The sequence below is a fragment of the Ochotona curzoniae genome, unplaced genomic scaffold (assembly GCF_017591425.1).
Source record: "Ochotona curzoniae isolate NIBS_2020 unplaced genomic scaffold, NIBS_Ocur_1.0 contig_50, whole genome shotgun sequence".
Classification (NCBI taxonomy): Eukaryota; Metazoa; Chordata; class Mammalia; order Lagomorpha; family Ochotonidae; genus Ochotona; species Ochotona curzoniae.
Genome location: NW_024466446.1, coordinates 9,844,823 through 9,914,636, shown reverse-complemented (window position 1 = coordinate 9,914,636; position 69,814 = coordinate 9,844,823). Strand labels below are relative to the sequence as shown.

The 69,814-nt window shown below is 53.2% G+C and overlaps 1 protein-coding gene across 4 annotated transcripts; it reads left to right on the top strand.

The window, feature by feature from the left end:
- The first annotated feature begins 24,848 nt into the window (after nt 1-24,848).
- On the top strand, nt 24,849-43,575 carry KANK1 (KN motif and ankyrin repeat domains 1). Of its 4 annotated transcripts, XM_040988910.1 has the most exons (11): nt 24,849-27,616; nt 32,305-32,499; nt 34,585-34,587; nt 35,586-35,688; nt 36,718-36,963; nt 38,059-38,146; nt 39,232-39,451; nt 40,316-40,458; nt 40,803-41,003; nt 42,102-42,200; nt 42,660-43,575. In XM_040988910.1, exons 1-11 carry the CDS (start codon nt 24,892-24,894, stop codon nt 42,720-42,722), a joined length of 4,086 nt encoding a protein of 1,361 aa, XP_040844844.1. In that variant the 5' UTR covers nt 24,849-24,891; the 3' UTR covers nt 42,723-43,575. The 4 variants fall into 4 exon arrangements, with proteins under 4 accessions (XP_040844844.1, XP_040844843.1, XP_040844846.1 ...); XM_040988909.1 differs by lacking the exon at nt 34,585-34,587 and having other exon boundaries at nt 35,583-35,688; XM_040988912.1 differs by lacking the exon at nt 36,718-36,963.
- The last annotated feature ends 26,239 nt before the right edge of the window (nt 43,576-69,814 follow it).

Sequence of the window (69,814 nt, the reverse complement as noted above, 5' to 3'; positions counted from 1 at the left end):
CTTTAACATGTGTTTTTATTGGAAAGGCATAGCGACAGAGAACAGGCGAGACTAAGATCCTCCATCCACTGGTTCACTCCCCGAGTAGGCACAACGGCCAGAACTGAGTCAATCTGAAGCCAGGAGTCGGGAGCTTCTTCTGGGTCTCCCACACGCAGGTGCAGGGTCCCAAGGCGTTGGCCTGTCCTCGACTGCTTTCCCAGACCACAAGCAGGGGGCTGGATGGGAAGTAGAGCAGCCGGGACACAAATTGGTGCCTGTTTGGGATCCCAGTGTGTGCATGGCAAGGATATGGGCACTGAGCCATGGTGCCCGGCCCTGTGTGTGTCTGCTGTATCCCAGCCCTTCCATCAAGAGCAGTCATTCCACAGGGTCTCCACCCTTCCTTTTTTTGGCTGCTGGAGTTGTGCCTCTCTAATATTCTTTAATCTGAAACATTTTGTACATTACCATACTGACTTGTATGAATGTTACGTAAGTTGCTCCTGACTGGGTGTAAATGGAGATCTCGTTTTAGGGGTTTTTTTTTTGGGGGGGGGGGTTGGCTGAGGGTGGAGACACCTGCCTCTTTCCCCATTTTGAAGTCATGCTGAATTGAATGCCCGGATTGGTGTCTCCTAAGCACTCATTAAGGTTGCGAAAGTTTAATTAGAAGTTATAACAAGTAGCCTATTTGTCGGGGGAATGTAATACCTTCCTCGGCAGGAAAAGCATTGAGAAGTGATTGGTTTTGCCATCGTTTTTTTTGCTTATAGTTGCTTTTTTTTTTTTTTTAAGATTTATTTATTTTTACTTGGAAAGGCAGATATACAGAGAGGAATATCTTCCGTTCTCCCCATGGCTGTAGCGGCTGGAGCTGAGTCGATCTGAAGCCAGGAGCCAGGAGCCTCTTCCAGGTCTCCCACTTAGGTGCAGCGTCCCTAGGCTTTGGGCCGTCCTCCACTGCTTTCCTAGGCCACAAGCAGGGAGCTGGATGGGAAGCAGGGCTGCCGGGATTAGAACTGGCGCCCATATGGGATTGTGGCACATGCGAGGCGAGGACTTTAGCCGCTAGGCCACCGCGCTGGGCCCTATAGTTGATTTTTTTCAGTTGATTATGCTCACCCCCCTTCCTTTTTCAGAACATATGTTTCTTCTGTATGTATGTGTTTCAGCCAGACACACATTTATTTAAGACGTTCAATGAACTTGCACTGAAACTAGTTATTTTATATATACTATAGTAGCATCCATCCGGCTTGTTAAGGAAACGAGAAGATGGTTCAAAATTCCAGAGTGAGGCTTCTGCTTGCCAGAGCGCCACCTTAAATGTGTTTTCAGTAAGTTTTCATATAGAGTCGGGCCTGCAGTTCTTGAATGTTCCGTGCGTTTCTTCAATGTTCTTGCACGTCTCCATGGCAGCTCTGGTTTTTTTCACGCGGGTGTTTTCCGTGGCGGTTGGATGCCCGCTTTGAGTGTGCCAGGCACTTCATCTACTGCCTGGGTTTTAGACTGCTGGATGGTCCCCAGGTCCTCCCCATTGCCGAGGATCATTTCACAGAAACAGAACAACATCGTTAAAAGGTGCCGCTGGGGGGGTTGACTCTTACTCCCCGGGCCAGTTACTTGGCTCCGGGGTCAGTCTGGGTGCGGATCTCCAACGAGGTGCAAAGGCCACAGATAAGGCTGTGCCAAGCAGACGCAGCCCACGACTCCCGCAGAGCGCGCTGCGCCCGTGCGCCGCAGCCCACTCGCTTGTGTCAATATTTTTCCTGGGCAGGAGGATTTCTCAAACAGACCTCTGAGCCCACTGTAAGCATGAGGCTGCTCTCCACACTCTGGGCTGACTTGCAGCCGCCCTAGCCTTTTCCCGAGACTTGAGGCTGGCGGAGGCGCTGCTGGGTTCCTGGGTTCCGCCTGGGTTCCTGCACCACCGCCCCCACGCAGAAGGTAAGCCGATTAGGGCCCCCGGGCCGCTTTCATCCCCTCCTTAACTTCCCAGGGTCTCCTGACTCAGGTTGCAAGAGGATTAAACCGCTGTGGGAGTTGTCACCGCGAGAGTGGAGGTGGGGGAGCAGGGGGCTTTGCCATTGCTTGTCCATTCCCAGGTGACTGCCCATCCTGCACCCAGCTCCGAGTCAGGGAGGGGCTCAGACGGCGGTCGGCAGGGGAGATGGTGTTGCCTTTATTTTAGGCAGCAAGTTTGCATCTAAGTCAGAAATCGCAGCATCTCACAAGTTGTGATTGAACAGGACAAGAGGAAAAAAATGTGTATTTCAGAACATGTATTTTAGAAAACTTCCTCAAACCCCGCAGTGAAATGGTTAAAATTAATGTGTGTGTGTGTGTGTGTGTGTGTGCGCGCGCGCGCCCTGATAAGACTTTCTTTTGGTGTGAATTTTTATGTACAGCCCAATTGATAAGCTTGATGTCTTGAGCTTATGTATTTTTAATTAATGATGTACTTGATATGTATTTGATTTGTGGTTAATAGGGAACTGTTAAGTCTAAGTTTGCAGTCTCATTTCACACCGAAGCTTATAAATGAAATCCTCTATTTTCTTGTAGCAGTGGTATTTGAGCAGAGAGTTCTGTAAGAAAGTCAGAAGTGGTTATGTTTGTATTTGGGGCCCACCTGCAGAGAGGAGCCCCGCGAGTTTTGAAGTCTTGCCTGTGCGATCCTAGAGCCCCAGAAGGCGTTGTGCTCCTGGAGAGGGTTTGCAGAGTCACTCCTCTGCCGCCAGGACTTGTCTGGCTTGCAAACTCCTTGTTAGGCTTCAACCTGTTAGCCGGCTCGAGCTTTCCTGCTCCAAAGCCTTGGGCGAGTCACAATGGGTTAAGCGTCAGATCTCAGCCGGGGCCGATGATTCGCTCTCCCAGCTAAGCCGAGGAGGGGCGGTGATTTGTCCTCCAAGGGAGGACCAGGAGTTAGGAAGGGCCAGACTCTCAGGCTCCTAGCCTTCTGTGGGATATTTCTGCTCCGATGCCAACAAGAAAGAAAGAAGCCAAAATAAAATCCCAGCTGAGAGAGAGAGAGAGAGAGAGAGAGAGAGAGGCCGGCTGTGTTAAGAACTTGAGCTATTGCTGACAGCCGTGATGGTGCAAGTGCTGGTGAGTGTTGTCCTGTGTTTCTGAGTGCCCTTCTCTTTACTTCTCCAAGGACTTGTACCGCTTCTGGGAGATTTGAATGGACTGGAGGCTGGGGGGCACTTAAACCTCACATTGTGTACCGTATAAGATCCTTTGCTGTAACTGGCAGTCTGATTTGATCTGGCATGAAAAATAAAAAAGCCTAGCGTTGCTTTCATTTTCCCGGGAGCGATCGGCTCTGAGTCTGGGGCAATCTTAACATCCCACCGAGGGATCCTGTCTGCTGACAGTCCCGAGCAAGGGGCACCGCTGGGAAGCCAGATCTCAACGGGGCTCGTCCAAACGTTTCTGAGAGATTGGAAGTTGGAATGCAAGTCGTTTTCCGGTTTCTTGCTCCTGGTTTCTGTCTGGAGTATTTTGGGGAGTGAGCCGTTAGCTGCTTCACTCGTTTCCGTATGCTTTCGGAAAAGGACGCTCATGTTTCAAGCCCACCAAGCCTGCCTCTGTGCCTGGGTTTGCAATCCATCCCGACGCGTGCGCGCACACGCAAAAAAGAGTGAAGTTTGGGAATGTGTGGTGCCTTTGTCTATTCAGCATTCTGGTTTTCAGCCTGGATTTCTACACATCCAAGTGAGCCACCACTTAAAAATAATTGTGCTGCTCTTCCGAGGGTTTAAAACATCTATATATACACCGTGAGACGGACTCGCTGTCCAGAGCCGTTCTTAGACCAAGCCACGGTGAAATTTAGAGGAAGCCCCTGTGCTCTGCCGCAGGGCAGATGGCTGGAGTCCTGTTCTGGTTTTTGTCTTGTGCGTTAAGCCTTCCTGCACTTCTTCACTCCCTGGAGTCGGAGACAACCCAGGCTTCAACCCACCCCCCTCCCCAGCTGGACCGTCCCGGTGGACTTGGTTAGCATTTGTCCAACGGAAGCTCTTGGTTCAAGCCTGAGGTGGTACCAGACGAACTGTTTTTGGAAACAGTTTGCTTGCTATTAATAGTGGCCAGTGCTGTGTTTATTTTAGTTCCTTTTGCTCGTGCGTTTTTTTTATTTTCCTTTTAATTGGAGGGGGAAAAAAAAAGGTTTTCTCTCTTAGGGAGTGTTTTAGGGACCCAGGGCTCTGATTGCTGGGGTCTCCAGAGAGTAATTTGTTTTTTTGTGAATCGGATCTCCCAGTGTTTGGTTTAGCTGAGACCATGAGCCCTGTCCGTACTTTGAGGGGAAACCCTGATTCAGCTCGTCCTTTTGGGGGGGTGCAGGGGGCGGTTCCCTTAAGCCAAGATGTTTTTGGAAGTTTGTGTGGCTTTTGGAAGTCACCTGAGCTAAGGGGATGGGCAGGCGGAAGCGGAAGTGCAGGAGAGGGCACGAGGGGTGTTCTGACAACGTGCATTTCTAGAAAAACGTAAATCACGCCAGGCCGCTCTTCAGCTCTTCTAATGAAGACCAGAAATTCTCTCTCCTGCTCTCACGCCTTCCAACACCCACCAAGATTGCTTCTTCCGCAGTCTCTCACGTCGACCGGCTGGGATGCATTCCTCCCATTGCAGGCCTATCTTGGCCGTCTGGGAAGCAGTAGGGGTGGGGTTGAGCGGGCGGCCCTTTTCACATGCTCCGCTCTCCTGGCCAGGACAAAGGCCAACTTGTCTTCCTGTGACTTGGCAGGGACAGCTAGAAGTACCACCTGTGGGTTGCTATGGTGACGTGTACCCTGCCCGGTCCCCCGCCCTGCTGGAGGTGAATCAGCATGGTGAGGTGCTGGTTTCTCATGACCCGCTTGGGTGGAGAGCCCTGATGGGGAGGGAGGGAGGGAAGAAGGGATGGCTTGCAGGGTGGGACAGTGCCACCTGTTTCGCTTCTAGGAAGAAGTTGCAGAAGGCCGAAGCGCCACGCCATCAGATTTTTCCATTAGTGCCACATTTTTTTTTATACAGCTGCTACACCTGCCTTGGGCACAGCCGTTTGGCTGTGAGAAGGAAAAAGCGACTACATGGCATCCTAAGCTCTGAAGTTGCTTACCTGTGGCCTCAGAGTGAGGTGTTGGGGGTGGCCCAGCCCCCCAGCAGGATTGCATCCTGCCTCCCCTGCTCCCACGTACCCCCAACCTGTGTATGCCAGAGTTGCGCATCCCCCAGGTTGGGCGGTCAGACAGTAGCTGGAGCTCTCACAGAGCCAATACTTGGTACGGATACCAAATGAACTTGCGTTGACATCAGGGTGTCAGCTGGGGCTGCCCTGAGATTGTCTCGGCCACTGGGCTGCTGCCTCTGAGCCTGGGTGGGCCAGCCTCTGGGCACCCGGGAAGGCCAGCCTGCGGTGGCCTTGTTTTAGTTAAGGATGACTGGCACGATTAAGACCTTGGAACACTGTAGTCCTTTTTTCTGGCTCCCCACTATCCCTACTGCTGACTCTCCACCTGCTCCCCTCCCTTAACTCTGCGACCGTATCGTGGGCTGTTCTTGGAGACAAGTCCCAGTGAACCGCTTTCTCAGCCCTGGTTCTTGCAGAAGTTGTTACTTGGCGTGTCCAGGAAGTCTTCCATGACCCCGCTTTGTAAGAGCCCAGGCGTGCCAGGGGCTGGCACCTGTCGGATGTGCTCCCGCCTTCTGCCCTGTGCGTCTCTCCTGGCCCCAGCTCTCGACCCGGCTCTCTTGCCCATTACTGTAAGCTTTTCCTCATGCCTTGCTGCCTCTCTCACAACTACCAACAGATACACTCAGACACTACCCATGGGAGCGTGCGATTGCCTCTTCTTCCTAGAGCGCTTGGGGTTTTCAGCAAGCTGCTGCCATCGCCCAGTTATGAGGGAGAGTCCTGCCTCGCTGGCCTGAAGAGGTCAGAATCGCATCAGCCCTGCTGTTTAGCCAGCACCTGCTCTGAGCATCCATCCTCCGGCCAGAGCATGCACCAGAGCCCTAGGCGGGGCAGGGCCTGCCTGATACCTGGTGGGATGGCGTTGTGCCCTGCCAGCCGGCGGTCTGGTGGTGGCCTGCGTCCTTTCCTTGCAGCCTATTTCTGCCATTCTCGGGTGATTTTTCACCTGGACCTTTTTGGTGAATAAAGAGGTAGCTTGAACTTTGACTCAGCCCATCTGTCTGTCTCATGTACACACTGCCCGTGGAGGTGAAAATGATGTCGTCAAGTGCCTTGGGTTCCAGGAAAAAGGGAACCAGGCGTAATATGGCTGGCCAAGGAAATCTGTGCTCAGAGGCCATCCGACAGTCCCTTCCAGTCTCGTTGGCTCTTGTCTTGCTTTGTTCATTGTGGGAGAAAGAGAAAAAGAAGGGAGGTAGGGAAGGAAGGAGTTGGGTCCCAGTGAGCCCCTTTTCCTGCTGGCTTGCTGGGCTAAGTGCTGTTAATTCTGAAGATGCATAAATAGAACTGTGAGTAAGCTGGTGTCTGCTGGGTATGCGGCCAGCTGGTCTACCTTTCTTCTTTACCACTGACTCCTTGGGAAAGAAACAGTCCTTGTTGCCCTTGCTTAGCTTGGTGACCTCCAGTTCAATTTTATCGGTTGCCTGTTGGAAATGTTAGCGTCTAATTGTGGATGAATGGATGTTGTGAAACGGTCCTTGCTTTTGGTTTGGTGAAAGTGATAACCGTTGGAAGTAAGCAACGTTGCGAAGGAAGCCTGTGGTGCGACACGCTCAGTGTGACCTAAGATCTAAGTTAGTGCCATGCGGGGGGAGACTGGCTTCGCTGAGCCAGGGTGAGGAAGGCAGAGCCCTGTTTGTGGAGTGGCAACCTCCTCTTCCTCTCACCTCCCTGCAGTGGGAACCCCTCACTCCACTGCTGCGTCGCACCCTCCACCTGTTCCCGGGAGGCCCCCTGAGCAAGCCAGCAGGAGGAGGCCTTGCAACACAGCAGAGGGCAAGCACAGAGCCCTTGCTGGACTTGCCCTCTAAGTTCCTGCGAGTCTTGTCACCCAGTGGGGTGCAGAAGGCAGCCTGGACCGTGGGATGGAGCCACACCCACCTGCTTCCCCAGTGAGGATTCTCAGACACTTGGGAACTATGGGTATCAGGCTCGGCTGCACCCCAGGGCTGAGAGGAAAAGATGGGTGGACACCTTGACCTGAGGGGCAGGTGTTGGACTCTATGGCTAAGAGGTTTCTGGCCCCGGCCTGGTGCGGTGGCTTAGCGGTTGGGGTCCCTTCCTTGTATACACCACGATCCCATGCGAGCACCAGTTCCTGTCCCGGCTGCGGGGCGTTGGGGATTAGGAACTGGATAAGTAAAGAGGAGAGGAACGCCTTAGGAAAGAGGGTGAATTCTGGGTGTGTCAGCAAACCCATTTACTGGGGTGCGCGTGGTGTGACCCTCTTCATTGCAAAGCTGCAATTTGTGCCGGGGGCACTGGTCCTGTTGAGAAGTCACAGCTCGGATGTGTTCTGTTGTGTTCTGGAGGTCTTGGGGCCACCCTCCAGGGATCAGGGCTGTGCCCCATGCTCACAGCCTCGTGTCTGTAACCTGTTTCCCTTCCTCCTTTTTGGCTGCGCCCCACCTGTCCTAGAGAGGGCTGGGCCGCATCCCCCATCTTCCCACCTCTTGTTTGGCCTCTCCCTTTGCATGTACAGTGAGCGACCGGAAACGGACACATGTGTCTTCCCACGGTGGGCACCTCTGTGACTGATGGCTTCCGGGCACGGGCAGCTCCCGCTCGCACCTTCTTTGCCTTACCAACCTTTGCCATTCTCTGATCAGACGCTTATTTGCCTGTAGTGATTTGCTTCTGCTGGACTCCGCCTTGAGACATGCATGAGGCAACACCCACGCGATCGCAGATAATCAGCCGCGCGTGCCTTATATAATAATCTGAGCTCTTATCAGAACTCACTGTTTATGAACAAAAATGGGACACGGTGTTCACTTGCTTTTCCCGGTGTCACCCTAGGAGCAAATCTGTCGTTATTACTTAATGTAAAATATAGTGTAATTAAATAATACCAGATGCTTTTTCTCTATTAAATTTCTCTATTGAAAATAGCTGACTTCAATCTAGGAGAATTCTTGTGGAGACGGACATATACTGAAGCCATATAGGAGTGATGGGTGCCCCCTGGTGCCTATCAACTAAAGCTTATTATGCAAGCTGTAGCTTGATTTTTTAAAAAATATATATATATTTGCTTATTTAAAAGACAGAGTCAGAGATGAAAGAGAGAGAGAGAGAGAGAGAGAGAGAGATCTTCCATCCATTGGTTCATTCCCCAAATGGCTAAAATGGCTGGGTCAAAACCAGGGCCCCAGGCCCTTGGGCCATCTTCTTCTACCTTGCCAGGCACCTCGGGAGTTGGTACCCCATTGCCCTGCAACGTTGACCACATGTTGGGAGTCTACAAGGGGCCATAGCGCTCCTGAATGAAATCGCATCAAATTGAAGTGTTCTTATAATGTGATGTGGAAATATTGGGACTGGATATTATCAGAGGCTCCGGATTTGGTCACTTCTTGTCCAGTAAGTTGGTTTCCACGGTATAAAGTAGGTCCCAACGAATGTGCAGAAAGACGTGTGTCGTAAGCGTAGTCCCTGAGATGGCATGCAGCCCCCAGGTTGGGGCAATAGTAAGAGGGCGTGGATGGGAAAGGTCTGTGGAGTAGGGCTGGGCATGTGCCAGGCAAAGCCAAGAAGCTAGGTAGCTCCCTTAGCTCTCACAAAACTGGGCTCTGCAGAGCGGCCCTCCCCTGCTGGGTATCCTTAATCCTTCTTGGTCTGTGTTATTGTTTAGAACTGGCTCTGCTCGTTAGCCCTGTGTTGGAATTCACAAATCTTGTTCCGCAGGAACTGCCCTTACCCGACCTGCCTGGGCACAGAGGAGGGAGGCTGTGTTTCTTTAAAAAAAAAAAAAAATTCAGGTAGTGGACTTTAAACATTAGAAGAATGAACTGTTCTCCAGTAACTTAAAGACAGAAATAAGGAGTCTGTGGCACCTGCGTTCCCTGCCGATGCAGCCACCTGCTGATATACCCACCGCACCCACGTGGAAGACTTAGAAGAAGCTCCTTCTGCTGGGCTCAGCCTGGCCAAGCCCTGGCTGTTGCAGCCATTTAAGGAGTAAACCAGCAAATGGAAAAAAAAAATATCTCCTCCTCTCTGTAGCTATGCCTTTCAAATAAATAAGTTAAAAAAATTAAGAGATTGCTCAATGACGGTACCACCCCAACACTGATGGCACTTAGTTTTGGAAACAAATTCTACCCTTGGAAAGTCACAGGTTTTTTTTTTTTTTTTAAGACTTATTTTTATCGGAAAGTGAGATATACAGAGAGGAGGAGAGACAGAAAGGAAGGTCTTCTGACCGATGGTTCACTCCCCAAGTGACCACAACAGTCAGTGCTACGCCGATTCGAAGCCAAGAACCAGGAGCTTCTTCCAGGTCTCCCACAAGGGTGCAGGGTCCCAAGGCTTTGGGCTGTTCTCCACTGCTTTTCCAGTCCACAAGCAGGGAGCTGGATGGGAAGTGGAGCCGCTGGGATTAGAACCGGTGCCCATATGGGATCCTGATGCATTCAAGATGAGGATTTTAGCCGCCAGGCCACCGCACCGGGCCCCACAGGCTCTTCATTTGAATCAAATGTTGAGGAGAGAGAGTGAGGACGGGAGGGGGCCATGGATCTGTGGGTCACCCGTGGCATTTTTAACCTCCTAATTGCATGTTGCAGTAAGTAAGAATAAACCCAGGAGAGCCATATCCAGGCTCTCATGATGAAGTCAGGCCTGGAAGTGAGGCCGAGGCATGGCCCCGGGCAGCCAGCAGCTGTGCTGGCCCTCACCCTGTGGCTGGCAGCCCTTCCGGGCTCCGAGAGTTTGCAGGCAAAGGAGCGAAGCCATGGGCGCACAGGGGAAGCGTGCCTTTCCATCTCAGTTCTTGGTCGCACGAGGTGACAGCCACATTGCTAGCTTTGCTGAAGATGGGAGAATGGTCGTTGGCAAAAGGGAGGCTGTTGCTCTAAGGTTCCTGAGAGCGGTCCTGTGCCTTTTGCTGTCTCACACATGCCACATCCTGGCATGACACCCCGTGGCCAGCAGCGGGCTGTTAGTCAGCCAGGAAATTCCAAGTGGGTATAAATAAATTGTGCGCATCAGCTCACAGGCGGTTTTGCCTGCTCCGGCGTGGAGTCCGGTGAATGCCCAGGAAACCTGGCCCGGGACTTGGGCTTCTTGTTTGCTCAAAGTATCCGTTATTTTCTTTCTGGGTGGGTAACTGGGAAGGTCTGGGGAAAAAAAAAAAAGGAAGGGCGCGCGTTGCCTTTTGGGCAAGCTCTGCAGGGTATGACAAATGTTTACTTTTATGACAAGCTGGAAAGGATAAGCTGGCGTTTGATGGTGAAAACCTCGGCTCTGGCCAGGGCTGCTGCATAGAGCTGTACTTGTTGCAGCAGTGAAAGGCTCTATGTGTATGTTAAGGTTTGAATGTTTGCATTTATGGTTTATTCAGATTCCAGACTTTGTGCCTTTGGTGCCCAATGCCTCTTGGGTCACTTACGCTCCGTTCTTTCCCGGGTGAGGTTTTTTTTTTTTTTAAGATTTTATTTTTATTATGTTTTTATTGGAAAGGCAGATATACAGAGAGGAAGATCTTCCATCCGATGATTCACTCCCCAAGTGAGCCTCAACGGCCGATGCTATGCCAATCCGAAGCCAGGAGCCTCTTCCGGGTCTCCCACGCAGGTGCAGGGTCCCAAAGCTTTGGGCCGTCCTCGACTGCTTTCCCAGGCCACAGGCAGGGAGCTGGAAGGGAAGCGGGGCTGCCAGGATTAGAACTGGCGCCCATATGGGATCCTGGGCGTGCAAGGCGAGGACCTTAACCACTGCGCCACCGCGCCGGGCCCTCCCGGGCGAGTTTTACATCAACGCTATAAAACAACATAATGACTGAGGTTCCTACAAACACTATAGCTTTTCACAACCCTTCTCTCCCCTGCCCCCAAAGCCACTCTGTCTCCGTTATGGGAGCCCTTTGCCTTCCCGAAGTCTTCACTCGTGCTGCTTTTCTGCTCTTTGAGAAAAATGACCCTTTGAACTCGCACGACACACAGCATTTTTTTTTTTTTGGAAGGAAGCTTGGAGAACAGCCATCAGTTGCCAAGCCAGTTTTCATCCTTACACGCACAGCAAGCTTTGGCTGGGGACGGAGGGACGGACAGACGGACAGAGTGGCTGGTTAAACAGCAGCCATCAGTTGCCAAGCCAGTTTTCATCCTTGCACGCACAGCAAGCTTGGGCTGGGGACGGAGGGACGGACAGACGGACGGAGTGGCTGGTTAAACAGCAGCCATCAGTTGCCAAGCCAGTTTTCATCCTTGCACGCACAGCAAGCTTGGGCTGGGGACAGAGGGACGGACAGACGGACGGAGTGGCTGGTTAAACAGCAGCCATCAGTTGCCAAGCCAGTTTTCATCCTTGCACGCACAGCAAGCTTGGGCTGGGGTCGGAGGGACGGACAGATGGACGGAGTGGCTGGTTAAACAGCAGCCTGGCCTCGGGTGATGCCTGGCAGGTGCTAAGGTGCCTGTGTTACCTTGACAGATGTGGAGTGAAGGGCTGCCACCTCCTGTCGCTGGCATTGAATGCTGCCAGGGAAAGCCACTGCGCATAACCGGGTCACTGTCATTTATAAGCCTCCCCGGCACCTGAACACATCCCTTGGGAAGCCACGGGCTGTTTGCTTCTGAGGGTAGCCGTTTGTGCTTCCATCCGCTTGTGTCTCCCCTGCCGCATGGCTGCCGGCCCCTCAAGTCACGCCTGGGTTGGCAATGCTGATGTGACCCTGGCCACTTGCCCGGGCATTGCTGGGTCACCTGTCCAGAGAGCCGTGCAGCAGCCGCAGCCGGTGTCTGCCCTGACTTGCTCACCACCATGCTGTGTTGTGTGTGTCGGCGCAGTCAGACTCAAAGACTGTGTGAAGTCCTCCAGTCCTCTTGCTTCCTGCGTGGAGATCTCAGGGCTGTAAGCCTTTGCTCTCACACACACCTCTCACACCCTGTGTTCACAGTTGGAGCGGGCAGTTGGGAAGGGGGAGTCCTGGGCAGTGTGTGGGCATCACTCACCCATGGAGGATGAGCCCATGGGACTGGCAGCCCGTCATTACAGGGCAGGGAGGCTCAGGGATCGGATGCACTTGATTGTGGCTCTGTATGTGGAGGCTCAGAAGGCCGCATCCGATGGGAGAAGTAGGGCAGAACTTGAATGCGATGGAAAGGAGTTCTTGGGCTTTCTTCTCAATGCTGAGGTGTGTGTTGAAGACAGACAGGTGTCAGACTTCGCAGTCTTAAGCCAGTCTTTCTTGACAGTGTAGGTGGTTTTAAGAGCAGAGACTGTGCCCTCAGGACAGTGTCTTTGAAGCAGAGTCTGTGTGTGTCTCCAGGCTGGGTGGCACACCCTCCTGGCAGGGTACACAGAAAGACGGTGCTCTGGTCCAGGCTAGTTCTGTTGGCTGTGCTTTCCAGAGCCCCCGTGAGTGCGTGGTGCCATTCTGAGGTACCCCCTACACACACACACACACACGCACGCACACCCCACACTCCAGTCTCAGCACGCTAGCCTCATCATTCCTTGGAGATGCCTGCTGGAATCGGCCACTGCTACAATGAGTTCCACGTGGGGACTGTTGCCCCCCTGTATCAGGGTATTAAAAAGTTTGTAGACAGTGCCTGTCATTAAAAACGCCGTGTGGCTCTCAGAAGTCTCCGTCACATCATGGGGGCCCTGGCACATGGCTGCTCCATGTCTTAGCTCCACGGTGCAGTTTCCTAGTGTGCCTGGGAGGGTAGCAGGTGATGGAACTACCTGGCTGTCGCCCCTGGGCCCTGGCTTCAGCCTGGCCCCACCTTGGCTGTTTTGAGCCTAAGGGAAGTGAACCAGCAGGTGGAAGATCTTTCTTTGTGTGTATCTGTCTCTCTCTCTCTCTCTCCCTCCTTCCCTCCCTCCCTCCTTCTGCCTGTCAAGTACATTAATTAACCTTCCAAAAAATAAAAACACATTGGCTTTTTAATAGTAACACATAGGCCTTTAGCATCCCCTGGGCGCTGTCAGGCCCGTGGGAGAGGTGTGTGAAGGGCTGGCAGTGGCCTGCTGCCATCTGCCTGTCCCCCGCCTCCATGGACAGGGAGCAAGGGCTCCACTTGACATCCTTGGGCCTTGCTGTAACCCTCTGAGATGCAGAGCTCATTTGCACTACGTCTCCACTGCGAAATCACAGCCCAGTGGTCCCCTCTTCCTTCCATCACCCATGGCACACGACACGAACTTTGACATACGTTAGTGACTTCGGAAAAGGAAATCCAATCATTTTGCTCTGCGGTGAGTCATCCATGGATTTAAAGAAAAATATTTTCAGTTGTGATTGCAGATGGAGGAAATAGTTTCCAGCTTGGCCCAGAGTAGCTGGAATTTGTCTCAGTTCCTCAGGGACCTCCGGAGTCCTGGGGGTGGGCTAGGGAGCAGCCGACTCGATGCAGGCGGGCAGCGGCTGACTTTGGGCCGTTGATTCCATGGCCAATATTTATCGTCTGGTTGAACAGATGAAACTGACACAAGGCAAAGGAATGTGTTATTACAACAGAATGGTTCCCGGGGCCTCCGGCAGCCGTACAAGCACTTCCTGGAGGATGCGGAAAGGAGCTTAGCATCAATTCCGCGTCAACCCGGAGCAGGGCTATCATTTTTGCCTCCATTCTCTAAAGCCTAGAGTTTCCTGATGCATGTCAGAACGGAGGGTGGATTCTGCCTGTCAGGACCTTGTCAGTTTCAGGTTCAGCCCCCAGTCAATGCGCTTTGTCTCGGGGCTTCATAAGGCCCGCTGTGTGTGAGTCTTGAAAATGAAATGACCACTTTTGCATATGGAGATCGCCATCTCTAGCGTCTTGTCCATCTCGCCTCACTGCCCAGGGATCCTGCCCAAATGGTCTCCTTGACAGGAGTGTGGCCCTGTGTATGCATGGTTTGTATGTTCCGCCCAGACGAGCTCCGTCTCGCTTCCCTTGTACCTTGCAGTGTCTGCCAGAGTGGAGAAGCCGTAGTTATCGGGCCGAAGAAGAAACCCTTTCCTCGCTGTGATGGCTACATCCTTTTAGATCAGCAGTGTGTGGAGACGTATTAACAGATGCTCTAGGGACCGCATGTAGGTAAAAAAGGAGAGAGAGAGAAAGAGCGAGAGAGAGAGGAAAGGTTGGCTCTGAGAGGAAGCAGCCTCCCGTTGAAATAGCCGTGGCAGAAGGAGCCTGTGGCATTGCAGTGGAACCCCCACGTAGCATGTCCTTGGCCTGCCCTTTGCTAGGGACCTAATGACGTGCACGTTGGCTTTCTTTCCCGTTTCCGTGTAATTCACTGCACGTGTCTGGGTTGCCGTTTAGACAGCTCTAGCCGGTGAAGGAGTTCCCGGTGACACTGGGGTGGCGACGTCGCCTTCGTGAGCAGAGGGGTTCAGGCTTCTGGGGGCCTACCACATGGGGGTTTAGACTGACTGACTGGGTTCCAGCTGAGAGAAGGAAGATCGGGATTGAAGAACCCGAGGGACGCACGCGATGGCTCAACAGGCTACTCTTCCCCCTGCAAGTGCCGGCGTCCCATATGGGCACTGTTTTTGTTTTTGTTTTGTTTTTGTTTGTGGGGTTGATTTTTTTTTAAGATGATGTTTAAAATGGATGTGCTTACTGTTTCCAAACTTTGTTCCGTCTTCCCATTTCTGGGGGCAGGGGAGATCATGGGAGAAGCCATACCCAGCCACCCGAAATCCACTCAGGGTCCCAATGCGGCACACACGCCGAGGGTTCTGAAATGCTGTTGATCTTCATGGGCGCTGGTTTGTGACCCTTGCAGCTCCCCGCTGATGGCCTGGGAAGGCAGCAGCTCAAATCCTTGGGCCCATGCACCTACGTGGGAGACCTGGAGAAAGCGCCCAGCGCCCGGCTGTGGACCGGCTCAGCTCTGATCTTTGTGGCCATTTGGGGAGTGAACCAGTGGAAAAAGAGAGAGCCTTCGAACAAGGGGTACAGTGGTGTAACAGGCATCCCCCGTAAGCATTGGTTCTAGGCCTGGCTGCCCCATGTCTGAGCCAGTTGCCCATGTCGGGGAGCTGGAAGAGCAATGGAGGGTGGCCCGTGCCACCCATGGGTCAGACCTCGAGGGAGTTGTGGGCTCCTACTTCTGTTGCAGCTGTTTGAAGATGAACGAGCAGATGGGTGACCTCCGCCCGCCCCCCCCTTCAAATAAATCTGTCAAAACAGCAGCTGGGCCAGGCACAGTAGCCTAGTGGCTAAAGCCTCGCCTTGCATGCCCCAGGATCCCGTATGTGTGCCAGTTCTAATCCCGGCAGCCTCGCTTCCCATCCAGCTCCCTGCTTGTGGCCTGGGAAAGCAGTCGAGGACGGCCCAAAGTCTTGGCACCCACCCTGTGCCTAAGTGGGAGACCTGGAAGAAGCTCCTGGCTCCTGGCTTTGGATCAGCTCAGCTTCGGCCATTGCAGCCACTTGGGGAGTGACTCAGCTGATGGACTTAAGATCTTTCTGTATCTCTTTCTCTCTGTAAAATCTGACTTTCTGATAAAAATAAATACATCTTTTAAAAACACAGCAACCGGGCCCGGCGCGGTGGCGCAAGCGGTTGAGGTCCTTGCCTTGCATGCCCGGGATCCCATATGGGCGTCGGTTCTATCCCGGCAGCCCCGCATCCCTTCCAGCTCCCTGCCTGTGGCCCAGGAAAGCAGTAGAGGACAGCCCAAAGCTTTGGGAACCTGCACCCGCGTGGGAGACCCGGAAGAGGCTCCTGGCTTCGGATCGGCATAGTATCGGCCCGTTGTGCTCACTTGGGGAGTGAATCATTGGACGGAAGATCTTCCTCTCTGTCTCTCCTCTCTGTATATCCGCCTTTCCAATGAAAAAATAATAAAAATAAATCTTTAAAACACAGCAACCAGTGAGGGCTGCATCCATGGCTTGAGGTGGCCCCTGTGCACTGGGTCCAGGGAGGGAAGCCCTGGGCTCCACGAGAGCTTAATGCCAACGACACCCTTCCTAGGTGGATGCTCTGCCAGCTGTGTTCTTACTAGGGAAGCTGCTTTTTTCCTAACCCAATTCCTTCCAGGATCCGGGTAATCGGCTTCCAGGAACATGTCTTTCCCTGAGTTCCTGCCTGTGGGTTTCCTTCCAGCCCCAGGCCTCCGCTACGCCGGATCCTTCAGTGGGCAGGCTGGTGCACTGGGGCTGTGCCCACTCCTCTGTGCCTACCCTGGCTCTTGGGCCTCCCCTTCTTCCTCTGCCTGTGGCAGCACAGCATGGTGCCAGGAACCATCAGCAGGCAGGCAGGCATGCGTGTGCTTGGGGAAAGAACGTGTGTCGGGGTGTGAAAGCCAGGGCTGCCATTCCTCCTCGTGGCGCCATCCATCAGTCACCTGGCCCGGAGCGTGCCACGGTGAGACAAGAACAAAGCGGCCAGTGTGTGCTAATTAATAAATGAAGCTGTCAGGTCTTTTGGCGACCCCAGGTGCTTCTTACGCACGTCCAAAGCATGGCTCATTCGTGGTAGCCTTTGGGGAGAGGCGTTGAGTACCTGTTTGTTCCGATGTAGCGTTTTTGGCTCTTGTCGCCTGCGTTGAAGGTAAAATCCTACTGAGAAATGCGACCCTTGAAGGGCCACGCTTCTGTGGCTCACACCTTCCATGGTCGGCTCACTGCGTGCAGCGCAGCCCTTCGGGGAGGGCGCTGTGACTCCCTGGCATTTGTGAGAGCTTTGATGGCGACCCTGAGTGGCGGCCGAGTTTTGCAGCCCCTTACCCTCCCCTGCCCGCCCCCCCACAGTGGCAACAAGCAGAGATGTCTCCAGGTATTAGCAGAAACCCCTTGGGGGGATGAGAGGGGCCCCATCCGAGAGGCTCCGAGGCTGAAAGTAGGAGCCCCCAATGGAACGCCCCGTGTTACAAAAAGATCCATGTGTAGGCCCTGCCCAAACAGGTGACTTCAAAGATGAGACCGTCCTGGCAGAAAATCTGGGCCCAATGAGGAATCTTGAAGAAGCGTGTGCAAGTTGTGTGCCATGAAAAAAAAAAATATGCATCTCAAAAAAAAATTTTTAGAACAAAAATGAGCTTTTTCTTGCATTGTTCATTACCTTAGTGAAATAACCTGGTATGTAAATGACCCCAGTTGATTGTTTTCATCTGCTCTGTGAACACGTGGCAGGTTGGCCTGTAGTGGGAGGTTGTCTCTGATTGGTGGTGCCACATTGGTGCCGGGTTTCCCTAAATGGCAAGGGCTGAGACAGCGGAGGAGGAAAGAGGATTCAGTGGCCAGTGTCTGGGAAGGAGGTCAGTTCCAAAAAGTGGCAGTCAGGGGCCTGGTGCGGTAGCCTAGCTGCTCAAGTCAATGGCCCCACATCCCATCCAGCTCCCTGCCTGTGGCCTGGAAAAGTAGTTAAGGACAGCCCAAAGTCTTGGGACCCTGTACCTGCATGGGAGACCCAGAAGAAGCTCCAGGCTCCTGGCTTCGGATTGGCTTAGCTCTACCTATTGTGACCACTTGGGGAGTGAATCATCAGATTAAAGATCTTTCTCTCTGTCTCTCCTCCTCTCTGTGTATCTGACTTTGCAATAAAAATAAATTTAAAAAAAGATTTTTTTTAAGTGGCAGGTCGGGAAGCATTCAACAGAACACTGGTGTAGATTGTGGTAACGCCCCCTCGTGGGTGACCCTTGCCTCACACCTGCCTTGCACTTTGCATTTAGTGAAAAGATTTCTTGATTTCCTTATTTATCTGAAGGTAAGAGTTAGGGATAGAGAGGGAACGGTAAAGATATTCCATCTGCGGGCTCCCTCCCCAGATGGTCACAGCAGCCCTGGACCGAGAAAGCCAGCCCACCCACGTGCTTGGCTCATCTCCCGCTGCTTTCCCTGGACCACAATGCAAGGACAGCATCCTATAGGATGCCAGTGGCTCAGGCGACATCTTTATGCACTGTGGTATAACACCAGCCCACAACACCCCCTCCTTTTTGCCAGGCTGAGTCTTGAGAGAGAAGAGGCCTGTCTCTTGTGTTGACACCCTGTCCGTGGTCTGCAGAACAGGGCTTGCTAACCTACAGGCAAAGGTGGATAAATGGAGGATTATTCCTAAGTCCATCGAGGGGCTAGCAGTGGCTTGGTGGGCTAACTCTTTGCCTACCGTGCTGGCATCCATCTTGGTGCTGGTTCTTATCCCAACTTATGGCTTGGGAAAGCAGCAGAGAATGGCTCAAACTCTTGGACCCCTGCACCTGAAGGAACTCCTGGCTCCCAGCTTCAGGCTGGCCCAGCTCTGGCTGCTGCAGCCACTTAAGACATGAACCAGCAGACAGAAGATCAGTTTCTCTCTGTCCTGACTCTGTCTTTCTCTCTCTCTCTAACTCTGATCGCAAGTAAAGCATAAATAAATCGTGGAACATGAATAAATGTTTTCGCTGTTCCTACTTCACACATGGGCTTCCTGGGGTGAGTTTCACCTTGTTGAAGTGCTTGGGACCCCAGAAGTGTTTCTGGCTTTTGCACTTTAGGGGGTTTGAAATATTTGCATATCTTTATACAAAATCAACTCCTAGTGATGGCCGCCCCCCCCCCCCCCCGTGTTGGAGCAGGAAATTCCTTTGTGTTTTGTAACCACCTTTCACGCGGAGCTAGACCGTAATTCCATAGACTGTTTTGGCATGCCTGTTTTGACTGCCACCTGCCGTGTGAGGTTAGTGTGAGGAATTTTCCACGTGTAGGGGGGCTGAGAATGTTTCCAATTTTGTAGCCCTTTCAGATTTGTGTAACATTTTAATGGCTCCCTTCTCCCTTCGCCTCCTGCTGTGTGATCCCTACGATTATCAAACCCATCTTCATCCATGCCTTCAAGGCCCCGGCAGTGACGTCAGTGGGGCAGGACCGTGCTTCCAGGTCCTGACAATGGGGGCGTCTTCCCTGCCCATTTCCGTCTCTTCCCAGCCTGCCATCCGTCAGCTGCTCTTTCACCCTGTCGTTGCTTCCCTGGTCTTCAGAATCCACCTTCTGTTCGGCTCCCCTCTGTTCGGCTCCCCTGCTCGCATACTGTCACACGGGCTGGTGGCTGGGACGCCTCTGAAACCGATCTTAATGGATGCCATGTTGAAGGTGTTTGGAACTCTTCCCGGCCAGCTGTTATCTCAGTTTGTGTTTTAGAAATTCTCCTTCTGCTCTTGCCCCTGAATAGGACCAGTCTCTGCATTTAACGAAGTTTCCAGTAAACGTAGTGTAAGGAAGGGAGAGGTGGTGCCAGGAGCAATCACTCCACCACAAGATTTCCAGACATTCAGAAAATTCTTGTAAACCCCAGGGCAGCCCTGCAAACGCAGAAGGTTTGTCCAAAGCTGGAACTCCCAGCATCCCTGGGACAGACACGGCCAGTTTAGCTAAAGGAAACAAGACCCCAAGCAAACAAAAGCTGTGAACCTGGGAGGCTTCTCGATCTTTCACACGGAAGCAGAGAACGCAGGGCTTTTGCATCACCAATCCCCGAGGCCCAGGTCCCTCCTAGGATTCTGTTGGCTGCCCCTAGGTGCCAAGTAATGGACAGAGGTAAGGTGAAAGGCGGCCCACGAGCTGTACCTGTGTCCTCGGGGTTGCAGTGCGACATTCCTGCTTGCCGCCGTACTAACCATAAAAGCTGGAGGCCAAGTGGCGGCATGGGGCTGCGGCAGAATGGGAGAACAGCTAGGAGGGAGGTTCTCCCGTGTGCCGTGGCTGCTCCTTTCCGCTTCCCCCTCAGTAACTTCTTGACGGACGCCCATGTGTTGCAAAAGTTTATCAAGAATAAAACTTAAGTCAACCGCGTGATTCCACAACTTAAAAATAACGGTTAACAACAGCCTCGTGGGAGAAGTTCCCTGAACGCTAATATTTAGCCAGTGACTTCTTGCTCACACTGTGTGGATAGCTCTCAAAGCTCTCATGTTCTCCGGAATGCACAACTATTTATCCCTTCTGTAAACAGCTGCAAACATCTGCGTCATTCCTAACGTCTCATTCATTGAATTGTGGTTGGTGGGCTGGAAGTATTACGGGGTGCGAGCCAGATCATGCCAGCCAAGGTTAGGGTGTATTAAGGAGTCATTGTTAACCAAGCTTGATGATACCAGGGCGCAGCAGGAGCTAGCAGGTCGCAAGTTCATGTGACGATCCGATCTGAATCGAAACGCTGAGGGGAACAAATGGTCCTTACCATGAGACGCACCCTTTAAGGCCTGTGTCCCAGCTTCCCCAGCATTAGAAGTTATCCTAAGAGACAGTCTGGACACACTTCCGAAGCTGCAGACACTCCCCTTTCCCTGGCTTCTCTGCCCACATTCCATCACTGCTGGGCCTCCCCTCTCCTGGAACTCCCACTAGTACACAAGTTAGTGGTACAAAGCATCTTAGCACTGCTAGCTCCATTGTCCGGCCCAAGCAGTGAACGGAGGGTGAGGAATACAGACACACAGGGGCCCTGCTCAGGGGCTACCTGTCCTCAGAGTCTGCTTACGGGAAGCCAGAGAGCAAGCAGGTGCCGGGCAGGCCAAGAGTTGGAACGCTAGAGTGACAGAAGCACGTGACCAAGAGAGCCAATCCATGTCATGGGCCTTTCTGGGGGGCGTGGTTACGCAGCAGTGCAGTACCGCCCCCTCTCAGGTTCCAGGTCATGATAGGTGAGCATCACAGATGGGCAGCAAGGACCACATAGGTTGGGGAGTGGGGAGGGGAGTAGCTTCCAAGCTCCTGACCCTGAACTAGAACAGAAGGAGTAGGAGGAGAACAGTGAAGGGCATTTGAACAAGGGGCTTCAAAGAATTCATAGAAATTTTACATTATCGGGGCCAGAGTGGTGGCATAGCAGGTTAAGGCTCTGCCTGTTAACCGATATCCCTTACAGGTTCAAGACCTGGCTACTCCAGTTCCAATCCAGCTCGCTGTTAATGCGCCTCAGAAAGCAGCAGGACATGCCCCCATGTGCTCGGGCCCCTCGCCCACTTGGGAGAACAAGAGGAAACTCCTCGCTTTGGCCTGGCCTCGCGCCAGTGACTGTGCAAGATCTGCGCTTCTCTCTCTCTCTCTCTCTCTCTCTCTCTAACTCTTTCAACTAAGCTTTAAAAAAATCTTCAAAAAGAACTAAGAGGGGAAAAAATTCCCGCCTTTCCATACACTTTTTGAAGCTCCTCCTCTCACAAAACTTTGAGAAAACTGGGAAATAAAATGAAGATGGTGGTGTAATATGGAGGCTGCAGGCATTTGTCACTTTAGGGGTAAACGGGCTTAGGCAGTAACGAAGCCTCGGGTGGTTAAACTCTAACCTGTCCTGAGGCTCAGGGTGCAGGTCCAAAGTGCATGGGGGCTGGGGAGTGGGAATTTGGCCTGACCCACTTTTTTCCTGAAGGTGAACTTGGAAAGGCCTGCTGGGCTTGTAGGATTCCCGTGTTGCCGTGACTCAGCGCATCTTTGCTGGTGCGCAGGCCCAAGTGGGGAAAACAGATGCGGTAAAAGTTTGGTTTTTCTTTTTTTTTTTTTTTTTTTTTTTTTTAAGCTAGGAGTTAGGCAAATTGTTAACACTGATCACTGGCCGGTAAGATTTGTTTAGCTTTTATTTAGATTAAAAAAATAATCTCAGTGGGGGCAGAGGCTTAGTTCACATTAGTAGGAAAGAATGCCCCCGTTTCCGCTGTTCCAGGTGGGGTCCTGGAGCCCGTGAGACTGCGGGGCGCCCCACCATGGCCCAGGAACAGCATCGCTGCTCAGGTGGCTTTGCACGGCGGGAGGGACACAGACCCTGTCAGTGCGAGGTGACCGCTCCGGGGGACAGAGCCTCTCTGCCGCGCACGCAGGCACGCACGTTTCCTGAGGATCCAGGCTTCCTGTTTTCATTAAGGAAACAGGGAATGCCGAAGCGCTGAGTATGCTGGGGGTGGTGGCCCCAAGCCCGGGCGACTTCATTGGTGAAAAGGTAGCCTATGGTGTTGGTGCATGGCGCCATGAGCGGAGTTTGCAGGGGGAAAAAAAAAATAATAAGTGAAGGTCTGTTTCCTTGCACGGGGCCAGGAACCGGGGTTGCTGGGCAGGAAGCGACGTGCGCTGGTGCACGGAGGTGAGCCGGTGAGCTTGGGGCTCAGGAGGCACGCGTGCCCGGGCGGGGGGTGTGGGTGTCCGCAGCAGCCACCAGCCAGGGTGCAGTGGGGGCTATCTACCTGCCACGATGGCTCTCGCCCTTAACAGCTTGCATTTTCTCGGAGGAATTTCAGACAGAGCTGGAAACAGGTCGGGCTGCATATTTTGCTGGAGTGTTTTTCTCGCGGTGGAAAGTTAAAAGGAAAGGCGGGTCTTGTGGGGTTTTTTTTGTTTTTGTTTTTGTTTTTTTTGCCGGTAGGGTCTGCCCCACTGGAGCCTGGGCTAGGAGATACCTGGTGGATGCTTCCCTTTCTGTGAGGTGCAGCCTGGCCCTCCCTCGCTGTGTTTCGGGGTTCAGATCTGTTGTCTACCTTGTAACGGCCGCAACAGGTTAATCCCGCTTTAAATTTAGGCTCTGGCAACACTGCCCTTCCCCTCTCCCTCTGCCGTCCATCAAGCTGTCTGGGCTAAACTTTTCAACTCTTTGGAAGAAAGGGCCAGTGAGGGCGAGGGGGCTGTGCAGGGACTGGATTTCAAAAACAGTACAAACCAGAATAAAACTAGATATAGCTTAAGGTGGGTTTAATGTTTGAAAGCAGAGCGACAGGGTGCACACGTTGGCAGCTTCACTCCCCGAAATGCTGGCAGGAGCCAGTGTTGGGCCAGGCTGCCAACCAGGTCTCTCCTGGGGCTGGCGGGCGTGTTAGCACGCCTGGAGCCTCCAGCTGCTGCCACCCCAGGTGCCACGGGAGCAGGAAGCTGGAATCTAGAACCGGAGCAGGGCTGGGCCAGACACGCTGAGCTGACCTTGTCATTCGTTTTGTTCCGTCAACTTCTTGATGCCTTGAACCCCCACTGCTGTCAGGTGACTTGGGGCACAAGAGCTGGCCCCTCCCCATTCACCGGTTTTGGTCCTTTCTGCAATGGCAGAGCTTGCCCATGTGGGTTCTAGAAAGATACATTCTTTGCTATTACAGTCTTTTTTTTTTTTTTTTAATCTTAGTTTATTAGGGTACAAAGGGTCACGGGCTACAGGGTGAAAGTGGGTAATATCATTGTTTCCACACTAATATAATCATTTTTCCTTACATCTGGGGTTATGGGGAGTAACAAAGGGAAAAGCCCCACCCTACCTCCCACCCATCCTCGATCCCCAGCATGAGGCGCTCTCCAAGGGTCCTGCTCAAACAGTTTTGATAGTTCATCAGTTCTGGATTGCTGCCAATCTCACTGTCCCAACCACAATGAAACCTATTCAGAGTCCATTGGCTGACAGTCTCTTGATGGTTGGGGTTCCAAGATCAGCAGTTCAATTGGAGAAATATCCAAAGAAACTTCATCTGAGTTGATCCCAGATCTGATTCTTGAGTGAGTTTGCTAGTACAGACTCCAACACTGTTCGTCACACCAATCAGCTTATGCATATGCTGGTCGTTGCGATTGCTGGGTCCATTCGGCTTCCAGCCCTGTCTTCCTTGTGAACCAACGGGTGTTGTAAAAAATATACGTTTATTGATTGGAAAGATAGAGTACCAGATAGAAACAGAGATAGACTGTTCTTCCATTGCGCTGGCTCACTCCAACAGCTAGAACAAAAACGAGAACCAGGAGCCTCTTCTGGGTCTCCCCCGTGGGTACAGAGTCGCAAGGCTTGGGGCCTTGCTCCGCTGCCTGCCCAGGCCATAAGCTAGATGGAAGTGGAGAGCAGCCAGGACCCGAACTGCTGCACAGATGGGGGGTGCCAGCACTTGCAGGTGGAGGATTAGCCAGCTGAGCCATCGCACCAGCCCCTGATGCTACAATTGAAACAGATTTTTTTAAAAAAAAATGGCCTTGGAATGCATAGCTCAGCTCAGCCGTGTAAGGTCTCCGCTTTGAAAGGTCCTTGCATGTCCTTTAAAAATGTTCGGTTTACCTCACTGGTGGCGTTTACTGACTGAGTAAAGGGCTACCCTTTTTCGCTTTCTCCTCTAGAACTTTCCTCTAGTTGGAAGAGAATTCTGCTCTGGTTTTTTTTCTCCCCCCCAACATGAGAAGCCGAAAAGTGGAAGCACACCTGTGCCCTGGGAGTTTTGTGTCCCAGCCTTCTCAGCCACTAGGGAGCCCCCCATGAGCCGGGATGCCGCGGACAGGGGCCATGATGGGGCCTCCTTGCCCTGTCTTTCCTGTGTCTGCAGTGACACCTGTTGAAGCAGGCAGCTCAGCGTCTGCCTTTCCTGCGTCAAGGAGCTGTGGAGGACACAGGGAGTGGCCCCCTGGATAGGGCTGGCAAGGAATTTAACAATGAGCTCTCAAGGATTTGCTTTATTCTTTTTTTTTTTAAAGATTTATTTTTATTATTTTTTTTATTGCCAAGTCAGATATACAGAGGAGAGACAGAGAGGAAGATCTTCCGTCCGCTGATTCACTCCCCAAGTGAGCACAACGGCCGGTGCTATGCCGATCCGAAGCCAGGAGCCTCTTCCGGGTCTCCCACGCGGGTGCAGGGCCCCAAAGCTTTGGGCCGTCCTCGACTGCTTTCCCAGGCCACAGGCAGGGAGCTGGAAGGGAAGCGGGGCTGCCGGGATTAGAACCGGCGCCCATATGGGATCCCGGGCGTACTAGGCGAGGACCTTAACCACTTGCGCTACCGCGCCGGGCCCAGATTTGCTTTATTCTTTATTCTTGTTCCATGAGAGCTAGTCTCCCATCAACTATGTAACATAATATGGTCGTATTCTCTATTTTCTCTCTCTCTCTCTCTCTCTCAGGAACAGCAAATGATGTTCTGAATGGAGACCATGGCAAGGAGCAGAGAGACCCCTATTTCGTGGAGACCCCTTATGGGTACCAGCTAGATCTGGATTTCCTCAAATATGTGGATGACATCCAGAAGGGCAACACCATCAAGAAACTGAACATCCGGAAGAGGCGGAAGCCCGCCGTGCCGTGCGCAGACGCCAGGGCCACGGTCACTCAGCAGGCTGTCTGGACTTCCACGGAATCCCTGTCCTCGTCCAACAGTGACGACAGCAAGCAGTGCCCCGGCTTCCTCCCGGCCAGAAGCCAGGCGACGTCCACGCCCATCTCCAGGCCGCCTGCCCCACTGGAGACCTCCCCTCCTTTTCTGACCATCCCCGAAAACCGCCAGCTGCCACCCCCCTCACCCCAGCTCCCCAGCCACAACCTTCATGTCACCAAGACACTGATGGAGACCCGGAGAAGGCTTGAGCAGGAGAGAGTCACCATGCAGCTGACACCGGGGGACTTCCGGAGGCCCAGGCTGGCCAGCTTTGGAGGCGTGGGCTCCACGAGCTCCCTGCCCTCTTATATGGGCCCCGGAAACCACAATCCCACCGTGCACCAGCTTCAGAATGGTTACCAAGGCAACGGGGACTATGGCGGCTGCATCCCGGCAGCCGCGGCCACCTCCTCCATGGGTAGCTCCATCCGCCACAGCCCCCTAAGCTCAGGGATCTCCACCCCTGTGACCAACGTGAGCCCCATGCACCTGCAGCACATCCGGGAACAGATGGCCATCGCTCTGAAACGCCTGAAGGAGCTCGAGGAGCAGGTGCGAACCATCCCCGTGCTCCAGGTTAAGATCTCCGTGTTGCAAGAGGAAAAAAGGCAGCTGGCCTCACAGCTCAAAAACCAAAGGGCTGTGTTGTCCCAGCACGATGCCTGCGGGGTGAGGAAGCGGTCCTACAGTGCGGGCAACGCCTCCCAGCTGGACCAGCTCTCCCGGGCCCCGAGAAACGGCGGGGAACTCTACATCGACTATGAGGAGGGCGAGATGGAGAGCGCAGAGCAGAGCTCGCAGCGGATCGAGGAGTTCCGGCAGCTGACCGCGGACATGCAAGCCCTGGAACGGAAGATCCAGGACAGCAGCGGCGAGGCCTCCTGGGAGCCCGTGGAGAACGGACAGTGCGCGCCGCGAGAGTGCCGCTCGGTGGCGGCGGGCGGTGACGAGGACATGAACGACATCGTGGTCTACCACAGAGGCTCCCGGGCCTGCAAGGATGCGGCCGTGGGGACAGTGACCGAGACGCGGAATTCGGGGGTCGGCGTGACGGAGGCCATGCTCGGGGTGACAACGGAAGCTGACAAGGAGATTGAGCTGCAGCAGCAGACCATAGAAGCCCTCAAGGACAAGATCTACCGCCTGGAAGTGCAGCTTAAGGAAACCACGCATGACCGCGAAATGACCAAGCTGAAGCAGGAGCTGCAGGCCGCCGGCTTGAGGAAAAGGGCCGACAAGGCCACGCAGGCCCAGCCCCTGCTTGTCAGCCAGATGGTGGAGGCAGTGGTCCAGACGCGAGAGCAGGTGGTCGGCAGTCACGTGGATGTAGTGGACACTGGCGTGGGGACTTCCACGCAGACCAATAGCGTGGGCATCTCCTGCCAGCCCGAGCAGAAGGATCAAGTGTGTGGGCCTGAGCTGCCCATGAGCTGCTGGGTTGTTAAACAGAGGGTGGACACGTGTGACCAGGCTACCGGAAGGACGCTGGAGACCTGCGACCGGAGCGTGAGCGTGGAAGTCGGCGTGTGTGAAACGGGCAGCAACACGGAGGAGTCCGTCAGCGACCTGACACTCCTCAAGACAAACTTGAACCTCAAAGAGGTGAGGTCTATCGGCTGCGGAGACTGCTCCGTGGACGTGGTGCTCTGCCCTCCCAAGGAGCACGCCTCACGTGGGGTGAACACCGAGGCCGCGGGCCGAGTGGAAGCTGCCGTCACGGCCGTGCCACGGACCGCAGACCAGCACACCAGCACGGTTTTACAGCAGGCGGACCAGGTCACCAACACTGAGACCGCCTCCCTCGTGGAGGCCTCCACCAACACCTGCCTCAGTACTTCGGACAAGCAGACCAGCACCCAGCCCGTGGAAACGCGGACGGTGGCTGCTGGTGAAGGTCGGGTCAAGGACATCAACTCCTCCCCCAAGACACGGTCCGTCGGGGTGGGGACGGTACTCTCCGGCAGTTTTGGACTTGACAGGCCATCGGCGGTGAAGACCAAGGAGTCGGGGGTGGGGCACATCAATGTTAATGACAGCTATTTGGTGGGCCTCAAAATGAGGACCATAGCGTGCGGGCCCCCGCCGCTGACTGTGGGCCCAGCCGCAGCCAGCCGGAGGAGCGTGGGGGTTGGGGATGAGCCCGTAGGGGACTTGACAGAGAAGCCCCAGGCCCAGGCTCCTCCTCCGGGCATGATGGCCGGCCTGGACCACTACATCGAGCGCGTGCAGAAGCTCCTGGCAGAGCAGCAGACGCTGCTGGCGGAGAACTACAGCGAACTGGCCGAGGCTTTCGGGGAGCCTGGCTCTCAGATCGGCTCGCTCAACTCGCAGCTCATCAGCACCCTGTCCTCCATCAATTCTGTCATGAGGTCTGCAGGCAGCGACGAGCTGAGGAACCCCGACCCACGGAACAGCCTGGGGAGGCTCCCAGGTAGGTGGTGGCACCCACCCACGGGGACCCGGGAAGGAGGATGCGTCTGGACCGTTTCCCCGTTGCTGTCTGTGGGCCTGTCGGGGACTGAGTGGTTCATAAAGAACAAAAGAGTTATTGGGCTCAGTGATTCAGGGGACAGCTAGAGGCATCTGGCAACGGCCTGCTTGCTGTGGCTTCCTATGGCAGAGGGCATCGCATGGTGGTAAGCATGAGCTAGCTCAAAATAGCCACACCAATCCAGAGCCCAAAGTAACCCAGAGTCCACCCACAAGGACAGATGGATTAAGATTCCAGCTCAGGGTTGTTTTTTGAAAAGCTGTGGAGGATGTTTCTGAGTGATCATGGGCCAAATGAAAACCATTAATGAACCGCCCTAAGCAACCTCGCGCATGGCCACTATCTGGTAGCTTCGTGGGGCTGAGGGCTTGGGCCACAAGAAAGATACACGGGTGTTACCACCGAACCACATTGATGCTTGGGGTCTGAAGCTGCAGCCTGGTGGCAGGGATGCGAGTGCTTGAGCCTGCACCTGCACCCCGGTATGTATGAGGAGGGAAGCTGGAGCCGGAGGATCCTGGGACTCAAAGCAGGCACCCCGCTACACGATGCTGGCATGCCACGCACGGATTTCACATCTGTGCTAGATGCCCATCGCAGGGGCTGCCAGCTTGACATCAGGCTTGATTCTTGATCTTCCGGTTACATAGAATTGCCTATGGCAGGGGGCAGCAAAGGCCGGAAGAAAGTGACTTGACTGTTTTTACCCATAGTTGCCAATGGAGTACCAGCTCAGAATACAGATATAAAATCTTTTTTTCAGTTAAGACGGCCCACTGATCCCGTTATGAATACAGCAAGGGGTCGCTGGCTTCCTGCTCTCTCGGGCGCGTAGGGACATCTGTGGAGGGGCGTTCAACGCTGCCGGAGTCTGCCCTTATGATGCCTCATTTCTGGTTAGGGATTCAGGCCTGTGACTTAAGGGTGTAGTAAGTCACGCGTGGAGAAACACTGTGCATGGATCTCAGAGTTTACTGATCCCCAGACAAGCTTTGGCTCCCGTTTTTTTTCCCTACCTGTTTGAACCCCCTTGGATATCAGGAGGTGATAGGTGTGGAGGGGACAGTGCTGCAAGGGCACGGAGCATGGCGGGTCTGGGGTCCTGCTCGGAGCCCAAACTCTGGGGAAAAACTTGTCCTTACTGCGGGTGGCTCGTGTCTGTCCGTCTCGCCCTTTCTACTTTGTGTTGGGTTCCTGCCCACCTCGTCCACCGAAGCTGATCGTGGACAAGTTAACACATCTCCCGGCACAGTGAGCCTCACACGGTGACTTCCGCTCTTCGGAGACACGGTGTTCTGAAAGAGCACCTGTTGCTCTCCTGGGCCTGGCAGGCTGCCCGCTCCTCTCAGCTCACACAGCCCACCTGGGCAAGGCTGGAGGGGTGGGCACTGGGCTCATTCGTCTATGAAAATAGGTAGAAAATGGACAAGCCATCCACAGACATTGCAATCTTGCTGTGTCCGTTCGTGCCCTGAAAGGGTATGATTCAAACGAAACGAAATAGATTGTTTTACTATTTCTTAGGTTTCCCCACCCACCCACCCAAAACCTTGAACCTGGAAATCGCAGTGGTTTTTAATATCTATGCTGTGGAACAAGTTGCTTGTGGGGGAGCAACCAGAATACCAAACATGACAGCTGACATGTAGACTTTTAGCATCCACGGAGCTTACTAGCAGTACATGTCAGGATAGGTGGAATTAAAATGCCAGGCGGGGTGCAGCCAACCCTTCAGGAACCACGGCCACATCCGTCCCTCTCCACATACTTTCAAAATTAGGTCAGATGTTGCAATGCAAATAAAATTCCTGCAGCTGCAGGTGACATGGAGGCACGTCCCCTGGGACAGCTTTCTCTGCCCAGCCTTCCTGTCCTCGGAGGACTCAGCTGTGATACTGAGTGGCTGGCACGCCCCCTCAGCCTGGCAGCCAGAAGGAAGGTGTGGGTCTGACCCTGCCCAAAAAAAAACCGCCTAAGCAATCAGTTGCAACACAGGAGACCATCACATTCGGAAACGGAGAACAGATAATTACTGGGTTTTTTTTTTTTTTTAGTTCAGCACACAGAGCAAAGGAGGGTATCTCTGAGGCTGGCGTGGCATTGCATTTTAACCATTCGACTCTTAACGTTCTAATGAAGAAAGAATTTGGTCGGGACCTCTGCCCAGAGGAGTTGAGAATTTTTGTTAGTGGGTGCTTGTTGATATGGGCTGATGGGGGAAGTCTCCCTAAGCTGTGGGGGAGATGCTGTGTCCAGACAAGTGTGGGCTGACTGCGTGCACACCACACGACCTACAGAATTGCTCACGTGTTCCACAAGCTCTGTCTGGCATGGGGGGGCTGTGCGGTGCCGGGGGGGGGGGTCCTTTCAGACTCGTTCCCTAAATAGCAGCGAAGTGGGACTTGATGCCTGCCACACAGCACATGTAAGTACTCATTTGCGTAAACTTGATACGTTGTGTTTTTAGAAGCTGTCAAGTGTGGGCTCTGAAGCCACACAGATTTTTTTTGTCTGCCACCAGCACAAATTGGCTTTGTTCCCTGACAGGGAGGGCATGGAGGGGGAGGTAGGCGGAGGGAGGGATGCCCCGGAGTAGCTGGCTGCGTGGCGTGTGAGCGCTCAGCGGAAGCTAGCCCTCGCTGTCACCACTGGAGGGTGTGCAGGTGGAGAGGAGGTGACCGGACCAGTCACACAGAGCGTTTTTATGACGTCTGTGTTTTTATCTTCAGCTTTCCAGAGGCTCTTTCCTCCCCCGCCACCCCACGAATAATTATACCTCCCCACCTGTTTTGTCACAATAATTGTGTGGGTAAAAATGGGAAAACTCGGACCCAGCTAAAAGCCCTCACCTTGCACGTATCAGGATCCCATATGGCCGCCGGTTCTAGTCCCAGCAGCCCCACTTCCCATCCAGCTCCCTGCTTGTGGCAGAGGAAAGCAATTGAGGTCGGCCCAAAGCCTTGGGACCCTGCACCCGCGTGGGAGACCTGGAGGAGGTTCCTGGCTCCTGGCTTCAGATTGGCTTAGCTCCACCCTTTGTGGTCCCTTGGGAAGTGAATCATCGGACGGAAGATCTTCCTCTCTGTCTCTCCTCCTCTCTGTATAGCTGACTTTCCAACAAAAATAATTCAACCTTTAAAAAAAAAAAAAGACTCCGAGTCAAAGCGCAAAATAAAGCATAAAGAACTGCAGTCGTACTTCCTGGAGACAAAACTCTGCCAGTGATGTGACTTTTTAATATGCAAGTGTGCAGTCTCTTCCCACAGTACCATAATGTCCATTCAAATTGTAAATGGGGTGTGGCCTTGTAACTCTTCAAAGACCAAAAAGAGTCAGAACGTCCTGCGCTCATGGGGCCCCTGGCCCAAGAAACCCCTTTTTAACCAAAATCTGAATCAATTTTTTTAAAAAAAGATTTATTTTATTGGAAAGTCAGATGAGAGGAGGAGAGACAGAGAGGAAGATCTTCTGTGCGATGATTCACTCCCCAAGTGGCCGCAACGGCCGGTGCTGCGCCGTTCCGGGTCTCCCACGCGGGTGCAGGGTCCCAAGGCTTTGGGCCGTCCTCCACTGCTTTCCCAGGCCACAAGCAGGGAGCGGGATGGGAAGTGGAGCTGCCGGGATTAGAACCGGCGCCCACATGGGATCCCCCGGGCGTTCAAGGTGGGGGGACTTAACCCACTAAACCACCATGCCAGACCCAAGAGTAATTTTTGAAAGTATTAACAACCCATATTTGTCACAGAAACAATGGGAAATTAGGATCACCATAGCTATTTTAATTTTGGTAGAATTTTCCTGATAAAACTTTTTTCCAATATGGGTATCTGTGTTGTATATGAATATCAACATGGCATATTTAATCACACCATAAACTTCTTTCCATACTAGCCCCATTAATTACAGAATATTAGCCTAGCTTGTCTGCATCATCCAGTGCCTAAGAAGTGTCTGCCACGAACAGAAGCACCTTGGCACACGAGAGGCAAAAAATGGGCCACAACTGTTTCGTGCCCTAAAAAGTTATATGCTTGGTGAACATCATGTAGCTTGTAATATAGGTTGCAGAAGAGGTCATGGCGGACAGGTTGTGAGGTCTGGGCAGCTGGCAAAGGGGGGGTGGGTGAGCTGGGTCACGGGAAGATAAAAGACTGGCAATCCAGGGAGAGGAAGAGAAAAGTGAGCCGAGAATGCCATGAATAGGTGAGACCGCCCACTCTCCTGGCAGTGGGCTGCTCCCCTGCGCTGCCATGCTCTGCTGAGCCCACGGGCGCCGCAAGAGCTGGTAAGCGCTCCAGGTTCGCAGGTGCACTGGTGCCAGCTTACGGGCGCTCCAGAATCCACGGCTGAGCAGCGTTTACTGGGTTTCAGAGCAGGAACTTCTGGGTGATGTCACAGCGGCTGTGGCATTGGAGCTCAGTGGGAACCCAGGGCGGGAGTTGGACTAAGAAGCCTTGTCGATGTGGACATGTTCTCTGGGGGTGCAGGGTCAGAGTCAGAGGTGGCCTTGGGGTTGGGTGGGGAGGCTTGGGTTTGAGTGGAGGAAACCGCTGGAGACAACGACACACTCAGTAGCCTGGTTTGTTCCGTCTTGCCATCACACACTCTCTCCTCTTCCTCACTCACAGGAAGTAAGCTGGAATGCACCTGCAAGTGCGGAGGCCTTCAGCCTGGACCACTGGGTGCCCCGATGGGCCGGCCCGACCAGGACCTGGGGACCCCAGAAGGGAGGCCCATCAGCAGCCGGGGTGCCTTCACCGCTCAGGAAATGTCTCAATCGCCCATGTACCTGACAGATGACCAGATAGCCGCTGGACTCTATGGTAACGTCTCTAATGGCTAGTCCTTCTCCTTAGGGAATCTAGGAGCAGCTATGACCGCATTCCAGCGTAATGGCAGTGCTTACTGCCTAAGCTGACCTGGAAAAAAAAGATGCCCATTAGAAAAGTAGGCCTGGGCTCTCCGGCTCGTCAGGCCCCCGGGAGAAATGGATCTGATGATACAGATCACGTGGTGTCTTAAAGAGCAGTTCCCACTGTCATGTTCCAGCAGGCATATAGTTTCCTCATGTTATCTCAGTGGCAGCAGCAGAGTCCCAGTAATAATGCTGGTGCCTAAATGGCTTGGGGGGGGGGGGGATCCGACGAGACACCAAGTCGCTTTGTCAACACTGGAGCCTGCTGGAAATGCCAGTTGTCACTGGTCTTGTGAGGTCTGCAAGTACTGATGGATTGCCCTTCTATTTCAAGAATGCTCTTAATGGAGCTTGGACTGGCTTTCTTGTGTGGATGCTTAAAATGGATTCGGTGCAGTTTTCTCATAGGAAATGATGTGGACATCAAAATCTACATTCACATGTGAGGGAACTTGAAAATGTAACCAAGAAGTAAGTTTATTTCGGTGAAAACATTTTGAGACCCAAATATGCTTCTTTGTTGCATAAAATGGGTTTTCCCTGAACTTTTTTCCTATTAACCTTTTAAATTATTATTAATTACATTGTATTATGTGACACAGTTTTATAGGTACTGGGATTCCTCCCAACCCTCCCCCCCATGGAGGATTCCTCCACCTTGTTGTGTAACCACAGTTCAAGTTGAGATTTTTCATTGCAAGCATATACCAAGCATAGAGTCCAGCATCTTATAGTCCAGATAAGTTTAACGGCTTCTTGGGGAGACCACCTCTGGTCCCCGTTCAGCTGGTGGTTGCAATTGCTGGGTTGATTCCGTCTTGAGCCTCAACTTCCACTGGAATCAATGGTGTTGTAGTCCGTCCTGGTTCTGCTCGTCACGTGCTCGGCCATCACACCAGCCACTGGGAGCTGCAGCCTCGTGGGAGCGATCCCCAATAACCTCCACCTGGCCCGCCCCTGCCCTGATTTGCCAGCATGTGTAGCAGCCTAGTTCAGTCTGCCCCATATCCCATTGGGCTCTCGTAAATGTCGAGGGGTATTGGAGCTTAGTTCGATCCAACCAGCTCAACTGTCCAGCCTCACGGATGTTAAGTGCCTCCTGTCTAGCCAACCCAGCCCCTGTCCTAGTTGTTTTTGTGCCCTCCCATGGGAGTGTTGGCCCAAGAGGGGGGAGCCCACTATTTCCCTCCCAGGTCGCTCTCACTCTCGGTTTGTGCTCTCTCCAGGTGGCCCTGTGGTTGGACTTGCAGTAATGGCCCCAGTGCCAGCTTCTGCTACGGCTAAGTCCCGACCGCTCTCACCCCCTCCAGCTTTGTTAACACTAGTAGGAATAGTCCACCCGTCCTGGCTCTTCCCTTATCTGGTCCATATGAGGCGCACAGGTGCCGCAGCCCTACCTAGTCTGGTCCCAACTCATGCTCTCCACGTAGGAGTAGCTATCCAACATGGGAACCACCCCTTATTCCCCTGTCGGCTCTGTCCCTCCCTTCCTGGTTGTCCCGTGTGTTGGTTGGGTGCTGTGGTCTCATCTGGCACAGGCAGCCTCACCTTGGTATTCTGTGTTGTGACTGGTTTTTGTCGCAACCGAACCTGGCTCGACCCACACTCTGCTCTGGCGTTCGGATTTGCCAGTGGACGAGGCAAACCGACTCAGCCTGGCCCGCCCCCAATCCATGCCAAATGTATGCCAGTGGTGCACCTTTCTGGGCTGTTTCCGTGCTCCTTGCACTTCTTTGGAGGATCCGTGTCCTGTGAGAGGAGTCGCCCAGGCTCCTCCCTCAGAACCCCTCCTGGTGCCAGGTTTCACGCGTACCAGTGGGTCCGTGGGCCAGCACCACTCAATTCATCGCCTGTCCTAGCAGGAGCAATGGCTTTTTTTAACTGGCCTTCAACCCCTTCTGGTTCGTGCTGCTGGATGTTTCAGCCCAGCCACGGCTCGTCCATCCACTTATAGCACATACATGGCTCAGTTGGGGGTTGAAACCCAGCCTAGTCTGTGCCACATCTACCCTGGTCCTCCAAAACACCAGAAGGTGTTGCAGTCTGACCTAGCCCGGTGCGCCAAGTGCCAGTCCACACTTGTACCAAGGGAGGCTACAACTGTGTCCCGACCAGAACACAGCCCCATTCCAGCGTGTGCGCCCCCTGGTGGAAACCTTCACCCAGCCCGGGTCTCCCGCCAGCTCCCCCACCCGGGCCTGGTCGCAGCCAGTGCTAAGCGTGCCAGTGGTCGCTCTGGCTCAGCTCAGCACAGCCCGCCGCCTGTCGCAATCCCCGCTCTAGACACTGTGGCTAAGCTCCTTGGTCTCACCCAGCTTAGACTGTCACCATCCCTTCTCCTGAGTCTCCCGTGGGGTTAAAATTTCCACAGGGTGTGGCCCAAGCCCCCCCATACAATCCACACCCAGGTATGGTTCTCGAGTGCTAGTTAATGTCATGGCCCTGCCCACTGACATCACCATGGTGGATAATGGGGGCACCCTGCTGGGTGGGCCCGGAGACTGAGGTTTTGAATGAACTGGTATTGGGTGCTCAGCATTAGGAAGATTTGCTGTCATTGGGAATATTTAGAACTGATTCATGACTCCGAAGCATTGTGGATTCAGCCTGCAGCTACCTAAGCTCCAGGAACCAAAACCCCAGAGCTCCCCTGCCGGGCGGCCAGCAAACAGAGCCTGGCACCAAACGGCCTACGGCCTACTGGCCGCACAGGAACGGCTCGCCTCGTGCACGTGGTGGCCGGTGTGCTCAAAGCAGGAATGAGACAACCTGCGTTTCCCGTGGGGGTCTCCGTAGCCTGGCGGCTGCGGGAAGTAAACTTCCCCGGACTCCAGGCTCCACCCATTCCCAACCCCCCTCCCCAGCTCAAGCCACAGCGAGCAGTAGGAGAGGCACTACACGACGCTACAGGAAGAAAAGTTACCCGTTCACTTAAACTCTCCGCGTACGCGTTCCCGTTCCGTCCGCTCACCCTGAGTCCCTTTTACACAGCAGGTGCAAATAACGAAAACACACTGAAGTCCATCATGAAGAAAGACGGTAGCAAAGATTCCAACGGCGCAAAAAAGAATCTCCAGTTTGTTGGCATCAATGGAGGGTAAGGAGGGATGCTGGGACTTGGGCTTGTCACTGCCTGCCTGTCTCCTCTGGTCCCTCCTACCCATTCGAGTTTCATCCAGGGTGCCTAGGCTGGGATGCTGCCGCAGTGTGCCAGCTAAGATGCCCTGCTCACAAAGGCGCACATGGCTTCTGTCTCCTCCTCCTCTTTCTGTCTTTAAGGATCTGGCACTCTTCAGGATGCACACTAGCCATCTCACCCCTCATCTGAAGGTTGTAGCCGGGAGCGGGGCTCCTGCCCTGTGTTGGACTACCTGTCCTTGGCTATGTTAGAACTCACCAAATGAGCAGAAAAAGACCAGGAGCTTTGGCTCCAAGGGCTTGGGATCCTCAGAGCGGGCTGCTTGTCTGCCTCCTGGTGGCCACAAACCAAACTGCAGGGCCTCCCCTTGGGGTCACCTGACCATGCAGTGGGTCCTTCCCTTGGTCAGGAAGAGGCGTATTGCCTGTCCAGTTGGTCCAGGTACATGAGTAAGCCTGTTTGTCCTCCTACAATGAAATCAAAGCAGTTAACTGATGAATCAGCGCACAACCGCAACAAGAAAACAATAGTATAAAATTAATTCAGATGACATTTACAGTGGAGCATGCCACTAAGGCTTCAATGTCATGGTGCCTGGTTTTTCAAGTCTTTCAAGTTTTATTAGGTGATGTGGCCCAGTCGATGGTGCAGGGCATGAGACAGATCAATGTAATTACTTCTGGTCTGTTCACCTTGAACTTGAAGAATCAATGAGGCAAAATAGAAGGGGAAAAGAATTAAAGAACTACAACATTGGTTTCCATGAAAGGAGTTTCCTCTTGATGGACTCCAAGGTAGAGGCGCCATTGTTTTTACACTCTGTGGCCACCCAGGTTGATTCTCTTCTAACTCAACATCTGTCCTACACCACTTGGCCCTTTAAAAAAAAAGGACGTGACTTTGAACTCAGAGTCTGTAAGAGAAAATTCTGTCGCTGGGTCTGTGTGGGCACACGTTGCCTCTCCTGAAATCCCGATTGCCACCTAGGTATGAAACAGCTTCAAGTGAGGATTCCAGCTCAGATGAAAGCTCTTCTTCCGAGTCAGATGACGAGTGTGATGCCCTGGAATACCCTCCTGAAGAAGAGGAGGAGGAAGAGGAGGAGGAGGAAGACACTGGGGGAATGGCTGAAGGGCAGCACGCAGCTAATATGGAAGGTTTCAAGTCCACCAGGGTGGAAGATGAAATGCAGGTTCCAGCATGTGAACCTGAGAAGGTGGAAATCAGAGAGAGGTGTGGTACCCTCCCCTGCCCTCCGCCCCGACTCCTCCCGTGTCTGATGTACACCAGCAATGTGGCTGTCTAGTTCCGAGACGCTGCACTTGGCGTGTGCTCCTGCCTGCCCCTTAGCAGTGCACACACACACATCCTGGCGAAGGACTGACAGATACACGTAGGGCAGATGGCAGCTGCTCCATCACTTGTGGTGGCAGAGAGAATGGCTTATGGTCTGACACTTTATTAAAACTGCCATCCGCCCCAAAGCTGCCACTTGCTGGAACCCCTTCCTTGTATTTAAAGAGGTCTTGAATTATTTTGATGGCTAACATACTTGTTTTTAAACGTCACGTTTTATGTTTAGCCATTCTATGTTGGTACAGGTGGCAGTCGTTTGATTATTCCCCATGAGTGGTCAGACCACTGCAGGAATGGCCTTGGGGGGGGTGTCATCGCCGAGATAAAATATCCATCCCCCTACCCTCGTTGGCTGAAACACACGCCTAACAACAGAACAGGGGACTCTGAGCAAACAGGGATGTGAGACAGAAATAAAACATTCCAGAAAACTTAGCTCATTTGGCAAATGAAACGTTGCCTTCACACAAGATAAGCGTTTGTTTTTTCCAAGCATTTTCACATGGCTCGACTGTCTTGTCACCTGGCTGTTTATAGCAGCATTGTCCAGACAGAATCTAATCTTTTCCAATGGGTTAGAGAATTGCCAATTTGGGTTCTGCTATGCGGTGAACGAATCGGCCTGATAGTGGAGTTTAGTCATTTGGACCTTTTTATCCCTTCAAGAGTAAGACCATGTTCCTTTTCTAAGTTCTGAAAAAAAAAAAAAACTAAAATCCCCAAATGTGTTTCCATCGTGCCCTAAAGGCCAGCTGTTGGAAAGTCACCTACCTGAGATGCGCTCAGGCTGTGGCCAGGCTGGTCCATCGCAACATCAGCCTTTGGTTAGCTCAGGACAGTCAGCCCAAGCCTGACCACCTCGAACCAGCCCGACTTGCCCTGTGCGGCTGGCCTTTGAAAGGGTAAAAGAATTGGATAGAGAGAATTTGCCTTTTGTGGTTATACTCATGAACTTTCTCCTCCCCCTCTTAGGTATGAATTAAGTGAAAAGATGCTCTCTGCATGCAACTTGCTGAAAAATAGTATCAGTGACCCCAAAGCCTTGACCAGCAAAGACATGGTGAGTGACCAGTTGGGTGGCCATCACCGTGGCAGCAGCTAGAGCCCGTCTGTGGCCGGTTGCTTTGTGCTTGCTACCCCCTGAACTGCACCTGGTCCCCTGTATGCTCTCAGCCATGGCTTCGGGCATCGTGCACCTGCAGAGATGCGAGGGTCAGTGTCCTCACGCACCTGCTTCCTACGTGGTCCCACTTACATGCGTAGACCCGGTTTGTTTTTCTGAGGTCCACGTACGTTTTTAAAAGCACTGTATCTGGGCTAAGGTCGGCATTCCTTTATGGTTTCGAAACTGCATATTATGTTCCAATGCGGAATGCAGGCAGCCAGTATTTTAACCCAGAAGAACAACCACACTTGTCATTTCGCAGTTTGAGAGATGTCGAAGCCGGCAGGCCAGGTTGTAGTGACCTTAGGAGTCATGACCGGCGGGATACAGGGCACGTAGATACGTGGCCTTGTTGATCTCACTTCACTCACTGCTCGGGTTGTCGCTTTCCCGTGTTTCTGGGACTGGGTTATACTTCCTTGGGTACAAGGTTTTTGTTAGCTAAGTTATATTTTTTAAAAAAACATATTTTTGATCTGGGGCAGGGTAAGATGACAGATGTGCATGTCCGAATTGCCAGGCACGGTGTCAGCGCCGCACACGGTCTCTGGGGGCAGTTTCAGTTGATGACATTCTGTCCCCCATGTAAAGGTGTCTGAAGTGCTGGGCTGTGACTCAGCGTGTGCCTGGGCCAGAGAGAAGCTCATCAGGACACTGACCATGGAATCGAGCCAGCCCACTCCCATCTTCCCGGGACACAGAGGACCTCGTGGCTGTGGGCTTGCCCAGCGAGGCTTTCCAGCTGCCTGGACGCACGTTTAAGCTGGGGAAGGCTCAAGCCCGGCGCGTGTGGATGGTTCAGCTCCTTAAAAGGCAGCCCAAGCAGCCAGCTCTTTGCACGCCTGTGTTGCTTCTGAGAGTGGCTTCCGCCCAAGTTCACTCCGACTCTTTTTAAAAGGCCTGGAGCCTGGGAGCCGGGAGGCAGGAAGCGCTGGGATCAGAGGCACTAACTAACGTCCCCTCCACCCGTGTTTTGGCAGCGCTTCTGTCTCAACACCCTGCAGCACGAGTGGTTCCGCGTGTCCAGCCAGAAGTCGGCCGTGGCCGCCATGGTGGGCGACTACATCACGGCCTTCGCCGCCATCTCGCCGGAAGTGCTGCGCTACGTCATCAACATGGCCGACGGCAACGGCAACACGGCGCTACATTACAGCGTGTCCCACTCCAACTTCGAGATCGTGAAGTTGCTGCTGGACGCGGGTGCGTGGGCCTCCCCGGGGAAGGGTAGAGAACAGAACACCCCCCCCCCCCCCATGCAGCTCAGCCCGACGCCTTCTAGCAGTGCCACCCAGCCCTGGACGTGAGTCTCACTGCCACCTGCACCCGCTGCCCGGGGCCTGGCCCGCTGGCTTTCAGGAGGCAGAGTGGGGCGGATGAGAGCCCCCACCCCTCCTCCTGTGCGGGTCTGTCCCTCACCCAGCCACGGCCAGTGGGACAGGATGACTTTGCTAGCGTCAGAGACAAGGCCTTCTTCCTTGTCGTCGCTAGAAACACACTCATCTCCTTCCAAGTCCAGAAAGAAAGAGCAAACGTCAGTCCACGGGTTCAGTCCTCAGCTAGCCACAACAGCCAAGGATAGGCTAGCCCAGGCCGAAACCAGGAGACGGGAGCTACGCTCTGGTCTCCTGCTCGGGTGGCAAGGGTGCAAGCGCCTCCGTCACCTCTTGCTGAGCGCCCAGGTGCGTTGGCAAGGAGCTGCATCGGCCGTAGAGTGGCCGACATGTAGGCTGGCACCCACATGGGATGGGGCCGTTGCTTCTCCAAAGGTGCCTTCCCCAGCACCACTGAATGGGCAGCGTCTGCATCGCTGTGGCCCCTCCGAAGCAGCCAGCAGTACCCGAAGCTGTTGCCCTGCCACCCCCAGGACTTGCAGGCTAGAAAACAGTTGTGTGGTTTGGCACAGAAACTACTCCCCTGCTTCCTTCGTGGTCATGCTTGGTCCACGAAAAACCTGGCACCACTTCCCTGGCCTCCCCCGCAGGCCCGGCCTCCTCTTCGTTCCTGGGTGCGACAGGAAGCCACGGCGAGGTGGCTTCTCTCCCTGAGGGCACACGTCTCTTGCAGATGTGTGCAATGTGGACCACCAGAACAAGGCGGGGTACACCCCCATCATGCTGGCCGCCCTCGCTGCGGTGGAGGCCGAGAGAGACATGCAGGTCGTGGAGGAGCTGTTCGCCTGTGGGGACGTCAACGCCAAAGCCAGTCAGGTTGGTGGGCTCCCTTCCTGGGCTGCTTGCAGGCCCAGCCCGAGTGTGTGCCGTCTGGTGGTCCTGGCTGGCCATGCCAGTGCAATGCAGGCTGGACCCCTCTCATCCTGGGGAGGGTCCCCCATCCTACCCCAGCCACAGGTGTTCCCTGTCTCCCATCAGCGTTGGGGGTCCTAAATTCCCCCTGTGCTTCCAGCCGGACTTCCAAGTCCCTTCCCAGCTTTCCAGCCCTGGCTGAGACCAGACCTCCAAGCTAACAGGAAAACTGCTCCCCCTGCCATGATCTTCCGTAGCTCACACCTGCCCCGTCCTCACATTCCACTCTCCCTGTCCGTTTCCCGCAGGCGGGACAGACGGCCCTCATGCTGGCGGTCAGCCACGGCCGGATCGACATGGTCAAGGGCCTGCTGGCCTGCGGGGCTGACGTCAACATCCAGGACGATGAGGGCTCCACCGCCCTGATGTGCGCCAGCGAGCACGGACACGTGGAGATTGTTAAGCTGCTCCTGGCCCAGCCGGGCTGCAACGGGCACCTGGAGGACAACGTGAGTCCCGCGGCCCAGGGCGGCGGGCACGGGCCGGGGGGAGGGAGGGAGGGAGAACATGGCCTCCTCCCCTCCTGGGGGCTCTGCCTTGGCATGCGGGCTCCTGTGTCGCCCAGCATGGCAGCATTTACTGTAGGCGCAGTCACCCTCCTGTTAGCCAAGGTCAAAGGTAGGAATCCTAAAAGGTGACGCAGTTAGGAACCAGAACTCGTGTTGCAGGTGGCCCCTGCACGCTCTGACTCGGTGCAGGACCTTTTATATTTGGAAAGGCGGAGTGACAGAGACTTGTCCGTCGGATGGCTCACTGCCCAGATGGCCTGGCATAACCAGGAGCGTGGAACCCTGTGGGCAGTGCTTTGTGTCCTGGCTGCTGCACTGCCAGTCCAGCCCCTTGACTTACGGCCTGGGAAAGCAACAGAGGATGACTCAAGCCCTTCCTTGAGCCCTGGCACCCAAGTAGGAGATCTACAAGAATCTCCTGGATCCTGGTGACTCCTCTAACTCTGCCTTCCCCCCCAAAAAGTTGAAAGATAGATCTTAATTAAACACAAAAAGAAAGAAGCTTCCCCTCAGGGGCTTAACGTGCTATGTCACAGTGCCAGCTCCCAACGTAAGAGTGCCTAAGTCGGCTGCGACAAGGTGATGTCCAAGTTCCTAAGCTGGCTCAGAGCCCCATGGGGTGGGAGGGCAAGCCTCCTGCTGGGCCCCACCAGCCCAGGGCATCATTGCTCACAGGCCAGGCTAACCTCTGCACAGCCCTGTCTTGCCTTTCTCCTTAGTTTGCTTTCCCTTAGCTGCTGCAGCGGACAAGCTTAGAGACAAGGTGCCAGGGGGTCACAGAATCCCAGCATCTTCCAGAAAGCCTGGCCCCCACCCTAGCTCCGATGCCCACTGCCTTCCCCAGGAAGGGGCGGGTGCCCATTCCACATCGCCTAGCCTCCGAGAGGAAAGCGGCACCCAGAACTCGGGGAGGGAGGGAGGAGGCGAAGTGCCTCCTGCTGCCCTCGGCACGGACCCTCCCACAGCCAGCCAGCGTGTGACCCGCCTGTGGGGTGGCAGTGCCAGCAGCCCCGCCTGACTGGCTCCTTCTGTCCTCAGGATGGCAGCACCGCGCTCTCCATTGCCCTGGAGGCAGGACACAAGGACATCGCCGTTCTCCTCTATGCCCATGTCAACTTCGCCAAGGCCCAGTCCCCGGTCAGTGTCGTGCATTTGGCCCTTGGAACTAGACGGAAGGCTGCCGGGCCAGCAGGCCCTGTGCCTCGGGAAGTGGACGGGAGTTGCAGTTTTTGCCTTGGTGTTGAAAATGTAACAAGTTGCAGCATGGAGCTGTGGAGTGCGTCCCCTGGACCCCCACCCTGAAGGCGAGGGCCACTGAGCCCCTGGCTCTTCCACCGCCTCCCCTGCTCTGTGTGGGGAGATGCTCGGGGGGGCTCCCCCACAAGCTCAGGGGTGTGTGCATCCTGTTTCTGGCACACACGGAGAGCAGCCTGCAGAGCACAAGTTCAAGGAAGCGGCCTTCCCAGAACACGCAGACCAGGGCTGGTCTTCCTGCGGGTAGACCTCTGCCTGGCCCTGGCCCCAGTGCCTGTGTCCCAGGTGACACATCGGCAGTCCCTTATTAACCTCCTGTTGTCTTCCTTTCCTGGTCTCCAGGGCACCCCTAGGCTCGGAAGGAAGACGTCTCCTGGTCCCACCCACCGAGGCTCATTCGACTGACCGTGCCCGACAAGCCCTGCACGAGAATGCCACCATCACGCTGCCACTTGTGCCTGTTGGGGTGGCGGAAGCTCAGTGTACACCTGTCGGGCCTGAGTTCACCAACACACGGGAGGAGCACGGAACCAAGGGCCGAGACTGGGGCTCTCCCAGCGCGCCCCAGCTGGGTCTCCGTCAGTCCCGTCCATTGCTGCTGAGAGCTTGCCCCGTCCTTTACAGCTACAGGGCACGGACACCTGGCCAGGCAGCTGCTGCCCGGCCACCCCCATTCCTCACCGTGGCCACTGCAGGTTCTCCTCGAAACTCTGCCACTGCGGTTGGCATGGGGCTCTTCTAAAATGCCATTCTGGGATGAACCTGGGGGGGCAGGCTCGGGTCACCTCCCTCTGTCCACACTGAGGACGCTGAAATGACTTTAGCCATGCATCCTGCAGGTCAGAGCGGGTCGTCCCTGCTTCAGAAATGAAATTTGCGAAAGGAAATGTCATCAGTTTTATCCAGGTGGAAGCATTGTATGACTTTTTATATAAAAGCTATCTATGAAATCGACACAGTATTTAACTTTTATATTCCAGAGTGACCTAAGTCCTGCAGAAGCACCTGTAGCGTGACCGTGTTTTTATCAGTAATTGCATATCTGTACCTTTGGCTCATGATACAGAGGTTGAACTGTTAGGGGAACCTGCTGTAAGGAAATGGCGTAGACGTTAGAGAAACCCAATGTAGTTAAGTTTTCCATGTATTTATATACATCCTTATACCATGTCACATTTACTCTGGTTCTACGTGTATTTAAATGTTTGAAGTGCCTTAGACTCTTGCCATATTTTCCAAATAAAATTTCCTGGAAGCAGCTTTCTCTGCCCCTGCCCCATCTCTGCCAGCCGACAGCCAGGTGGCAGTGAGCGCCCACCACCCAGTGGAGCAGGCAGACATGTGCGCGTCCAGGCTGCCAGCTTGGCTGCGGACAGGCAGCACGCTGCTCCAACGGCGCCTTTGCTCAAGTCCCTCCACTGTCAACGGAGAACTGGAAGCACCGGCATTCGGAGCCCCATGTTCCAGAAATGGATATGTAAACAGACGCATGGCGACCGGAATTCGTGCTGGACATTGCGGCCTGCGGAGCCTAATCAAGGCCACGTGTGAGACGTGGGCGGGCGGGTGTGTCATTGCAATTCCTGCCACGCGGTGGCAGGTTTGCGGCTGCTCAAGAGGAGCTTGGCAGCAAGCAGTGACAGGGGTCCCAGCCGTGATCCTCCTAGTGCCACTGCAGGGACCCCCGGGATGTCAAAGCCGTCCTCTTCCGCGAGCCTCACAGCAGGCAGCCACCAATCCCTCCCAAGGCCAACCTCTCCACTCCCAGTTGCTTTATTAACACCAAACCTCCAGATCACTCATCTTGACGCCTTAGCATAAACCAGCCCAATGAGCCTGTATGGTGCGGTTCGATAAAGGGACGTGTGCCGGAGGTTCTGGCCAGGCCCAGGCCCCCCCCCCCCCCCCCCCCCCCGCCAAGGAAGGCCAGCAGAGAGCTGGGCACTGCAGACTTCTTTTTCCCAGAAGTGACTTTAAAGAGGTGGCTCCGTGTTTACGCAACCCTGGCCCTTGACATTGAAGCGGCTCCAAACCTTGAACCCACACCTAGAAACCAAGCGGACTTGGAGACACGTCCCGCCACCGTCCAGACCAAACCTGAGAAGCTGTCAGAGCAGGAGGTCGGGTCCTTGCTTCTGGGAAAAAAAAAAAAAAAAAAAAAAAAAAAAAAAAACCTTAGCTAGAATGCACTGTGCAGTGAGGGACCCCAAGAGAAAGCAAATGTAGCTCCCTCTGCTGTCAGAGGCCGGTATCCCCAGCAGCTGATCCCTGACTCCCATAAACCCAGAGGGGTCCTTTTTGCACCGCGGGGAAGGGGGGCGCGGAGCTACTGCCAGTAGCAACAGGTGCCTTTTGTGATGGTCCTATGCCTGCTGTGTCCTGGTGACACAGGAGAGGAGGGTCCTGGTCAGCTCCTCCCTGACAGCTCATTCAGGCCTGGGAGGTTGGCTTCAACAGCGGGCACCCCCGGGATCTCTCCCGATGCCTTCCGCCTGCACTTAAAACAATAGAAGACCCCACACATACTAAGAAACGAGACAGTGTGAGGGGGGGTGTTGCCAGCCGCATCTGTATGCACTGGCCACATGCTGTACCCAAAATGGTGCCGGCCGGAAAAGCCACACCTTGGTGCCTGGTGGAGGGTCACGTAGCTTTCGCGGCCTGGCCGGCGCATGAACACTGGGGACTGACGAAAGCGGTCGCCCAGGACCCTGTGTGATCATGACGCCGACCTATCATCGGCGGAGGCGGGGCCAGTCAGCACATAAGAGCAGACAGCCTGCCGGGGTCGGGGCCCTCTCCTCTTCCTCATCTTGGTGCGCGCAATAAAGATTACCGCAGAAGACTTCACTCGCGTCTGCGTCTTATTGCTGGCGATAAGACACGTGGGCGCGACAACCACTCACATTACCATATAAGGAAAAGTTCTGCTCCCCTGCTAGGCCCCGCCCCACTTCCTGTTTTCAGCTGAGTATAAAAGCCCAGGTCCACATCCCTGGTCCTGCATTTGTGCCTGACCAGTGAGACTCTCCCTGGAGTGCTCCCAAAACTTGGACCTGTGTGGGCAGCCTGCTGCCTTCACCCTGGCCTGGCCTCAGCTGTTCTGGCAATTTGGGAAGCAAACTAATGGATGAAAGTTTTCGATTTTCCTTCCCATATTCCCTCTCTCCCATTCTCCCTCTCTGTCCCTCTCCTGTTTCCCTCACTCTTCCCTCTCCTCTCCGTCCTCTGTGTGTGTGTGTGTGTGTCCATTGGCCACTTTCCGTAAGCAAGGAGAAGCTAAGCTCAGCAATAAGAAATGTAACACAGTCTACCAAGAGAAATGAAGACATGGATAAATCTTACTTGATCAAATTCAAAAGAGAGCTTACACTTCCAGATACACAAAAGTCAAAGGGGGAAAACATTTTCCGATGATCTATCAAGTCAAAGACGTACATCCGATTAAGTTTATCATCCAAGAAGACCAACAGCCCATTTACAATTGAGAAAATAATTTCAATAGACAGTTTATCAGAGAAGGCATGGAGATAATTAATGAGCACCCAAAGCTGCCCGTAAGTCGTTAGAGAAATGTAGCCTGAGCACAATGATATACACTTCATACCCACTAGGTTCATTATTATAGTAAAAAAGCACAAATAACACATAAGTGTTAAGAACCTACATTCTTAAACTGGGTCTCACACACACATTCACTGGAGAGAATGTAAAATTATGCAGCCAACTTGGAGACATTTGGGCAGTTTCCCAAAAAAGCTAAATTACTGTAACTTGGGGCCAGCGTCATGGCACAACAAGTTAATACTCCATCTGCAGTGTCAGCCACTTACTCCATTTCATCACTGATTTCCTTTAAGATTGTAAGAATATTGTATTAGTTCTGTTTTTAAAATGTGAACTTACTTCTCATTGGGCGTCCCACCCCCACTTGGCATCATTATGCACGTTGCTCGTGCTGTTCTACAGAGTTCCCAATGAGCCCTGAAAAAAATGTGTGTACCATGGCATCAAGTTGCTCTTTAAGCATTTCCTTACGGGGAGGAAGAGCGCTGGTTAGCCTGGTGTTTACAACCCCTGTGCGCGCCACATCCGTGTGCCTGGGTTTGGCGGCGGGCTCTGCTTCCTGACTCCAGGTTCCTGCTAGTGCAGCTGGTGGGGACAGTGGTGACGCCAAGAAGAGTAGCCGAGTCCCTGTCATTTTTGAGAACATCTGGTTGCATTCTTCCAGCTTCAGTTTGGGCTTGCTCCAGCTTTCCTGTGGGCACTTAGGTTCCTTTTTCTCCATCTCCCTCTCTCAGACACTGACTTCCAAATAAATAAATGACCATTTCTAAAAGTTTTAAAGAGGCAAGCGCCATACTTAGTAGTAGCTGACTGGCCTTGGCGGAGCTGGAGTTGTCTGTTGTCTTCCCTGAGCTCTGGGGTGTGGGGACTCATGCTGGGGGCTGAGATCATGCCCGTGGTCCCCAAGGCAGGTGGACAGGGGGAAGGAAAGACCCCAGGTTAGCCCGTGTGTATGCCCATGGGCTGGGCCTGGGGTCTAGCACATGCACTTGTGTCCCAGGTAGGACCTCAGACCTGCACGTGTGCCGGAGGACCAGGTCTAGGAAACTGTACGTGACCTTGGGTCTCTGGTGGACAGGCAGAACTCCAGCCACCAGGCCATCCCACCAGGCTGGCTAACCGACTGTATCTACTGTTACGTGCATGAGCCAGAATAAGGGCAGGCTGGTTGGGTTTTGCCACAACATCAGCTGCCAAGTATTGTAACAGTCTTGGTTACCTGATCTTGGCTGCTGGGATGTTTCTGCTTTAAAATATATTTTTGGTTTACTTATTGAAAAAGACATTTCCATAGAAGGTGAGAGAGAGAGAGAGAAATCCCGTCTTCTCATTCAGTTACCAAATGCTTACAGCAACATCAGGAGCCAGAAACTCCATCTGGGTATCTCACATAGGTGGCAGGGAAGCAGGTACTTGATCGTCCCCGGTGCCTCTCAAGCGTATTAACCGCAAGCTGGATAAAAAGTAGAGGGCAGGACTCGAACCCAGGCACTACAGCATGGGCTGGGATAAGTCAAGCCAAGGATGAGCCTCACGTGTCACAACACCCACCCCACCCCCTCCGCTTTGTAAAATGCAGCAGATACAAGGGAGTGTGCGTTTGATGTAGCAGTTACACGTGCCTGGCCCACATCCACGTACCTGGGTCCAATCCGAGTTCCTGCCTGACTCCAGCACCCTGCTGTTGTAGTCCCTGCATGCATGGGGGAGGGGGCGAAGGGCTGGATAGCAATGATGGCCTCAAGCCGCTGGGTCATTGCTACCACATGGAAGTTCCTAGCTCCTTGGCTTCAACCCTATCCCAGCCACAGGCATTGAGGGCATTTGGGGATGTGGCACTTTCAGAGCTCAAGAGCCACCTACCATGGCTGCTAGGGGAACGTATGAGGAAGCAACCCACCTGGTCGGGTGTGTAGAACTCAGCAGGTTCGTCCTGATGGGGTGGAGTGTTCCACTGATAAGCTACCGCAATGGGGATCTGTGTCCCTTTATGAAAGCCCCTGAGGTTGTACCTTACTGCTGAAATATTAAAAGTATTGACAGCATGTGTGCTGGGAGGACACACAACATCGCTGTCTGGGTGAGACCAGTCAGTTCTTGTGGGCGTAACCCGGTGGGAGCTTCAACTGTCTTTTTGTCAGGACCCTAATTTGCAGGAGACAGGGTGGGAGGGGCGGGGCTCTGGCGTGAGCTGGGAACCGGAGGAAAAGCTCCCCTGAGTCTGTGAGGTTGCTAAGGGGACCCCGTTTCCCTGCAAATGCCGAGGGAAAGCCAGCAGAAGTCCTGCGTGTTGTCCACAGGACCAATTTCTGCCGAAGGTGCCAAGTGTCGGATCACGGTTCCACCCACATCTGGCCGGTCACAGCCTGAGTCCACCTGCTCGGCAGAGATGCCCCGCAGCTGTCCGCGCATCGGTGCTGGTGCCCCAGTGTCCTGACCCTGACACCTCCCCAGCTCTTCAACCTTTGACCTTGCCATCCCTCCTCTCTACCTCTCCTTTGCTTTGTTTGCATTTTTCTCAGTTAAACCTAGTGACAAGCCCTTATTTTTGGGAATGCTTTTAACTGCTTAGGTCTGTTTGGATGTTGCAGGAAGCCCTTTACTGGCAATGCTTGGGTTAGAGTTAAACACCCATGGGCTGTTTGGAATTGATTAATCTGTATAATGAACTGATGGCTACAGCCATTATAAAAAGGGAAGGATGGAGGGAAGGAAGGCAGACAGACAAACCAGGGAAAGACATGGAATACAAAAAGCACATCCGTAACACGGCATTAGAAAACAGCCACACCACGTTGGCTCAAATGGCCTTTGAAGGGGGAAAGTAATTGAATCCATGCCTCTGCACACAGAGCCGTTTTGCATGACTCATTAAACTGCCATTTTCAAACACTTTGGCCATATGCTGTAAGAATGATAGAATCCTCCAGCAGTCTATACGTTTAGATTCTTTTATATCTGAGAAGCCCCGTGGCACGCGTGCCTGGCGACAAGCGCACCGCCATCAATTGAATTACAAGACATTTGTAATAGAGCTACAGTTGATAAGCCGCTCGGGCGTGAACCAGGCAGTCCAGCCTGTGAAATTGGGATGCGCAGTTAATTGCTACTCTTCTATTTATGTATTATCTGTAACCCTTCATGGGATACAGTTGGCTTGCTACTTGCCCCGGCAACGCAGCGCATCGGCGGGAATGAGTAATTTTTAAATTATGAAGCCATGCATTCCTTTGCGACAAACTTGGGCACAGATGTAAACCCTGATCCTTTTCCCATTTCTGCACTCTTGAAAGCATGAGAAGGTTCCTCTCCGCTTGCTTGCTTCCTTCCATGCATTGGCAGGGGCGGGGCGGGAGGGGGGGTCGGAGAATGGGGGTGACAGGGAACAGCTAGCCTGGCAGGTCTCATTCTGCCAGGTGCTGGGTGGTTTGCCAGTCCTCGCGGAGGCTTGGGGGTATTCCCAAGGATGCCTTCAGGGCCTGCATGGACAAGGAACTCTATGGTATCTAAGAGTCCGACTCCCGCCTGGGCAATGGGATTCTTTTCTGGCTATGGTGTTGGGAGTGAGACGGGAGGAAGGAGTCGGGAGTAATCCACGGGCTTCGATGTGGGGGCATCTTCAGAACACTGCTGAAGAGCTTCCTCCATCGCCCTGATGTCCCGAAACTTCCACGGGAAATTTCACTCCCGTGGGTGTCATGCCTGTGTTTTGTGCCCTGACACTAATGAGTTCTTGCAGCCAGCACTGTGCTTTAAGCCTAACAGACTCTTACGGTTGAGCTCGACTGAATGAATAGAAGAGACGGTGCCAGGGAAGCGGCCGTGAGAAGATGAGGGACAGCAGACTGCAGTGACGCGCTATGGGGAAAGTGACATGCGTAAGTAATCCCAGCTGCTGCTGCTTCACGATTCGTCTGTTTTTATCTTTATTGGAGAGACAGATCCACAGGGAGAAAGAGCCTCCATCCGCTGGCCCAGTCCCCAAGCAGCTGCTTATGGCCAGAGCTGAGCTGCTTATGGCCAGGAGCCAGGAGCTTCAGGCTTCCTCCCATGAGGGGTGCAGGGTCCCATGGCCTTGGGCCGTCCTTGACTGCTCCCCCAGGGCCACAGGCAGAGAGCTGGAAGGGAAGTGGGGCAGCTGAGACGTGAACAGGCACCCATATGGGATGCTGGTGCGTGCAAGGTGAGGACTTTAGCTACTAGGCTACCGCGTCGGGGCCTGCTGCTGCTTCTTAAAAGTAAACATTCTTCAGTGTAAAGTAAGCGGTGCTTATTGTAGGAATCTTCCCCCAGAATATGCAAAACTATCCCAAAAGCTCAACATCATACAGTCCAGATACACCCAATCATTTTGCTGAAGGCGAATGTCCAGGACCCCTAAAACTCCCATCATTACTGAACCCGTTCCCTGCTGCTTGTTGACCCACTGACAAACACCAGCATCTGGCTTTTTCTAAAAGGCCTCTGCTGTCAGCTCGCCGCCTCTCCCACGAACCTCGTGAGCCAGGACAGGTGTTTATCCTGTTTGGGCAAGGGGTAACCCACCTGCTGTGGATTACTAGTCAATAACAGGGCACCCCGCTTCTAGCCCCAGGAGATTTCTTTGAAACATACAAGATACACCTGTGTGTCTACAACTGCCTGGCTTGCATGCATTCCAATTTCCTCTATCTTCCACTTTGTTTCTTAAAGTTTTTTTTTTTTTTTGAAAGGTAGGTTTACAGAAAGAAGAAAAGACAGAAAGATCTTCCATCCGCTAGTTTAGTCCCCCAAAGAGCTACAATGGCCAGAGCTCAGCAAGCTGAAGCCAGGAGCTTCTTGTGGGTCTCCCACAGGGGTGCAGGGTCCCAAAACTTTGGGCTGTCCGCAACTGCTTTCCCAGGGCACAAGCAGGGAGCTGGATGGGAAGGCAGAGCGGCCGGGATATGAAGCGGTGTCCATATGGGATGCTGGCACTGCAAAAAAGAGGCTTTGTGGTTGAGCCATTGTGCCGGTACTGCTTTGTACTGTTAAACTTGAGTATAAACCTGCTCGTGCCGAAAGGTAATTGCCAGGGCTTGGTGTTCTGGTGCAGGTGCTCATAATTTGAGGCACCGGTCTCGTAGACCAGAGCCCCATTTCCGGGTCTGGCTTCTGAGGCAGCTTCCTCTCTCGGCTCCTGGGAAGGCAGGAAAAGATGGCGGAGGCGCTGGATCCAGAACTTCTCTCTACCTTCAGAACCGTGAGTGAGAATAAATCTCTTTATAATTTCCCAGTCTTTAATGTTGCGTCGGAGCACCAGCAAGTTAGGGCTAGACTTTGAGAGTCAGGTTGTAACGCTTGCAGGGCCACGCGCGTTACGAACGGGGAGAACGGGATCTCTGGGGCCTTAAAAGCACCAACTGATCGGATGTGTGGGGTGTGGGAGTGCCCTGCACCCCTCAAGCTTCCTCAGTGTGTGACAGTGTGGGTGGATGGCTCCCTGTCCGTGGCTCACATACCCTTCCGTGTGGATGTGCCGGAGGAAGGAGTGCAATGGCCTTCGAACAAAACCAAACGCCTGTGTTATGGCGCTGGTGTACTGGCGCTCCTGAACAAACAGTGTGGGGGTCTCTGTGCTGTCATAGTCCTTTTCCGGCCTGGGGGCTGTCTTCGCAGAGCACACACCAGGGTCACTTGGGGGAACTCAGAGTTCTCAGTGTCCCAGTCCGCCCCCCCCACCCACCCAAGCTCACAACTCAACAGGTGTTTCGGATGAACCTGCTCGAACCGTGGGAGGGTCAATTTGTTCTAATCTGAATTTTTCATTAAAAAAAAAAAACTTCATAATGGGAAATGGCACTCTTTTAGCCCACATCCCTGACGGCTAATGGTCATCATTTAAATAAGAACTTCTTACAGGCCAACGTGGTGTGGGTATCGGTTTCTGTCTGAGCTGCTCCACTTCTAATCGAGCTTCCTGCTAGTAGCCTGGAAAGGCAGTGGAGGATGACTCAAGATCTTGGGGTGCTATGCCCAGGTGGGAAACCCGAAAGAAACTCCTAGCTTCAGACTTGCCCAGCTGTGGCCATTGCAGCCATTTGGGGAGTGAACCAGCAGAGCGAAGCTCCCTCTGCTTCTCCTTCTCTCTCTCTCTCATCAGTATCTCTGAAGTAAAGAGAGATTAGGAGGAAGAGAAATGGAAATCTTCCATGTGTTGGTTCAATGCCCAAGTGGCTGCGAAGAGTGGGGCCCGGCCACGCTGGTTAGGAGACCAGGAGCGCTGTTTATGTCTCCTGTTTAGATGGTCAGGACTGAAGTCTTTGGGCCACCAGCCGTGGCCTCTCCAGGTACGTTAGCAGGGAGCTGGATTGAAAATGGAGCAGCCGGGATTGTAGCTGGCGGCATGCCTCCCTGGGATGCCAGCACTGTGAGTGGCAGCTTAACCCGCAGTGCTACCTGCCTCTGGGTGGTAGGAAAGGAGAGCTCCTTGGTGCTAATAACCACGGTGCACTGGAATTTTCCCTCGGCCTTTGGCTGTAAAGAGCGTGCATTTGTAAAGTTGTCTGCAGGCAGCCGACCGTGGCTCCTCTGCATAGGCCACAATGCTTTGTCAAGTAAATGATACACATTTTAAAATCTGTCTCTCGGGGCATTTACCTGGGGGCCTGGTATGGGGTGTGAATTTTTCCCTCAGCCCTTATGGTTCATTGGGTAAATAATATCTTTTAACCGATTTTTAAATAGACGTGTCTAGTGAGACGCCGTTTTATTAATCTCATGCAATCCCATACCCTTTGGGAAAGGGCTCTTTTAGGTCATTCTTATAAATTTCACATTAGGATACTTTTTCAGAAAAAAAAAAATTAGATCTGAGAAACCTGAAAGCTGGTATCTGGCCCGTAACTTTCAGCTCACTAAAGACTTCCTGGTTTTTTTTTTAATTTGTTTTCCAGTCGTGCGGTGCTCGTGCTAAATTCAAAACACTTTTGTCCTTTCTTTGGCGATCGCTGGTTGGGTTATTTTTGCAGGAAATGGAGATCGGGAGGGCCTGGGGGCAGATGTGGCTGTGTGCTGCAAGTTGTCAGTAGGGACCGAGCAGGTGCAGAGAGCACGCAGCCAGGACAAGTGCAGGGTCCTTGGAAAGCGTGGTGCCTTCCCAGATAGCAGCATCAGCCCCACCCAGGAACGTCACAGAAATGCATGTTGTTGGTGACCCCAGAAGAGCTGTGGCTTGGCATGCCGTGAGTGGCAGAACTGCTCTTCCTCTGTCCAGTGACGGCCAGCCATGTGACCGCAGGGCCTGGAAGTTAGCACCCACCCCACCCCCTGGCCGGGGTGAGCGGAGGACATCCAGGGTGCTTGGAGCCCTTAGGGCGCCCCCCCCCCCCCCCCCCCGTACCATCTCAGGGTAGGATGGCAGACAGTGCCACCTGGCTTCCCATGGCTCCGGGCGCAGTGAAAGGCAGACAGGCAGACAGGCTGGCTGGCAGGAACCCAAGGGGCCTGTGGATTGCAGGGAGAGAGGCTCCCTCCCCTGTGTCCCTGAGCCCACACACCCACTCTGACCCCTCTGGGTTTGGGCTCCCCCTCTCCACCCGCTATCCCTGAGTCCACAGAAAGAACTGAGGTGCCTGGGGATCGGCTGCGCTGGAACGAATGCTTCCAGAAAAATAAAAAACAAAAGCGAACCTGCTATTCTTGGGCTGCAGCTCAGGCCTTCTGAATAAGCAGCTCTGGGAATGGGGTCCCATCATTTGCGTTTGGACAAGTTTTCTAGGTGATTTTGAAACGTGGTGACACATAAGCCACCTGCCAGCCATCCTATGATCTTAGCAGAAGGCCCTCAACTGCTGCTCCCCGCTCTTTGGTTGTCCCCAAAGTCAGCCGCAGATGCCACAGCAGACCAGCACGGAGCTGCTCAGAACGCAGAGAAACAAGCTTAGAATTTTCCAGACCGAAATAAGCCGGGGCAATTGATATGCGCACGAGAGAGGCTGATGTTGACCTGACGCCAATGGATTATGCAATAGCCACTCTTTTACTAGAGAGAATGGGGGTCCCCAGGCCTGCCCCAATCCACACAGGCAACACCTCTGGGGAAGCCCAGTTCTGGGAATACTGCCCCCAGACCCTGCCCAGGAGCCAACAGTCTTTTCTGGGTTCGAGAGATACAACCCGGGCTGACTGACTGATGCAGAGAAATGCTCTAAGTAGCCTGGAGCCTAAATAATGCGCGCCCCCCCCCAGCTCTCTATTGTAAATTGTGGATTTAGGCATATATGTCCAAGAAAGTGTCCCTTCCGCACCTTCATGAACTGCCCGGCTTCCCAACACTGAATATTTAACCCAGCTATGTATAACTGTGCAGGGAGTGTCATGCGACCAGAGCCAGATCTTAGCAGGACGTCTTTGCATTGCGTCGACAGCTGTCCCATGAAATGGCAGATGGGTGAGCTGTGCTCGCTCGAACTTCTTCCAGGGCATTGGTGACTGGAAGTGCAAGTCCACTGCTGGTCCCGGAGGAGGGCTGAATTGAATTCAGTCTTTTGTCTTCCGTGCCCCCTGGTAGAAGGTTCCGTCCTTCAATGTCAACATCAAGTCGCTAAGGAGACTGCTTGACTGCGCTAGCGCAAGTGGCCCTCCCAGCAGTGAGCATGGAGTCTGTCACTTGCCATTGCCACCCTCTAGATGCCTCCAGCTCTCTGGAAGGAGCTTGCTTGCTTGCTTGTTGTCTCCCCCACTGGGGTAGAAGTCGGCCTCAAGAGGCCCTCAGCCCGCTGTTTCCAGACCTTTCATCCCCTGTGCTACTCGCACTAAATGGCCAAGCCGGTTTGGGTGGTCGCAGGGTCTCGGTGCCCATGGCATTGCAATGCGATGGGATGCCGTGGCTGATCCTGCAGGTGATGGAGATGATTAACATTAGGGAATGTATCCAGGTGTGTCTGCGCTCTAGAGATGAGCTGAGCGACTTGAGGGCCTAGTGATGCCAGCTGCCTGCCTGCCTGCCGAGACAGGCTTGCTGCTGGAGAGTTGCCTTGCTGCTCTGGAGGGAGAGCTGCTGTCTGCTAGACACGGTGCACGTGGCTTCTGGAGGAATGGATTGCTCTGTGATGTCTAGACTTCGGGGCAGGGCTCAAGTCAGCTATGTGCGTGCCGTTCTCCAGAGGTGGGCGTCTCCATATGTAATCCTTACGGTTTAACTGGTGTGTGTGTGTGTGTGTGTGTGCATGTGTGCATACGATGACACTTCCAAACGTTTATGCAGCGGCGGAAGTGAAACATACACTTCTTTTGGTGCAAATGTTTTGAGATCCAGGTGCGGTGTTTTCTTTAAAGGAAGGTTCTGTGGACCTATTTTTTTTTTAATTTATTTGAAATAAAGAGGAGAGAGAGAGAGAGAGAGAGAGAGCATGTTTCCATCTGCTGCTTCACTCCTGACCTAGCCACATGGCCGGAGCCGAAGCCAGCAGACAGGAGCAGGGACCCCAGGATCTGAGCCATCTTCCGCTGCTCTCCCAGCCCACAAGCAGGGAGCTGGATCAGAACTGGTGCAGCTGGGCCGTGAAGGTCTGCATATGGGATGCCAGCACTAGCAGGCAGAGGATTAGCCTGTTGAGCCACTGTGCCAGCCCCTCCATGAATGTCTTAAATTACCGTTGTGCTCAGGGGGTACATTACAATAATTACTTACATGCCGTGTGTAATGATCAAATAATTAGCGGTGGTGTGTCCTTCAGACTCTTGGAGTTCTTCTGAAACACCTCAAATTGTAGGCGGTCGTCAGCTCACTGTGTTGGACAGGGCTTGACTCCGCCCAGCTAGTGTGGTTCGGTACCCTTTCCGCTGGCTGGTCTCCAAGGGGGAGCCTGCTTCCGGGGCCCCAGGGACCATTGCTTGATTGCTTTCCTGTCTGAGATGGACTTGGCTTCTACAAATGAGCATGCATCGGAGATACTTGTCTTTCTGTGCCTAGCTTATTTCACTTAACACAGCACTCTGCATTTTTATGCATGCTGCCAATACGACAGGACTTCACTCCCTTTGCTGTGGCTAAATAATACTGTAGGGTGCGTACATCCCACTTTTTAAATGCGTCTGTTCGTGGACATCTCTCTTGATCCCATATCTTGGTATTGTGACTCATGTTGCAGTGAACGTGCGAGTGAGGGGTTTCTGTACACACTGATTCCTGAATCGTATAGATCTAGCTTTAGTTTCCCGGGTAACAGCCAGCTGTTTTCCATAGTGGTATGTTCCCCTGCATCCCCTTCAGCAATCCACCACTTTATCCACATTCTAGTCACCGTTTGTCTTTCTTCTGAACACAAGCAGGGAGCTGGATGGGAAGTGGACAGCTCGGATACAAAGCTCACTTATGTGGGATCCCGGCACATGCAAGGTGAAGACTTTAGCCACTAGGCCCAAAACTTCCCAAGCCAGATGCGGTGGCCTAGCAGTTAAAATCCTTGCCTTGAACATACCGGGATCCCATATGGTTGCTGGTTCTAATACCAGCAGCCCCGTTTCCCATCCAGCTCCCTGCTTGTGGCCTGGGAAAGCAGTCGAGGACGGCCCAAAGCCTTGGGAATCCTGCATCCACATGGGAGACCCGGAAGAAGCTCCCGGCTCCTGGCTTTGGATTGGCACAGCTCCAGCCATTGTGACCACTTAAGGAGTGAACCAGCAGATGGAAACTCTTTCTCTGTCTCTCCTAATCTCCAAAAAAAAAAAAAAAAAATTCTGGCTTTCCAATAAAAATAAATCCTTTTAAAATTACTTACTTGAAAATTGGGGTTAGGGAGAGGCAGAGATGGAGAGACATTTCCCATATGCTGGTTCGTTCCTCACGTGGCTGCAGTGGCTGGGCCTGGGCACGTGGACCATCCTCTGCCGCTTTCTCGGACACAGGAAGCTGCAATGGAAATGGAGCCGTCAGGATTCAAACTTGTGCCGCCATGGGATTCAGGTGGTGCAAGCATTGGTTTATCGCCCACACACAGCACCAGAAGGGTACTATTGGGGAGCAGCTGCTGGAGGGCTAAATGGTATCCTCCTGATAATTTAGATGGCGGTACTTGAAGATGGCATTTTTTTGAGAATAATTCAAATGAAGTCATGGGCATGGGCCCTGGTCCATGTGGCTTGTATCCTTTTAGAAAGTAATGCTTTTAAATTTTATTTGAGAGGCAGATTTTGTTTTAAAGATTTTTTTTTAATTGGAAAGATTTGCAGAGAAGAGAGACAAAGATGCTTCATCCTCTGGTTCACTCCCCAAGTGGCTGCAGTGGCCAGAGCTGAGCTGAAGCCAGGAGCCAGGAGCCTCTTCTGGGTCTCCCACATGGGTGCAGGGTCCCAAGGCCTTGGGCCGTCCTCGACTGCTTTCCCAGGCCACAAGCAGGGAGCTGGATGGGAAGTGGAGCAGCCAGGACTTGAGCCAGTGCCCATATGGGATCGTGGCACGTGCAAGGCGAGGACTTTAGCCACTAGGCTGCTGTGCCAGGCCGGCTGATGTCCTTTGAACGAGCATAAACTGGGGCTGGCATCCTGACTCAGCAGGTGCAGTTGCCGTCTCCTAGAGCTCCAGTGCTTGTCCTAACTGCTCTGTTTCTGATCCAGCTCTCTGCCAGCATACCTGGCGAAGCAGTGGCAGGCGGCCCAAGTGCTCAGGCCCGTGCCATTTCCGGGGCTCTGCTTGGTGTGCCGCAATGCTGACTCCTGTCAAATTTACCTTTCCAAAAACTAACTTTGGGAGTGGGTGTTGTGATGACGTATGTTCAGCAGCCATTCGGGAGGGCCACACCTGCTTGGGAGCACCTGGGATGAACTCCAGCCTCTCTCTAGGATCTAGAATTCCTGCCAGTGCTCATCCTCAGAGACAGCAGATGATGCTGGTGGCAATGCTGGAGGCCTGCTGCCCGCGCTGGATGGAGATCCTGGCTCCTGCCCGAAGCACTGCCCTGTCCTAGCTGTTCCGGGCATATGAAGAATGACATGGCAGATAAAAGATCTGTCTGTGGGTGTCTGTCTTTCTGCTTTTGGAATAAATAAACATTGAAAATACAATTGAAAGGTGCCTGGTGCAGTAGCTTTGTGGCTAAAGTCCTCACCTTGAACATGCCAGGATCCCATATGGGTGCCGGTTCTAATCCCGGCAGCTCCACTTGCCATGCACCTCCCTGCTTGATCTGTTTTTTTTTTTTTTCTTTTAATTGTGGGTTTTGTTTGTTGTTCTGTCCTTTGGTGGTATAATCTGTGCATGTGAAATCTTTTGGGCGTGGCACGAGTACTTTATGCTGAAAATGTCCATCTTAGTACTGCGCTCTAACTATGCCTTCATAGCCCATATTTCCATTTCCATTGATTTTTTTTAACCCCCCTCAGGTGCAAATTACTGTTTTCTCATTGTGTAGAAAGCTAGGTGGTAGCCACAGCGGGGCCTGGGCCCTCTGCGTGGACGCATGTCTACCGGGTGGTCTGTGAATTCCTGGTAGGGAGACTTGATAAGCATGATTTCCTGCCAGAGGTCGGGGGGTCAGGTAGCTGTAGGTCTTGGGCACGACGGGCAGCTTGGCTAGGATGATGGCCCCCTCCGGATGGCCGTGGCCACCTCCTTGGAGCACTTCACGCCCAGGCCCACTTGGCCATGGTGGTTCCCAATGGCGACAAAGGCCCACGTCTGTTTCTGCACCTTGTCCTGGAGGGATGCAGCCAGGAAGATATCATGATCTTGGAGTCCTGGATGGGCAGGGAGGACACACTTGGCCTTGGCCTTGCCTGCCAAGCACTCCATGGCCCTGGCCCAAGCCGGGGCCCACAGGCCACAGGCCACTGCAGGAGCCACGTTGGACTCCACATTGGAGCCCGTGCTGGGGCCTCCCCCAGACCTCCTGTTGCACTGGCCTCAGCCACCATTTGGTGTTCTCTCAAAGAAAAATGAAGATGTTTTCATTGTTTTTTTAAAAGAAATTTTACAATTTCCTCTTTGGCTCCTGTCTGGACCCATGGTCATGATAGAGCATGCTGTTTAATTTCTGGGCATTTGCAAAATTTCCAAAGTGCTGCTTCTTGATTTTTTTTTTCTTTTTAGCTGTTATTTTTTAATCAGACAAACGGAATTCAAGTTTGATTGGTTTTGAATTCGTTAGGACTTGTCTGAAGCCCGACGTGTGGTCTGTTCTGGAAAGCCATGCCATATCCCAACGAGAAAGCCAGGCATTCCGCAGCTATCACATGACATGTTTCAGCTATGTCTGCCTGGTTCCTTTGGACATGCATGTAGTCCAGCTCTGGGGTCTCTTTGTTGCAGGAATATGAATATATCTTTTGTCCTGTGAAGTTTGTCATGAAAAATTTCTTGTTAGTCTCATGCAGGCTATGTATGGCTTGATGGTTTTCTTTTAAAGTTTCCACAGTTCTCTGTCTTGGAGTTTTGGCAGTTCAACTTCTAGTATGCCCTAGAAAAGTTATTTTTTTTATATATATATAGATTCATGTTATGTTTATCTGAGAGAAATATTTTAGAGAGAGACAGAGAAAAATCTTCCCTCCGCTGGTTCACTCCTCAAATGGCTACAGTGGCCAGAGCTGAGTCGATCCGAAGCCAGGAGCCAGGAGCCTCTTTCGGGTCTCCCACGCTGGTGCAGGATTCCCAAGGCTTTGGGTCGTCCTCTGCTGCTTTCCCAGGCCACAAGCAGGGAGCTGGATGGGAAGCGGAGCGGCCAGGACATGAACCAGAGCCCATATGGGATGCCAGTGTCACAGGTGAAAAAAATAGCATGATAGGCCACCATGCTGACCCCAGAAGACCCTTTTGAAATGGAACCTTTTGGGATTCTTGGAACTTCCTGCTTTATATGTTTCTGTCTTTTCCCAAGATGTGGGTGTTTCAGTTGTTTTCTTACATAGATTGTTTTTATGCCTTGCCTTTCTCTCGGCATTCTTAACTCCCACAGTCTAGATGTTTGTTCATTCAGCGATGTCCCGCGTGTATCAGGCTTTTTAAATTCTTCCTTGGTTTTTGCTTATTTTATTTATTTATTGGAGTTTTTGTTTGACAAGATTTAAAAAAAAAAACTGTCTTGAGGTTGAGGAATTCATCGGCCTTATGTAATTTGCCACTGAAACCTGAAATCATGTTCTTCCATCTCGTGTTTCTTTAGCACCAAGCAAACTGGTTTTGCTTCCGCCACCGACTCCCGTCTCTGATGGATTTCTCATTGAGATCCTAGTGGGCCTGGGTAGGTACCACATGGCATGCCCAGTCATTGGGAGGGCTGTAGAGGTGCTGGGCACCCTGGCAGCATGTGGTGTGTTCAGCAGTGGGGTCGGAGGACGTGCCAGTCTCTGAGGGCTGTGCATGGGGCATGCTGCACCAGTGGGTGTAAGCTGGGTATCCCTTTGTATGCAGAGGGCATGCGGGTGACTTTGGGGTCATAGCAGCTGATCTGCTTAGGACCGCTCAGCTTTGCTGCTTCCCTGGGCTATGGGTGGGTGAATGGGGACCCTCAATGGCTTCAATGTCAAGGCTGAGGGAGGAGGTTTCAGGAGCATGGCGGGGCCACCCAGGTTGGCCCTGGACGGTAAAGCTAAGGTGGGGCAGGATGTAAGCGCTGGCCCTATGCTGCAGTATGGATCCCCTGGAAGCCCCTTAAATTGAGCTAGGGGTCCTTTGAAGGCGTAGGCATTTTTAGGTATTCATAAACAAAATTTTCAAGGAGAGGGGCAGGTGTTTGTAATGTACTTGGGATGTCGCATCCCGTGTCAGAGCTCCTGGCTCGAGTGCCTCCTTGCTCCTTCCAGTTCTGCTTCCGGCTAACAGAGAAGCTGAGAGGCAGCACGTGATGGATGGCTCCTGGGCTTGAACCCCCGCCACTCCCGCGGGAGACCCGGATGGAGCTCCCCCCGCCACTCCTGTGGGAGACCCGGATGGAGTTCCTGGCTTGGCCCAGCACTGGTTCTTACAAGCGTCTAGAGATGGGTCAACAGATGGAAGGCTCTGTGTGTGTGTGTGCACCTGCCTTGCAGCTGAAATGAAGCATTTGTGTCTCTGTGTGTGGCATAGTGGGCACTGCCAACAGCAGGTGAACAGCCCCTGCCCTGCTGAGTTCCTCTTGGTTCACCTGGCAGGAAGGAAGCCTGGGTGTCGTGTGCTTCATTTCCTCTTTTTTTTTTTTTTTTTAAAGATTTTTATTTATTTTATTTGAAAGTCAGAATTACTGAGATAGACATAGCGAGATTTTTCCACCTGCTGGTTCGCTTCCCACATGGCCACAACAGCTAGAGCTGAACTGGTCTGAAGCCAGGAGCCAGGGGCATCCTCTGGGTCTCCCATGGAGGCGCAGAGTCGCTAGCAGGGTCCTGCACTGCTTCGCCAGGCCGTAAGCAGGAAGCCGGATCAGAAGTGGAGCAGCCAGGACCTGAACTGGCACCCACATGGGATGCTGGTGCCATAGGTGGGAGATTAGCATGCGGTGCACCAGCCCCCATTTCCCCATGTCCAGCTTGATGTCGGAGCTCTGAGTCTCGGTTGCATCCCCACGGTCCTCTGCTGATCTGCCTCAGACACTCCAGTGGATCTGCAGTAATGCTGCTGGCTTTCATCTCTCCCTCATACTTTTTTCAAGAGATGGATGCCAGGCGCCACTTCTCACTTACCTTGCAAATGCCCTCAAACCTGGGTACTCACTTTGACGCTGCCACTATCTCAACTGGTATCTTAACCAGTAAGAGAAATTCTTACCCATATTTGGTTTTTTATTGACATATAGTTATATTTCTTTGTGGAATGTCTGTGGGCCTAGCATGATGGCGCAATTGGCTAATCCTCCCCTTACAAGTGCTGGGATCTATATGGGCACTGGTCCATGTCCTGGCTGCTCCCCTTTTCCATCCAGCTCCCTGCTTGTGGCCTGGGAGACCTGGAGAAAGCTCTAGGCCCCTGGCTCCAGATCAGCTCAGCTCCAGCCATTGTGGCCATTTGGGGCGTGAACCAGCAGGTGGAAGATGTTTCTCTCTGTCCTTTCTATCTGGAAATCTGCCTTTCTACTAAAAATGAATGAATCTTTTTCAAAAGGCACCATGACTAAATTAGGGTAATGAAGCATTTCTTCGTGCTGAAAACATTCAAAATCTTTTTGTGTTTATTCTGCAATGCGGGATTGCATTATTGGTAGCTATAATCATCTGTGTAATGGGACACCACCATTTATTCCTTCTATCCGATGCCAGCATTGCAACTGCTGCCTAACCTCTCTTTGTCCCCCACATGTTCCGGCTCTGTCCAGCCTTTGGAAATCTAGAACCTCCGTGAGATCCATTTTTATCCATTCCACAGGGGCGTGAGATTGGCAGCACTTAGGCTTTCTCTGCCCTTCACTGCCAGACCCCCAAGCAGGGAGCTGGATGGAAAGTGCAGCTGCTGGGACGTGAACCGGTGCCCAGTGGGATGCTGGCGCCACATGTGGAGGATTAACTTGCTATGCCAGTGCACCGGTCCTCCTTTCCTCCTGTAAGTTCACCAAGTCTCCAAGCTCTCCTGTCCCTGCTTGCTCCGCGCTGCCACAAGTGATGGGACTTGGGACTTGTTAGAGTTGAAGAGTGCTGGGCAATGCAGGCATTTTCTTGACCCGTGGGCACTGGACTTGATCCCCTGTCTTGCCTGATGGTTGTGAACAGAGCTCTAGGACGCAAGGAAGCGCCAGTGGCTCTTCAGCCTGTGGGTGTGTCCCTGCACCCAGGAGGGGGACAGGTCGCTGTTTTTGTTGTCAGAGGACACTCCACCCTGCTTTTCTCTGTGGCTGGACTGATGGAGAGACCCGACACAGTGGGTAGGAATTTTCTCCACATCCTCATTAATCCTTGGTGCTAACCGGGCTCCCAGGGATCGTGGCTTGCTCTCCGTTGAGAATTAGAGAACTTTAGCATTTTCTCACATATTTCTTTACATGTTTTCAGAAATACCTACTCAAGTCTTGGGCGTGTTTTTGCATTTGGCGTTTCCTTTGCAGTTTTTGCTGTGGGTGTCCTGACCTCTTCTTGGGGTGTGCCCGGCTCAGTTGTGTAATGCACCTGTTTATTTTACGTCATCACTCTTCTGTCTCTTTCCTGTGGGGAACATTTCATTTGTCTTTCCATGCGTCTATTTTTGATTCTGCCTTGCCCCTGCTGTTGGGGCCTTACCCACAAAGTCACTGCTTTTTTTTTTTTTTTTTAAAGATTTATTTTTATTATTTTTTCATTGGAAAGGCGGATATACAGAGAGGAGAGACAGAGAGGAAGATCTTCCGTCCCATGATTCACTCCCCAAGTGAGCGCAACGGGCCGATACTATGCCGATCCGAAGCCAGGAGCCTCTTCCAGGTCTCCCGCGCGGGTGCAGGGTCCCAAAGCTTTGGGCCGTCCTCGACTGCTTTCCCAGGCCACAGGCAGGGAGCTGGAAGGGAAGCGGGGCTGCCGGGATTAGAACCGGCGCCCATATGGGATCCCGGGCGTGCTAGGCGAGGACTTAGCCACTTGCGCCACCACGCCGGGCCCAAAGTCACTGCTTTTTAAAAGTGATTTTGCAATACCAAACCTTATTTAATTTATTGTAAAAGATTCATTTTATTTTATTGGAAAGTGAGATATAGAGAGAGGAGAGACAGAGGAAGATCTTCCGTCTAATGATTCACTCCCAAAGCGGCTGCAATGGCCAGAGCTGAGCTGATCCAAAGCCAGGAGCCAGGAGCCTCTTCCCGGTCTCCCATGTGGGTGCAGGGTCGCAAAGTCTTGGGCCGTCCTCGACTGCTTTTCCAGGCCACAGGCAGGGAGCTGGAAGCAAAGTGGGGCCGTCAGGATGAGAACCGGCACCCACATGGGATCCTGGTGCATGCCAGGCAAAGACTTTAGTCACTAGGCTACCGCACCAGGCCCAATCTTCTGTTCTGTTCTAGAAGTTTCTATGTTCAGTTTCTTCGATCAACTTTGGGATTTTCTCCATGCATTCTTGAGGTTTGTCTGGCTCGCTTGGCACAGCGATGTTGAATTCTCTAGCAGAGCAATCACACATTTTCAGGCGTGTAGGGTCACGAAGGGCCACAGCAGCTGCTTCAGCACCAGGGGACTCCCCAGCCCTCAGCGGTTCCTCACCAGGTTCAGTCCACCAAGGGCCCTCGGGTGGCACTGATGCCCCAACCGAGCACACAGCCTGGGTGGGGAAGCTTGTTCTAGGGGCTCGGACAGGTGGGGCCTCCCAGCACAGGAGAGAATCCCCCAGGTGCAGTGAGAGGGGCCCCCGCTGTGGACGGAGGCTTATGGGACGGCTGGCACCGCAGTGGGGTGCGTGTGTCCCAGTTCAGGCTGTAGAGTTCTAAGTGATGGAGACTGGGGTCCAGACCAAGGACCCTAGGAGGCTCTGCGGGCTGGAGGCTGGTGGGCCCCGGAAGTCCCAGGAGGGAGGTGGGCAGCCTTCCTCTGGCGCCACCGCTGGCAGGGGTGGCGCCAAGCCCCTTGGCACGCAACATTCGGGGCCGAAGTCGGTAGGCAGGCAGGTCTCTCCACCATGGCACCCCCAACTGCCTGATGCCTACTGCGCATCTTGGTTTCAGTTGTAGACTCAAGGCCACGTGTGCCGTGGCAGAGCTCCTGGGGGCTCGGGGGTACAAGGTGAGACCCTGAGGTGTTTCTTCACTGCAAAGCGTTGGGGTCCCTTTGGTGTAGTGATGGTGGGAGAAAGGGAGGACCCCACCTGTTCAGCCAGTGTGTGTGTGTGGGGGGGGGCGGTCCTCTGCTGAGGGTGCAGTATCCAGATGTGGACACAAGGGGGCAGAATGGCCCAGGGCAAGCAGCCAGCCTGGATGGCCCCAAGCACTTTGTTACTTGGTTCCAGCTTTTGTTGAAAACGGAGTCTGCACCGTGTCATACAAGCCCTGTATTCTTCGGCAGGAAGAAAAAAATCTTTGTGCAGCTGTTAAGTATTTCCGTGTTAAATATATACCCACACAGCGCACCAGTGGATAGAAAATCTTTCTCCCGTTCTCTGTCTAAGGCTACCTTTCACATAAAAATAAAAAAGAATAATAGATTTTTCAGAATAAAAAAATAGCCAGAGCTGGGTCCTTCAAAGTTGGGAGCCAGGGGCTTCTTCCCACATGGTCTCCCACATGAATGCAGGGGCCCAGGGACTTGGGCCGTCCTCCACTGCTTTCCCAAGCCATTAGCAGGATGCTGGATGGGAAGTGGAACAACAGGGACCTGAACCAGGCCCACATGGGATGCCAGCACTTCAGACACAGGTTTAGCCTGCTACACCATAGCACTGCCCCTCCCCCACCCTGTTTTTTTTTTATTCTCTAGCGCCCCCTTTATGCCTCACAGTAGCAAACATTTCTAAGAGTGCAGTTACATATTTAATACTCAAATGTTTAACTGTTGCACAAATATTTTTCTCCATGTCAAATAATGCATGGCTTATGGGACACTGGAAGTAGAGCAGCTGGGACACTGAACAGTGCCCACATTAGGATGCCAGCATCGCAGGCGGAAGATTAGCCTACTGCTCTGTGGTACCAGCCCCTGAAATTGCTCTTTCTTGGAGAGAGATTTGACCCAAGTTTTTAAAAAGCAGTTATTGCAATGTTGCATTAGAATCATTCGCGGTAAATTTTTTAACTCCCGACTATTTTCTTGCTGGATTTATTTGTTTATATGAAACAGGAAATGGCAGTGTCTCCCATCCTTTGGTCCACTCGCTGCATGGTCACAGTGCCAGGCTGGACCACGCAGCAGCCAGGAGCTTCCTCCACAGCTCCCACATCAGCAGCGAACCCAAGTCTTTCATAAGGCACAGGAGGGTGGATTCGCTCTACCTCTGCGTCAGCTTACGACCTGTAGCTTCTGCCCTTGGCCCTCAGGACTTGGGCTTGGGACTGGAACTGCACCGCCTGCTGCCAGGAGCCAGAAAGCAGGTACTGGCACTTGGTGTCCTTAATTATCACTTAGCCAGTGCGTCACAGGCGCGTGCGTTCTCTGTGTTTCTACATTGATGGGTGCTGGTTGAGTTTCCCAGAGCAGCCCTGGTAGGCACAGGGCGGCATCACGGGAGCGGGTGCCCACGGCCAAGGTTGGGAGGTTTCTTTCTGAGCATCGGGATGGGTCTGGGCTGGTGGCCTGTGATCAGGAGCAGGAACGATGGTTCCCTCCTTGAGGCAGCCTAGCCCTGCTCCAGGCACATGTGCAGTGGCACGCATCCCTCTGTGTGGTGGTTCTGTTCTCACACAGGAGACGCGGCTCAGGCCCAGCAGGTGTCTAAGGCTCCGGTGTCTGGAGGCATAAAATTGCACGTGGCCCTTGTCTGGCTGCGCTGGCATGTGGCGGCTTCCCGAGAGGAAGCGGAAGTGGCAAGCTGGTGGCGGCGGAAGGACATCTTGGGCAGTGTTAGCGCCAGTCCACAGCGCACGCGTTGCAGCAGGCGAACGAGCCTTTTTCTTGTTGACCATGCACCTGATGGCCTTGGACTCGCTGGCCCAGACCAGGGCAGTCAGACACCAAGTCCCTGCAGGCTCCGACTTCCTCCTGACACCTGTTCTCCACACTGCCTGTAATTTACACGACCTTGTTTATTTCGTTAAAGACTGCAGGCCTCCCTTCTCCCTGCCTGCCCTCCTGAGACTGGGAGGGGTTTCTTCAAGACCTGCTCCTTTGAATGAACTGGGAGGAAACTGCCAGGGATCTTGTCTGTCTTTTGCTCTAGACGCTTCTGATTTCTTAATGGAGTCACATGACCTCCACAGGATTGGAACCTGGTTCGTGGGTGCTTAGGTGATGCACCTGGGCCCTGCTGCTGCTTGCTGGACAGTCTAGAGTGGCCATGCTGGGCTCTGCAGCGTAGGACTCTGAGCGCACGGACCCCTGGGCCTTGTGGTTTCAGAAGCAAGGGAGTCCCCAGCACCAGAGGTCTCTTGCCTCTATTAGAATCTGCAATGTGTTAGGGAACTAACTCTGGCTCATGGATATTCTCATCTACCTTGTTGTTCTTTGGTCATCTTGGGCTGGGGAAGGGACTGCCTGTCTCCCAGACACTGTGTGGAATTTGGGGCTGTAAATCGTTGTGTAAAAGACAGAGGTAGGGGGGTTGGGAGGCTGGCTCAACTGGCTAATCCTTCACCTACAAGCACCCACACCCTGTGTGGGCACCAGTTCATGTCCCGGCTGCTCCATTTTGATCCAGCTCCCTGCTTGTGGCCTGGGAAAGCAGTGGAGGGTGACCCAGAGCCTTGGGACCCTGCACCCATGTGGGAGACCCAGAAGAAGCTCCTGGCTCCTGGCTTCAGATAGGCTCAGTTCTGGCCTTTGTGGCCACTTGGGGAGTGAAACAGCTGATGGAAGATCTGTTTTTCCTTCTCTCTGTAGATCTGTCTTTCCAATATAAATAAATACTTTTTTTATATAAAGCAGCTGTAATCCCACCTGCAGTCTTGCTGGAATAAATTCCTCTCTGACGAATCTCAGAAAAGGAGCCCCTTCATTGGTTGCCTGCCTGGAGTCGGACATGCTGAGTACTTGACCTTGGTCAAGAATGGTTTCTCTGGGAGGGGCAGTGCGGTGGAATGGTTTAAGCATAGGGTCATGAACCTGCAGTGGCCTGGCTTTATGATGTCCTAGCTGGGTGATGTTGGGCAATTTTCTCCTTATTTCTATGTTCTGCTACAACGTCTATAACAAGGTCAGGGGTTCTGAAACTCTTGTACTCCAATCATATTGATAACCACACAGTACGAAGTTTCCACATGGGCCTGACGTGATAGCCTAATGGCTAAAGTTCTTGCCTTGCCTGCACTGGGATCCCACGTGGATGCTAGTTCTAACCCCAGCTGCTCCACTTCTCATCCAGCTCCATGCTTGTGGCCTGGGAAAGCTGTCAAAGTCAGCCCAAAGCTTTAGGACCCTGCACCCATGTGAGAGACCCGGAAGAAGCTCCTGGCTCCTGGCTTCAGACTGGTTCAGCTCCAGCCATTGTGGACACTAGGGGAGTGAACTAGTGGAAGGGGGATCCTTCCCTCTGTCTCTTCTTTCTGCAAATCTGACTTTCCAATAAAAGAAATCTTTCTTTTTTTTTTTTTAAAAAAAAAAGTTTGCATGTGCAGGAGGCAGGAAAGAGTTAACAGAGCCCAAAGTTTCCCTGTAGTTAATTAACCTGACCTAGTACAACGGGAGGCCTTGTGCTCAGAGCCTCTGGAGCCCTTTCCACGTGGTCAATTGTCCTGAGTGGTGCAGAAGACAGGAGGGGCACCAGGGGGCCTAAGCTGCTGGTTTCCTGCCTTCAGTTAACTGGAGTGGTGGGAGAGGCGGTGGGAAGGGCGGGGTGGGAAAACTCCATTTCAGCGCGTCAATTAACCTGTCCAGCAGGTGTTAGCCGCCCACCACTGCACTGCGTTACAAATGAACACAGGCAGGGTGTTCAGAACAGAGTCTGGTGCATAAGGCAGTGCAGCCCAGGGGCTCCTCTCCATGACCGGAAACAAGAACATAAAGTGGGTGGCAAGCGGGTGGCTGGGCTGGGCAGCCGGCCACGAGGATCACATGTCGGTCAGGCTGCCTGGTCTTGCACGGGAGGAGCGGAGTTCATGTCCTGGGCCTGGCTCTAGCTCCTGCTAGCGCAGAGCCGGATGAGGCACTGTGGACCCACGTAGCTGGATTTCCGGCACCCACGTAGGAGTCTGTATTGGGATTCTGGGTTTTTTTCCTTCATCCTCTGCCTGGAGGTGGTAGCTTGCTTGGCAAGTCTGTTGCTAGTCCGTAGCAGGCAAGGGCTGTATCTTTGTGGCCTGTGTACCTCTTCCAACCCAAGTCCCTGACTTGGAAGTAAGTCTAAAGGGTACACAAACAGGGCTTTAACCAGACCTTGGCATGCAGAGTGCCGAACGCACTGTATTCCATGCGCCACCCCCCAATGTCCCACTGCCACGCTCTGTGACCCCAAACTTGGCAGAAAAGAAAACAAATGAAAAAATAAATATAAATATTTTTATTGGTACAGAAGTTATTTACAATTCCGTGAGCTTTTGGGAAATCCCTTTCCTATATACCTAGAGGAACAAACAAACACTGACTTATTCTGTATGTGGCACAATCTACAATTTCAGATTGTTTCATCCCTTGAAAACATTTCTAGTCGAAAGATAAACAAAAAAACTCCATCTGGGTCCCACTCCTAAGTGGCAGGGCCAAATGCTTGAGCCATCATCTGCTGGCGACCAGGGTGCCGTCATTGGAAGTTACACGAGATGCTGGGATGGAAACCGGCATCCAGAGATGGGCTGTGGCCTCCCACCTGTGTGGCCTGACCTGCTGTGCCCAACCCAGGGGATGATTCCTTTATTTGAAAGGTAGAGTTAGAGTCTCTTTCTTTTTTTATCTATTAATTTATGTATTATTGTAAAGTCAAATATACAGAGAGGAGGAGAGACAGAGAGGAAGATCTTCCATCCAATGACTCACTCCCCAAGGGACCGCAATGGCCAGTGCTGCACTGATCCGAAGCCAGAAGCCAGGAGCTTCCCCCAGGTCTCCCGTGCAGGTGCAGGGTCCCAAGGCTTTGGGCCTTCCCAGGCCCCAAGCAGGGAGCTGGATCAGAAGTGGAGCAGCTGGGACTCGAGCCAGCACTCATCATGGAGCAAGAATTGCAGGCAGTGGCTTAATCCTCTCTTCTACAACCCTGGCCCCCCATGTAATGTATTTTTAAAAAATTGGATAGTCGGGTATACAGAGAGGAGGAGAAACGGAGAGAAAGATCTTCTGTCCTCTGACTCACTCCCCAAGTGGCTGCAATGGCCAGAGCTGAGCAGCTCCGAAGCCAGGAGCCAGTAGCTTCCTCTCGGTCTCCCGTGCGGGTGCAGGGTCCCAAGGCCTTGGGCCATCATCTATTACCCTCCCATGCCACAGGCAGGGAGCTGGAAGGGAAGCAGGGCTGCCGGGATTTGAACTGGTGCCGC

Excerpts from the sequence above, each read along its gene's own strand:
- KANK1 (XM_040988909.1), top strand. The coding sequence starts at position 24,892 with ATGGTCGTATTCTCTATTTTCTCTCTCTCTCTCTCTCTCTCAGGAACA. Across the intron at positions 36,964-38,058 it reads AAGGTGGAAATCAGAGAGAG|GTATGAATTAAGTGAAAAGA; the intron begins GTGTGGTACCCT and ends TCCCCCTCTTAG. Across the intron at positions 41,004-42,101 it reads ACGGGCACCTGGAGGACAAC|GATGGCAGCACCGCGCTCTC; the intron begins GTGAGTCCCGCG and ends TTCTGTCCTCAG.